The sequence below is a fragment of the Aythya fuligula genome, chromosome 5 (assembly GCF_009819795.1).
Source record: "Aythya fuligula isolate bAytFul2 chromosome 5, bAytFul2.pri, whole genome shotgun sequence".
Taxonomy (NCBI): domain Eukaryota; kingdom Metazoa; phylum Chordata; class Aves; order Anseriformes; family Anatidae; genus Aythya; species Aythya fuligula.
Window position 1 is genome coordinate 16,911,690 of NC_045563.1, and position 60,948 is coordinate 16,972,637.

General features: G+C 38.4%; 1 protein-coding gene across 1 annotated transcript; it reads left to right on the forward strand.

Moving 5' to 3' along the window:
* The first annotated feature begins 18,653 nt into the window (after positions 1-18,653).
* On the forward strand, positions 18,654-60,402 carry PPP4R3A (protein phosphatase 4 regulatory subunit 3A). The gene is made up of 15 exons (XM_032188829.1): positions 18,654-18,993; positions 26,787-26,842; positions 36,314-36,412; positions 38,697-39,314; positions 47,589-47,666; positions 47,768-47,884; positions 48,380-48,496; positions 49,797-49,928; positions 50,022-50,124; positions 51,478-51,636; positions 52,850-53,019; positions 54,825-54,967; positions 57,203-57,393; positions 57,881-58,107; positions 59,532-60,402. Exons 1-15 carry the CDS (start codon positions 18,852-18,854, stop codon positions 59,643-59,645), a joined length of 2,466 nt encoding a protein of 821 aa, XP_032044720.1. The 5' UTR covers positions 18,654-18,851; the 3' UTR covers positions 59,646-60,402.
* The last annotated feature ends 546 nt before the right edge of the window (positions 60,403-60,948 follow it).

Genomic DNA, 60,948 nt, shown 5'->3' on the forward strand with positions numbered 1-60,948 from the left:
CTTTCTCTCTAGCTGTGTCAGTTGCTATCTGTATTCCAAATTTTTGTATTTAAGTTTAAATTATATAGTTGGTAGGGAGGTGGGGAGAATATGGGGAGAGTCACAGTCATTTCCATACTGAATTTAATGTAATTTATTGACCTGTGAAACATCTTTAATGTCTGTCAGCACCATTTCTTCATTATCTTCTGTGTTCTACAAGTTTCATATGTGCATCAGAACCTAATCTCCTTTTTGAAATTCTAAAGGTTTGGCTATTCTCTAATAGATTGTGTCATTTTAAATTTGCTAATTTCCATATCTACTATCTTTCCCAAACCATTTCTGAAGAAATGATTACACTGTGCATTTCAGATGCAATCATACAGAAACTTTGTATGTTCTCTATTGTCTTTAATAACCTATTTAAGGGTCAGGCAATTTCAGCTAGAGTGTCTGCTCCAAGACAGCTCATTCAGAGCCCACAAGGCAGATTATTGTGCATTTTAGCAGAGAAAATTTTATGCTGCTGCTTATGAATATTCCCATAATACAGAGAAATTATGCAAACTGTGCTCTGTGTGTATGCATATATGTATCAGATACATGTATATATATATTTGTATAGAGACTATACATAACTTTAGCATGATTTGTCAGTTTGAATTTGGTAAAACTTTCAGGCACCAAACAGCTCAGCACCTTCTGCCAATAGCTGTGTCAATTGCTGCAGAATACATATGAACAAGGCTAAATTCTCTTTACTAGACAAATGGTAAGTAATTGTTCTTTGTCTCTATTAGCAGACAGGCAAAAAAATATATTCAAAGAATCCAAACCTATCCCAAAAGTTGGTAACATAATGATGACCAACTTTCAATAATCTTTTCATCTGTGTAGGTCACCTGACTTCCGCAGCTGATATTTGTTAGTTTGCTTTGACTTTGGAGTGAAGTTGTTGGTTTTTCAGAATTTGTTTAAAAAAAAAAAAAAAAGTGTGAAATATGTACATTCTTTACCTAAGGAAACATTCAACACATCAGGAAACTGCACTTGTCATTGTAGGCCAGTTGGAGCAGCTCTGATAGTCAGTGGTTTCCCACTGGTACATTCTCTGTATTATTCATCCTTCATAATTGTAAATGTTCTTGAGAAGTTTCCCACTGAATCTAAGAAAAGCATTCCTGGCATAAAATACACATTATCTGTTGTGAAATCTTTAAAGGACAGTAATGTTATGCTCCACCTTTCTAATCCTGGTAAACTGCAAATGCAGTTGGTCATGAGTCATTGATTTGTTACAGTAATCTTCATATTACATTCACTCTTATTTCAAGCCTGAATGCAGTCAGGCATTGCAATACAACTGTTTCCTATTCTAAATTGGCACACCACTTCTTAAAGGGAAGAAACCTGCACTTGAGATGCAAGTGTCAGAAAACACACAAGCTAAAAAGACATTGCCTTTGGTAGATGCAAAGTATTTTATGTCTCTGACAACTAGCAGAAGCTCCCAGATCTTACCTTCTCAGTTCCAAACTCATGAGGAATCAAAAGACCCTACACCTGATGTTTTGCTGGTACAGCTGTTCTGTCTAAAACCAAGGTTACCCTTCAGTTTCCCTGGTGTCAAGTTCAGCTTTCCTTACAATACATTCTTTTCCAGGCTTACTGTTTTTTGCCTGTCCACACTGAGCTCTCTTCCACTGCAGGTGTGTACTGGTTTCATTACGCAGTTGAAATGCCAAAGCCCATGCTGAATCCGGAAGCTGGAGGATGTTGCTTGCTATACTATGCATGGCCTTGCTTTTCTTGAGCAATGGTAATGGCTGACTTACAAAAGACCTTGCTGAATCCTGACACTACAAAGCCCAACATATTAAAAGCAGCCTGGTCTTACTGTGAATAGCAAGGGATGCCAGAAGGTCTTGGTCTGTGAGTAGCTGTTGCTCTCCTTTCTCCTGAGATCATAACCTAGCCTTTTAAACTCATTTAGGATTTAAATTCATAAACGTTTTCCACTTATTTCAAACACTGCATATAGATGTGGTAAAGCTGTCTACATATAAATACGCTGTTAAACATTGTCCTCTTTCAATTGTGATAGGCTTTGAACATAGTCACTTAATAATTTAAGTAGTTGTTACATTACAATGTTATCATTTATCAGCTGACTATTAGCACTCAAAAATTGTATTATGTCCTCACAAGTCACTGTGAGACTTCACAAAAGGAAAATATACTACAGTTCTAAGTCAGCTGTTTGCATTTCAATGACCTTTAGCAGTGCAGTAGTTACCTATGGTAGTGTGGTAAGACAGGGAAGGGGAAGAACCCATCCATCTGCTTCATCTCTCCCTGAGTTGGCTGCAGTATAGACCACTCAATGGGCTGCAAATCAGTTGAGGATGAAAATGTGTTGACTTTAGATAAAAACAATCCGAAGGTCAAAACTGTATTGTCTCTCTCTGAAGTATGCTAAATTTAAGAGGCATATTGGTTCAGCTAAGCATATAAATTAGTAACTGAGCCAGGTATTTGATTACAGTGAGCGTACAAATGTATGTTCCTTGGACACAAGAGGTATTAAGCACTAAGTGGTTTGTTTTTTCTACATATCTGAAAGACTTTGAGCCAGTGCTCAGGCCAAGAAGCTCTGTCTCTTTCATTTTACTTAATATTCATTCTGCTATTTCTTGGCTTTCTGCACCTTTCTTTCTGTCACTTCTGTTTTTTCACTGCTCCTTCCACTCTGTCTTCACTGATGCAACACTCCCTTTCAACCACTCTCTATTTTTGGGGCATAGTTTGTACTCTGGTTTTCCCCATGACTTTATTCTAGGCAAAAATGCTTCAGATTTCATCTCTTTCATAAAGAAGCTCAGATCTTTTCTTCCTATCTCTTGATCAAAGTTGCTTTTCTACCCACTATTACCACAAATCTAGTAATACTAGAAAGACAGCTAGATGCACTTTCACATATTAGGAGTCTATAATGAAATTAGGTGCAGGTAATTTGTTACCTTTGCTTATGCACGCCCAGCATACATGTACGTCCTTTGGAAGTTATGCAGCTTTTGAGTGGAGACTGCAATTGCTTCAGTTCTCTAAAATTAAAAGGACTTCAGTTACTACTTGAATAATTTCTTTAATAATTTATAAAGGGCAGCTGTTGAATCCACCAGTTTCAAGAGGATTTAACCCTACCCAAACAATATTATTATAACTTTTAAAATAGCTTTCACTTCCTCACAGTTGTAAATTATTACCCAAATTATTAGCATTTAATGTTATGTTCCAACAGTGTCCATAAAATGCATAATGAAAGTAGAAAAAGACATGTCAAAATAGGTGGGTTCTGAAAAACTAAGAAAGGTAGTCTGAAATGTGGATAAGGAGAGGCTGATCAGCAAGAGCCTCCTGATATCTAAACTGTTTGAATGCTTCCCAATTCTTTCTTACCAGAAAGGGGAACTAAAATGTATTTAAAATTCAGGAAGAGCAAAGGAAAAACATGAACAATAGGGAGTTTTAGAAAGTTGTGGGGTTTTTTGACTGATTTACTGTGGTACTTGGTGATATGCTCATTTGTATATGAAATGGAATGTATGGGAAATTATTTTAACTGTGTGAAAAATATTTTGGGTTTTCATGAGCTGCTTCTTGTAAAGCAAATTATTTCTATTGGTGTAAGTCTGTATGGTAAAGCCCTTTATTATTGTAATTGGTAATATAGACATCTATCAGTCAGACTTGAGAATGGCAATTCTGCAGTAGCTGGTGTTGACTAGCTGAAGTTGGAGTTTACTCTGACTAGCCATTCATTGAAAATGTAAGCATGTACTAGTGGCAGTGGTGCTATTCAATTCACTAATAAAAACAGCCTCTAGATCAGAATTTAACATTTTAAATCAGGAGGACAAACACTTCAAAGACATGTTTTCAAACAATTATGTCATTTATGGGTGAAGGACTCTTTGGGAAATTAGAAAGATTTACACTCCTAAATCTGCAAGGCACATTTGGAAATCCAAGTTCTCACCTGTGGAGAGGAGAGTGAGTCCCATCCTGTACATCTGATATGACCTGAGCTACACCTACCTATAGGTAGGCGGCAAGAAGGAATTCAAAAGATGGGCACTGTTCTTGACACTGCATTCCTTTATCCTAGGTTGCACAAGCAGCCAGCTGGTATCAGAGAGTAGTTCCAGGATTTATGGCTGACCAGACTGGAAACAGGTGTCCTACATAGTTCCATAAGGAAACGGATCTCAAAGATCAATGTAGTAGCAGAAGCGAAGACATAGAGAAGGTGAGCAGTGGTGATTAAAAACAAAGTAATAGGTACCATACTAGGGAAACTGAATAAGACGTGCCTGCTTGGAAAAGAGATGATTAAAGGTGGATATGGCATAAAATCAGCGGTATGAAGGTGGTCATCTGTTGTTTATCAGAAGTGCAAAAGCTATATAGTAATTTGAAACAAACCAAGCTGAATCACTGAACTCCTTGCTGGAGGATGTTTTGGAAACCAAAAGTGAAGATAGATTTAAAAAGGGATAAAACAAGTATATGTGGGATATGTCCAATGTTTGCTGTTGAATTCAGTGGTCTGAAATGCTTTTACTGATTGTCAGAAATAAAGACCACTTTGTATTATGCTGTTTCTTACACTCTATCTCTGAACAGTCACTACTGGTCACTGTACAGAATGCTCCAACAGATGGACCTTTGGTCAGACAAGGGTGGCAGTTCCTATGGCCTCGTGACAGACACTTTTTCTTTGAGTGTGTTCAGTGACGTGCTGAGGTAACGTCAGCTGAGTAATATGAGAAGTTCAGTGTAAAAATAACACCCTTTTCAAAGTATTCTTTCCATTTTTATCTACCACCCCCTCTACCATGGTAGGCATTGCCAGCAGCTAAAAATACGTGGGTCCATAAATAGCATCCACACCAATTACGTGTGGTGAGGATCTGCTTGTACTGTAGTTGTCCGCATCACTTCTGTTGATCAGTTTTACCAATTCATAATTCACAACTGCTCCCTCCAAGTACTCTAGTAAAAGTATGGCATTGCCACATATACCAAAAGCTAGCAAAATCAGGCTTTTTAGATTAAAAGTAGGACTGTGAATTCTTCAGTCAGACACCTCTCTAAGCACATTCAGTTATGAGTCTGTGCCTAATGAAAGGAGTGATCAATTAAACAGTCTCATGCTCCTTGGTATAGGAGCACTGCAAAGAGGGAAAGCCAGTTTCGAAATGAGAACTTCCAAGATATACAAGTTAAAACCAGCCTCCCTTAGCCTCCTTGCACTAGGCAGGAGGAATAAACTTTGCAATGCAGACACATCTGCCAAAGCAAGCATACTTATTACATTAATTTAAATGACTATCTTTGTTTTGAGAAAACTAACTTATTTTCACAATGTAACTATCTTTAAGGTAAATCTGATAGCTGTGATTATCTCAGAAATACTTGTGACACAGCAGCATTTATTAGAACACTGAAGAGTGGCAGTGTATCAATTCATTACAATTCTCCAGTTATGATGACTGAGGAATGCTGGCTATCAAAAGACAAATGATTTTCCTCTCATGAACTACCAGTAAGAAAGCTAAGCAGCCATAAAGTGGTGCATAAGAATTGGTATAGAAAGGGAAAGCCTTCCTACCTTCTACATTAGTTTTGCAAAATAACCAAGAGCATGAGTAAACTTATTTGCATGTTTATCTGAAGAAGCTGTCAACAACAGTCTACCAGTTTTTGTAGTGAGAATGCACTGTGCAGAAATAAATCTACAGACAAAATCAGACACTAGATTTTAAAAGTTCATAAAAGGAGTATATTTTAGTGTATATTAAAGTTTTTTTGTTGTTGTTGTTATTTAGAATGAATAAATTAAGTTACTGCTTTCTATGTAACCCCATGACCTTCCAGGGCTTTTATTTTTCAGTGCATTGGGAGGGAAAAAAATAATATATACGTATATATATATATATATATATGTATATTTTTTTTTCCTTAGGATCCTTAAGTTATTCTGATATAAAAGATCTGGTCTGAGATAGCTGGAAGCAAGAAACAACACAGTTCCCAGTTATGATGGCATTCACTGCACTACTGTTACAAAAGTACCATTTTATTGTCATACTAAAAACATCTCCTGTTTAAATGACAGAAGTTTTCATTTGCGAGCAAATCTTTTTTTTCATTACGTGAAATGTGTGGTCTTGAGTTTAAACTGTTATAAAACAACATAATGTCCTGTGTTTAAAATGCAAATGATTAACAGAACTTCTATCTCATATTAAACTCATATTTCCAACCTTTTTCTAGGTAAGACATATACTCTGTTTGTCTCAAACTTAGGACAAGCCAGTAAAAGTAACACGCATGCTAAAGATCTCTAGGTTTCTATTACAGTGGACTGAAAGCAGGTGATGTCTTCTGATTATGATTTCTGAGCAATGTCATACAGGGACGAGAGGTCACCTGAAAATCCTGAGTCTAAAGGACCCTGTCAAGAAATTATGGGCACATATTAAATCACATAATCCATATGAGTAGTCAACACCTGTTGCCTCAGTCCTCACTGCTGAGGTGATGGCTAAGAATGGAAAAAAAAAAATCATTGATCATTCATTTTTCTACAAAGGACTCCTTGAGATCTGAAATAGTTTATATAGATGAATGAATTACTTTGTTTTTTATGCTTTGTATTTTCTTTTTATTTTAATATCATACCATTTCTTCTACTGTATTATCCTGAGATTAAGAATAATTTTTTATCATCCTTTTCTCACAACTAATGTCCATTTAATCTATATTCTTCTGTTTTGTGATGAATTTATATGCAGGTAAATTACAGACCTGAAGGAAGAGCTATTTTACATAGTGAAAATGTTTATAATGCAGATCCCAGCAAATTAAGAATGAGAAATTCACATAAGGATTTAAATGTGAGTCTTTCCTAATCATTTCACGGTTACTGAACATATTTTAAAATTCGTTATATGACCATCATTTATTTCATACACAGTTGTCTTTTTCTACAACTTACTTTAATAATCAGTATTTTGAAAAGCAGACTGTACAGACAGAACAGTTCAGTGGTGTGCTTACCGTATCCTATATTCTTGCAATTAAGATCTTCTGGTTACTCTCAATTGGAGAATACATATTCTTTTATTAGGCTCTGAAGGGTGGGCTGATGTAAAACTCCAAATACTACATTAATGGAGAGGGTGGACAGTGGAACAGAACAGGAATTGAAATATAAAATTAGGTAACTTCAGTGTAAACATTTACCTCATGGTCATTAATGAGCAAAACACCTGTGTCAGAGTTTCCACTTCAAATCTATTCTTATCGCTACTGCCAGAAGTACTGATAAGATGTCATGAGTTAAAATAGAAAGGCAGAAGAGGATATCTTTACATCTAGCTCTTTGCCTTTCAAAACACTGTTGTTGAAACAATTGGTGTAGTATGTCAACCGTGATCATTCTGAAATTGTAAGACATATGGGGGAAAAAAATCAAAACAGCATTTTATATCAATATTTTCAAATTGAGAGTTTTAAATAGATCCCTTTCTGTGTTAATAAACATAAACAGTTAACACAGAGTTGACCCTAAATCAAGAGGTAGCAGAAGTATTGTTTCCTCTGTGAAGATGTCATGTGGAACATGCTCATGTGGGTTTTTCTGAACTCATATTCACATCTTTACATTCCTGGCCTTTCCCTACACTACAAAATGGTTTTATACTCTAAAGATGTCCTCCATATAGACATTTCCTAACACCTGAAGGTTCACTTTCTGCTTGTCCCAGAAAAGGGAAAGGCCCATTAAACGGTTGTTCTCCATATTTTGAGTCTAAAGAACTAGGAACTTCTGCTATGAAATATGCTGAGACTGATTAAAGGAAATATCAGGCTGGCAGCTTAGTCTTTCAGGCAGGGCTGGCTTTAGGCATACATTTAAGTGCAAAGAGAAGTTGCTTAGACCATAAACTCATGGGGGCAGCAGAGGAGCTTCCCCAAGATTGATCCTCCCCAAAGAGCTCTCTTAGTAACACCTGGCTCTGGACTCTGCTCATGCACTTGGCCCTAATATGCCCCTGCCTTTTTTCTTCCTTCCATGCTGTTGATTGGTTCATACGAGCAAAGTTATTTTTTCCAGAAATGATATATAGGAGGCTGGTGACAGAGGTTTGTACTTCCCCTTGCTTTTCTGCTTCTCCCTGGATTGTGATGGTACCTTGGTGTAGGCAGTGGAGTTGGATCCCTCCAGTGATGGCCTTTTTGGATCCAAAGAGTCTTTTAGGAATTTGAAACACATGCAATTTTTCTTCTCTAGTGGAACATTTTTTCACAGAAAATTACTAAATTTTTAAAAGGTTAGAACTTTAGATGTAGAAATATTGCTGGAAACAAAGTGCAGAGTGTTTTTGTTTTGTTTTGTTTTTTAATCTAAAAAAAAAAAAAAAATTGTTAGCCTGAGAATCTTTTTTTTTTTTTTTTTTCAAATTTCACATTATTTGAAAAATACTAAGATTTCAATATTTTTCCTGATTAGAACTGAAATAAAATTCCAAAATCTTGAAATTTCCCGTGGGACTGAAATGGTCAGTTGTGACCTGGTTTCTGACCTGCAGCAAACATCATTATTTTGAAATACCCTATACAATGTAGGAAAAGTTTCACTGGTTTACTCATAGCTTCTTCTGTAAGGTCTAGTATCCAGAATTCAGTGAAGAAACTGAGCTAGAATCAGTTTTTATGGCCCTTCCACAGATTTCTGGACTTCATAAAAAGTGTGCTAGCAAGTCACCTTAAGCTGAATGCAGCTGTACCTGGCTGAGAAAATGTTTTCACTTTTTTTGTTTGTTTGTTTTGTTTTTTGTTTTTTTTTTTGTTTGTTTGTTTGTTTGTTTTTGTTTTGTTTTGTTTTAATTCTCTTTCTTGTGAAACTTCACTGTATATTCTTGTACAATCTCTCTCAGTCAGCAGCTTGCTCTGCTCATCCTTGGGGATTGTACTGGAGACAGGATTCCAAACAATCCCAAATACCTCTGCCAGTGGTAAATGTAATCTGTCACCTAACGGGAGATGGAGTTCAGTGCCTTCCAGGAAGCAGTTAGGGGAAGTGTTTTTTAAAAAATAAAATAATAATAAAAACCCTATTTCCCTATCTGTCTGTGAATCTCAAAAGCTATATTATGTTCATTTAATACGTTGGAGAAAAGAACAAAAAAAAAGTATTTTAAGTCATTTCTTTTTCCTAACTTTACAGGCATCAATGAAACATCAGACACTTTAAATACAAGACACTGCCTAGCTAAAATGCTCCAGACTACTGTATATAATCCACAATCTATGCATGTAACTTTTATAATTTCAAATCAGAATAACTATTATGAAGAGAAATAGGTATAAACCACACTTCTAGAACAAAATACCATTGATCTTTGAACCTGTTTCATTTCAAAGTATCAGCTATTCCTGAGCTTTCCCATTGTCAACTATGTGATGAATTTCAGGTATCAAAAACAGACTCTGTCTTTCATAGTGTCATTGTGTTATTATAATTGAGTTTTATTTAAAAATAAGAATAATTGCATTCCAAATGAAAAACAAATAGTTTACATCAAAATCCTTACTTGTCCAAGTAAGCTTGAACTCTTCTGTTGAACAGTATCCTGATTGCGTATTTGGCCATTTACAGAATCCATTTTCCGTGAATAATGCATTGTAACTTTCTAAACATGGTAAGCTGACGCCATTTGGTTCAAATTTAAACCATCTAGATTGCACCTGCCAGTTAGACAGAAGTCTGGAACTCTGCTCTCATCTTTAGGGCCTGTCCTTGTTCTCGTGGTTTTACATATGCCTGATGTGCATGGGAGACCATCTGCACTGGCATTGCATGGTAATTTCAATTTAGTCTCTGGCCCTCTGACTACCTGCAGAGAAGTGTCTGCTAAAAGGTGCTGCTGGACTCTGACCCTTGTAACTCCACAGAGATTCCCATGCAAGGAGCCTTTATCAACATAGATTTGTTAAGACGTTGTTCATTGATAGAACACAGCCACAAAGTGCTTTAAAAAGGTCATTATCAATATCTTTGGGTTTTAGCTGGAAAATTATAACATGCAAAGATGCAAGCTGGAGGGTTTGTGATTTCATGATCTGATTTTTTTTTTTTGGGGGGGAAGCAGGAGGACGGAGGCAATTGGGGACCTGGGAGTTGGACTCAATGATCCTTATGGGTCCCTTCTACTTGGATATTCTATGATGATTCTGTGTTTTATTAAAAATAAAAAATGTAGATACAACCCTTAGCCCAAAATGTCTATAGTCAGAGAAAATACAAAAAAGGTAGATTAAGGAACTCAAATGTGTAATTCTAGCTCGGCTTTATTCATAAAATGTCATGTTACAGTAACACAATTGATACCTACTAAGTATCTTGTTGTTCCATCACAGAAATTGTTTACCTGTGATGACCATCCAGCTTGCAATCTCATTATTTTGTTCTGAAATATTGAAGCAGGATAAGATTTCTGCTCAGCTTTTTTTTTTTCCAAAACAAAAAGACCATGTTCTTCTACCTCTGTGAGAACAATTTAAATTTGTATTAAAAATTCAAATCTTTGAAATTTTGATATGGAATTTTAGTAGTAACTGAATAACAGATATTTCAAATGTTTTCTGTTTCAGATTTATGTTGATAGTGCTCTGGTCCTTTTGGGGCAATATTTTACTAGTGTACCAACAGCTGTATCAATAGGGATCATTATCTTTGCAGCATTCCTGAGACAATTTTACAGTGAAAACATATATAACAAAGAAATATAAATTCAGTAGGAACAAAAAATTATCACCATTACAAACTTCAAATACTGCAACTGCTACTTCTGCCTAGTTGGAGAAGCCGTGCTTTCAAAATAAGTACAGAAATATACCCAAAAGAGAAATTATTTCTTTCCCTGCATGTATATTGAACCTCTTACGGATGCTTAATGTTATTTTAAAACCAGTTCCTGATTTGTTAAAGATGTGTTGCTAATCTTCTGAGGGCTTTATGTATGTAACTTTTCCATTAGTACTGAGTTATTATTTCCAAGTTGTTTTTGAAATCTCCAGAAGGTATGTGCTTACAAGATTTTTTATGCAGATTTCAGAAAATGTAAAGAATTCTCTTCTCACCTTAACTGTTTCTAGTCAGTACTAAACACAAGGTAGTAAACAGCTGGGACTGACATATAGTCTTAAGGTTTTTCTAATGATTATTGTCTCAGCTTCAGTCACTAATTTAAACTGTAAAATCACATAAGTAAATCCTGCCTGAATATTGTAGTTTCTAAAATAGCGGTAAACTGCAGTGGTGATTAATGAAAGGCTGTGCACTTCTAATTACACTGGCTACATCCACGCTGTCTTTGGTAGCAATGTCCAAGCACACAATTCAATTCCTAGTCCTATTGGCATGTATCAGGCAGCCACCCTACAGAGGCCTAGGGCCCTGCAGCGTGTATAACTGCATTTACACTTCAACAGTCATACACTGGGGTATGAAAGCTGCCATAGCCCCTTTGCACCTCACTGCTACAGACCTTACTAGCATGCTCACCATTCCCAACCTCCTTCCTGCTGCCCAGCGGCTGGTAATCCCCACATGCCAGTAATGCCTTTGCCTGTTAGTCACAGAAAGTCTCGGACTAAGAGTTCTGCTTTGAGGCTGCCTGTACCTTCTGCAAAGAGGCTGGCAGTAGGTGGGCACATTGGGCTAGTACGTTTGACTTCAGCATCCACATCACCTTGCAGCAGAGCATTCCATCACTTCTTCCAGTGAGGTATGAAGACCTCCTTTTGCTTGTTTTGAACATACTTGTTTTGCTTGCTTTAACATTCCTGGTTTGATCACCTGGACTTGTTGCTACTCAGGTCTTGTATTGGAGAAGACATTAAACACCTGACCCTTGCCTTTCTTCATGACCTTCAAGAAGTTACAGAAGTCTCCCACATCCTACCTCTGGCATGACCAGAAAGGAGCCAATGTGTACAGAAAATCAGGGAGCTATACTGGAAATGTACAATCAGGAGAACTTCAGTGTGACTACTGAGGCATGCCAAAACAATGTGGGTTGTTATTTCTAGGTTACAATATAAACAAAAGTTCAATTTTTCCATTTTGTTAAATTAACAACACTTTTAGCTAGAGCAGAGATGCAATGCGAAGGCAGTGTGCATTTCCTGCCCTAAATGCCAGTCTGTTACCGCAGAGCTCATCCACAGACTACAGAGCCTGGGTGTCAGGTTCTCACCCCAGCTTGGTAGCTTCATATGCAAAATGGAAGATGCTAGAGCAGACTTAGATGATAGGTAAGTAACCTTCCTGGTAAATGAATGTGCTCCCAGTCTGCCTGCTGTTCACATTACCTTGTTGCAACTTCCACAAGAATTGTTCATGCTCTGTGCAAGTCTTAATTATTTGCATTTTAAGGCCATCATTGTCACAAACACTGATGTGACTCATAACTAAAAAAAAAAAAACAACTCACATTTGAGTTGCCATCAATATAATGGTTGATTCTAAAACACTCCCTTCAAAAAGCTCAACTCAATTTCCTCTTTTTCTGAACTTTTTTTTTTTTTTCATGTTTCTGACATTTTGTTACTTTTATGTGCAGAAGTATGGTTAGCTCCACCAGCTTTTGTCCAAGAAACTGAGCATAAATTCACAGTGGTCAAGTCCAGTTATCTCAGATGACTACAGTAATTAAAGTGTCAGTCTACTGAGACTCTGTATGTGTCTGGATGAGTGTTGATCCGTACACATCCATGTGCCTCGGTCTCTCTCTGGCTCTGACCATATCCCTTCTCCGCTCCTTTCTCCCTTTTTGCTCCAAATCCACCTATGTATCTCTTAGGTACATAAACTAGAAAAAACTTTTACTGTTCCTGCTCTCATTCCAGGATGAGCCTAAGGTAATGAGGAAGTAGTTTTAATAAGAGTATTGCATTACTTTTTTTTTTTCAGGTAATTAGGTAAATACATAACAATAAAACGGGTGTAGATTTTTCTCTGCTGGATTTCTGTTGGACTTTCAAAGCTTCTTGGAAACAAATCTGTGATGTGGATCTCATATTTCTGCTTCTCTATCCATCATTTTCTCAAAAGACCACAACTGTTGAGCCTAAGAGAAGCCTACTGTAGTCTGAGTTACAGATAAAGTACTGGAAATCTTGTACAAAAAAAAAAAAAAATAAAAAGATGGGGGATGGGGTGTGAGGGAGAGACAGAATATGTGGGAGCCAAAGTTAGGATTAGGAAGTCTGCCATATGAAAAAGAAAAAAATGAAAAGTGTGCCGTAACAGCTTACTAATGAGATTTAGAAAAACAGCCAACAGGCACCAAAACAAACACAAAAATAGAACAATGCACTGCATAGGAACAGCTATCCTAACTCAGATGTCTCAGAGTTCCCCCTCTGAAAAAGGGGAATTTTCTCTATCAGATGAATAAATGACCCAGACGTGCCCTCCGCATCCAACAGCTTCAGCAGTGCTTTGAAATTCTTCAGTCTTTGATGATGAGGCCTACATATTTAGATAAAGTGTAGCATTTCCAGAGAGGCGTGTAGGAATTCAAAACAAATACAGCCTTTGCATGACTGTGCAGTTGCACAGAATTCTTACAAGGAAGCTCTGCTTGTGAGAACCAGGGCCTTTCCAGCGCTGGGAAAACTGAGATGTCAGTAGGGGTTGAAAGAGACGAGGCAACATTTCTGTTGAGGGGATTCATATGCACATGATGTAGGAGGAAGAGTCACTTATTTAATTGCTGACATACACAGGTTTGTGTTTGTGGTTCAGGCACAAAAACAGGGCTACTGCTTCTAGGGGATCTGTGACAGGATGTGAAAACTGAGCAGCGGCATCCGAGACATGATTCATACGGCGTGCTGCAAAACTCTGCGTACTGCAGGAATCCAAGATGTTGAAGTGAGCTAGTCCTGGATCTGCAAATAAACAGTTATTGGGAGTGGTCCTTTCTGTTCCTTCCCAGTTCCTTTCAAATCTTTTAGCAGTGAGGACACAGAATTACAGAACACAGCATCAAATCTAGTGTTAGTCCTGACTTTATGTTCTTGTACAGCTTGCTAGCTTACAATATACTCAAAAAGTACTATATCTTAGAGACATGGAGTGATGTAAGATGTTCGTGTTGGGTTGCTTGTTCACTGCGCAGCCTAGCATCTTTCAGAGATGCCTTTCTATTTGTACCTGAAGGCGTGATCTTGTATTTGTACCATTTAGAAAGTGAACATCAGAGTACAAACAAGATATGCCTAACTGACCATGGCTCATCCATCAGCAAATCAATCAATGCTGCTTCCAGCTCAGAGTTTTAAGGTAAAGTGTCACTGTTTTCCTTAAAAATGCAGTGATGATGGGGAGGTGTTTCATTAGCTCATAGATGTTTGTAAAGCTGGACAGGAGCGAGGAACGGCTGCCAGTAACATTCCCAGCTGTCCCAAGCTAAGCTATTCTTCATCAGCTTCTCAGCTTCTCCATTAGAGCCTTCAGTAGATGAACCTGTTTCTGACCACTCTGTCCTCTATAGTATTTACAACTCTTCCAGGCTCTGTGTCACAGTTTTTGTTCAAAGAGATTTTACATTGACTTGTTTTTTAATCGTTACTATAAATCCTAAATAACATCAGTTCTACTCTTGGTTTCTGCACAGCCGTTTACAATCATCTCCACTGACTGGTAATTCCTTTTGAGCCATGCCTGTCACCACACACCTGACCCATGCAGTGTGAGCTTTCTTGATAGAATATGGTGTCAGCTTTCCAGAAAAATATCTGAGAACTATCCAAGTATATTATACCTGCACCATTATCCTCAAGAGCAACTTTGTAATTTAACAAGAAACAAAACAAATTTGACAAGTCCTTTTTCAATAAAGCCACATCAGCTGCTACTGTTATATTCTCATCTCGTGATTCCTTGTTATGTCCTGTATCTGCATTTAGTGTCTGGTTAGTGTCAGATAAATTGATCCATTACTCACCTGTCGGAGTTGAATAATTATAGTCAGTTTTCACATCTTGCAGAATTTCTGCACTAATCAGAGCTTTATTAAAAATTAATATGGATTCTTACTTCCTGAGATCCTATATGCAAACTCCTTTAGGACTCTCAAATTCAAGTTTTTTAGGACTCACATACTTTAAAGTGTTTCTAAGAAAAGCTGTTTAGTGCCCTTCTTAATAATGACAAGACACTTAATGATCTTCACATAATATAAATAATTACATATTTTTTCAACTATAGAATACATTTATTACCTGTATCTATCTAGATATATTGGCCTATCATACTGTTAATTTTAGAAAACTTGAGTTGTACCCAAAACTGTCAACCATTGATGTTCTCATCCATTTTTCTACGCTTTATAACTTGTAATGATTATTGCCTTTTTTCTACTTGTTGTACATCTTTATTTCAAACTGCTGTGTTCAGTTCCCTACAAAGCTAGAAATGCATTTTGCTGAATCTCCCTTCTTTCTTGATGACAATATCCTGACTTAAATGACTCAACTTCTTCTTTACTCCCCCTACTTTTATACAGTTTTTCTATGTAATTTGACTTCTTGCTCAGTCATTCATTTTCTGCAGTTTTTTGGGGAACAAGCCACAGTGTATGCCCTGGGAGCAAGACATAGTGTCTGTGTATGTTTATCTAAACAGTCAGGCAAGCCTAACTCTCACACTAGTAATTATTTTATCTTTACCAAAAGGAAGTCTGTTGTTACTTTCTCTAATAGGATTTTTTTTCTGGGGGGTGGTGGTGTGAGAAAATCATTAGCTATGATTTTTAGGAACTCTAATAATGCTTTATTACATAGCTTCAAGTTACATGTCTGAAGTTCCTCATAACAACAATGCAATTTTCATTGCCAAAATTACAAGCAGGTGTTGAAAATCATCTTGTTCTTTAATCTTTGCTGTGCAAGCCCTCGCTACTAAACCCTCTTAGGCTTCTTTCTTCATATATTTACCCATATTCATTTATTTTTATAGATAGGAGAAATTTAAAACTGTACTCAATCTTCCATTTCTTCATGTATTATTCAGTTCCTGGTGAGCCAAGACCCCTGCCAGGACAAGGTCCTTGAACCTGGGCAGCCTGGCCTTTTCTCAGTTACTGGTCTCTCACTATCCCCAAAGATATTTCCTTCTGGACACAAGCCTCTGGAACTGGAGAAGAGAAGGAATTGAGATATAACCTGACACACTTTTGCCTTATAAATCATGACCCTAAGAAAAACAAACTGTGTGTCTTTTTCTTTTGCATCTGCTTCCCAGAATGGGAAGATGCCCTCAACGCCTGGCCTTTCTTCTGGAATCACTCGGGTGGAAACATTTGGAGAAAATGAAACCCCTTGGCAAACATAATGAGAATTTGGTTAAAATCTGACAAATGGACACTATGGTTGAACTAGGCATTATTCAGACTGGCATGAAAACAATACAAGGACAATTAAAAGAAGCTAAGCCCAATTTCTTCATAAAGCAAACTATGCAAACTAAAGTCTGATGAAACTTATTTGCAATTCGCTGGAAAAAACAAACAAACAAAAACAAACAAACAAAAACAAAAGAGCAGAATCAACCGCAGCAAACAGCGGCCTATGCTTAATCTGGTGGCCACCAGAGGGTACAATTTGTGAATTGTGCGTGAGTCCCAGGGAGGTTTCTCAAAGCAAGACCAGTGGTTTTGGATGTCCCGAAACCAGCCCTGAGGGTGCACCTGGGGGGCTCTGGCACAGCCCCTGCCCAGGGGCGCCCACCTAGGGGACGAGTGCCTTGCTGACAGCTTCCCTTCGCCAGGGCCCCCGAACCCAGCTCCCACCCAGCGGGACCTTTCCAGAGCATTTACTACATCCCGAGGACACCGGGACACAGCCTGCCTCCAGCCACCTTGTGGGCCTCTGACCAATGTTCCTGAAGGCGTTTATGTTCTCAACCAGCCCCTATCCTTTAAAATCCATAACTTTTTATGCCTAAAAGCAATCCCAAATGGCACAATGTCCGTGCAGGTCAGGAAACGGGATGAATTCTTTCTGATGGGGCGAGGGGAATGGCAGGTGGAGGAAGGTGGAAAGCTGACGGAAGGGTTCCTCACAGCACACAATTAGTTCAGGGCTGAGAGCTTGTAGCCTGCTCCTGGCTCCAACCAGCCCCGCTACAACTCACTCCGGTAAGCGAACATCACATAGCTTGGAAAATAAATCCACCTCGTTAGTGGGCAAACTGCAGCCACCTCCCATCCACGCAGCGCGCCCAGGCCACGCTCTGCAACGGGCTCTGCAGTGGGTGCTGTGCCTGGTGTTTCTGCATGCTGCGGATTGCCACGCGTGTTCCCGGGGCAATGCCAGGCTGCTGGGGAGCTGGCGGCACAGGGGCAGAGGCCGGGCAGATCCCTGGCCCTACAGGGCCAACAGCCACCGAGTGAACTCCTGGCTCATGCGGGTGTGGGGTAGCCAGCGATGGCAGGCAGGAGAAAAAAAAAAAAAAAATGTTTAAAAAAATGAAAAAATTGAAAAAATCAAGAATTAATACAAGCTTTTTCAGGCTCTGGGGGCGTTCAGCAGCACAAAGCTGCCCCGACACAAGGTCGTGCCGGGACCAAGGCGGCAGGTAAGGGGACACCGAGGCGTCCCCTGAGGTGGGACCCGGGGCCGCGTGTTTTTCCACGCGTGTACACACACACACACACTCACACACAGGCGGCACCCACCCACGGTTGGGCCGGACCCACGCGTGTCGGGGCGCGATCCCGTGGGGCTGCGGGACACGCGTGGGGCTGCGGGGACACGCGTGGGCCCCCCCCGGCCGGGCGCGGAGCCGCGTGTGCCGCGGCCCCTTTAAGAGGCGGCGGGCGGCCCGTGCCGCCGCTGGCTGGGAGACCCCGCGCCTGCCGTGAGAGGTGAAAGCAAGATGGCGGCCGCGCCGTGACTGAGGCGGGGACGGAGGCGCTGGGAGCCGGGCCGGGCTGGACGGGCCGCGCCGCGCCGCCACCGCCGCTCGCCCCCTCGGCGGGGCCGCGCCGAGCGCCTCGCTGCCGGCCGGGCCGCCGGGAGCAGCCACGCCGCGGGGAGCGCGGAGCAGCCGGGACCGAGCCGCCGCCGCCGCAGCTGCACCGGGAGGAGGAGGAGGAAGAGGAGGAGGAGGAGGAAGGAGAACATGGCGGCGGAGTCGGGCCGGGAGTGAAGCCGCCGCCCGCGCCGGGAGCCCATGGGGGAGCCGGGGCTGTGAGCGCGCCCGCCCGCTTCACCCCGGCAGCGCCCGCAGGCCGCGGGCAGAGCGGCGCCGGGCAGGGGCAGGAGCAGGAGCAGGAGCGGGAGGGCGGCTCCGCGGCGCCCCGCGCTGACGGCCGGACCCGCGGCGTGAGCGGCCGGCGGGCGGCCAGCGAGGGGCTGCGGGCCCGGGCGGCCCCCGCACAATAGCGCCGAGCTCCGCGCCCGGCCGCCCCGCAACCCCCGGGCCTCCGGGGCCTCCTCCGGGCTCCCCCCCCCCCCCCTCCCCGCCTCGGCCGCCGCCTGCTGCCCGCCTTTTGTGCGGCCGTGCCCGGGCAGCTCCTCGCGGCGCCTCGCCCCCCGCCAGCACAGCGCCCGCCGGCCCCGCCGAGGATGAGGATCCCGTGGGAGCGCTGAAGGGGAGCGAGAAGAGCTCGCCTGGCGTGCCCCTGAGGGGCTCCCGCCGCCGCCTTCCTGCCCCATCCCCTCGGTCCCCTGCGCCTCCAGCCCGTGCGAGCCCCAGGGGTGGCAGCGGAGCGGGCGGCAGGATGACTGACACCCGGCGCAGGGTGAAGGTGTACACGCTGAACGAGGACCGCCAGTGGGACGACCGAGGCACGGGGCATGTGTCCTCCTGCTACGTGGAGAGGCTGAAGGGCATGTCCCTGCTCGTCAGGGCGGAGAGCGATGGTGAGTGTGGGTCTGGAGGTACGCTCTGCCCTCAGAAAGGGGAGTGGGGTTCGCTTTGTGCGTTTCTCGCCTTCGTGTTTTGCTGTGCAATTCGAATGCGGTTCCTAAAGGTGAGTGGGCACCGGGCACAGTTCATTCTTGTTAGGCCGAGTGGAAGAAATGGAAGGTTGCCATCGAGTGCAGGCGTAGTAGGCACTTAGTTCATAGTGAACATGCAGTGTTTCATCCAAACACAACCAGGTCTCGTAAGGGATTGCACGCCCAGCGATCCATCTCTAGGTGCCCAGTGTACGCCTGTCTCAGAACTGGTTGTTGTGATGTATCTGTCCTTAGAGGTTTCTGGAAATGTGCCCCTCACGAGAAGAGGTGCTCAAAACTTAGATCATAGTTTTTAGAGTAAATTTTTAAAAGGTCAGTGGGTGGTCAATATCCATTTTTTCCCCTCTCTTTTGCTCTCTGTCTATCCTTTCCCCCCAGAATTATGCAGGCCATGCTAACAGCTATCAACAGTTATCAAAGTGCAGTTGTAGTAGAAAAGACAATGGACTGAATGGCATTTTCAGAAATGTGTGTTGTTGTTTTTTTTTTGTTTTTTTTTGAAATGAAATACTATTTCTCAGTTCTTCAGCAGTTCTAGGTCTCCCTGTAAGTAAAATTAAAATGATGCAGTATTAACTATCCTCACATTTTCTGACCAAACTTACTGCAGGTTAAGTGGTAGTATCTTGTCCTGTAGTTACATGTTTGGACTAGTCTGGTTTATTGGTTGAGTGAGTTCATGACTTCTGTGATCAGAATAGATTTTTAATTGTAGATCTTGCAATATCTAACATACTATTTTGCTAGTAATGTTGTCAGGGTATGCCCTGGTACTTCATTACATGTGTAGGTACTGTATCTAGTGAATTGTCTATGAAGTTATGGCTTGTGACTTGCAACAGACATCTTATTTTTCTTTGTTTGTCTTTTTCATTGTAGAAACTAGGATGAAAAGCAACTTGAGAATCATTAATTCTCACTGTTTGAGAAAGTTCTGACAAACTACCATAATCTCTACAGCAAACAGATCATAAGCTGACACAGAGGAACCAAGCTTGAATCTAAGCAGGATTTTGATATTTGAGCTTCTGATTAAGCATGAGTCTCAGGGTTTTTTAGTTTCTTAATTATACTTTAAAAACTTAAATTGATACTTGATTTTATTTATTTCTTTTATACTGAAGAAGCTGCCTTCTTAGTTTGGCCAGCTTTCCAGTGTAACAGAAAGCATTCAAAATGGAAATGAATTTAGTTTAATTTGAACGTGAATGATCAAGGTAAAAAGAAAATCGCCACAACTTCTAGGCTAATCTTGTGTTACTGTGTATTTGGTTGTAGATACAGTGCTGTCCAAACAGCTGCTATGCTGAGGAGCCGCTGTTAGCAAATGTTTAAAAACTGTCACGTGTTACACACTAATCATTTTCCTGATTTTTTTTTTTTTTATTTTTTGGTTCTTGGAAAAGAAAGCAAAAGAACTGCAGTTCACAGCCTGCTTGTGAAGAAATGGTCCATTCAAACCAAAATCTCTTTATTTGCTTTCAGTGGGATATGTGTGCCTAAGACTGATTTGAACCTGGATAGGGCGGCTGTTGCCAGCTTATTTGTTGTAAATGAACATCTGTAGGATGGAAACTACAAGTTGGCATAAATGATCCCAAACCAAACATGAAGTCATTACCTTGTGTAGCATAGCTAAGCTACTCCAACCAGAGCAGTGTGCGTGCACTTACTAATTGCACCTAGTGCACAGAAATACATTTAACAGGACAAACACTTCAGACTTCTCTCAAATATCATACATACTCTTCAAGAGTAGTAAATAATGTACAGAGTTTAAGTTCTTAATTTAGTAGGTAGTATCAGTCCTGCCTGGGTAAATGCATACACTATTAATAGGCTAGGTTTCTCCCTAACTTGCTTGTTGTTTAAACGCCTCATAAAACTTGAATTATGTTTGTTTACTGTATAAGTTATTTCTAGATCAATTTTGAAAGTTAAAGGCAGTCATTTTTTAAGTGAGCAAACTGTTTGGGAGAAGGTGTTGCCAGAACCTAAAACACGTGGCTTTAGGTACCGTGCAATTTCTGTGCTCCCTCACATGTGCTTTTTTTTTTTTTTTTTTTTTTTTTTTTTTTTTTTAACTTAATGAAGTTGATTGTGACTTTTGGTTTTGAGTTAGCAAGGACATGCAAGTGCTAGCAACCTGACCTATATACCAGTTGCCTCCATGGTTCCATTTCGTTCTTGTATTGTCTCTGTCAGCTCCTCCTCTTTCCACAATGAAACTTCTTCCTTCCTCCTTTTATAAACCAGCTTTTCCTAGTGTTTGAACCGAGATTCATCCTGTGCACGTTGGCTCCTTCTCACTGACTTACTCCAGGAAGCTGGCTGAAAACCTCGGGATCCGACTGAAGTTGAGAGCTGCGTTTCCTGAGTGGGGGCTGTTAGTAGCGGTTCCCTCCCTGCCTTGGAAATGCCCTCGCCTGTTCGGGGGCCGGGTCAGTTCCTCCCAGAGCAGCGGCGCTGAGTGCCTTGGCCTTCCTGTGCAGGCCAGCACAGAGCGTGGCCTTTCCGTGGTGCATCTGGGAGTTGCTGCGGCTCCGTGGCTGCTTTACAAACCGTTGAGATTTTATGGCAGGGTCAGAGTGTTTAGATAAGGGAGCTGGAATCATTATGGCAAGTCCAAGGTAAGCTATCACACTGAACTGGAGCAATAAACAGACTGCACTCTTACTCAGTTCTTATCTACCGGGGTGTTTGCTGTTGTTGTTTTTAACACAGGCTTAGAGGAATTTTGAGCAGATGAGTGACTCTATTGCTGAGATGTCTTTAGAGCTCCCAGGCACTAAACACTGGGAGTTATCGCAGACAATTTGGAGTGATCTTTTATCATAGAGAAGTAGTTTCAGCTCTTTTCAGATCAGATGCATTATGCTTTGAAAAAGAGGGACTTGCCTTTTTTACCCCACTTGATATTTTTGTTTAGACCTTGAAAAGTTTCTACGAATGTGATGCCTAGCTGCAGTGTGTTCCACTTGTTGGAGTGCAGTACTGCAATAGTAATTCAATCTTTTATTTACAAATGGTCAACTTCCATGTGAATTTCTGTGTAATCAGAAGCCCTGGGTTTCCGACCAGTTTCTCATATGGTATTTCAGACTGCTGTTGCCTATCTAGTTCTTAAAATGTCTGTGTGCTTCTAGATACTCACTGCCTGGTTTCAGATCACTTTTTTGTTTTTGTTCTGAGCCCAGATGACTGAAGTGGCCCTTAAAATTAATGTCTCTGTTCAGCTAACTTAGGATGCTTCAAAGGCTTAAACTTTTAAGAAATGCTTACCAGTCCTGTCACCAAGCTCTTTGACGAGGCAGAATGACCTCCCCTATTGGAGGCCATGTTGCCCAGCTATCTTTTAGGTACTATCTAGTCACTTTCCTTTTTCACAGACTCGAAGGCTTAAATTTTGTTTATTATTGCTAAGGAAAGCAACACAGAAGTTAGTAATACTTGGCCAGGAACATCTTACATCTTTCATGGGTGTTTTTCTTTTGTTTTGTTTTTCCTTGTTATTAACTTTTTAAAAAGTGAAGGTAGTTCTTATTAAAAAAAATGAGTTTTGGTGCCTTCCTACCGACACCTGCAACTGACATCTAGTAGAGAATATGTATAGAGCTATTTATTCCTAGAAGGATGATTTGAAGTTATGAAATTGAATTGTAAAAGGTCTCTTTTGAGATTCTTTGAGCTTTTAGGGAAGCATGTACTTTAGCTTAATGCACTCCAGTCACCTTTTGTTTACGAATGAGATCTTACTTCCATTTTAGATGAAACAATAAATATCAGAAACTTTGTTTCTCTTCCTTCTTTCCCCCACCTCCAGTGTTTGGGTTTCACCCTTCAGAAATCTGCTAGGCTGAGGAGTTGTCTGTTGAGAGTGCAGAGCCTGTTCTCGGACCTCTGTTTGACCTGTTTCCAAGGTTTCTGTGGACTGCTGTGTTGTGATTCAGCAGCAATAGAACTGCTTACAGAACTTAAACCTCTGCTGCTTAAAAAAAAAATCATAAACTGAAAATTTAAATTAAACATAAGGAAGTTTTATTTTGGGGGGAGATGAGTGACAGTACTTCTTCTCCTTTTGAAGCTGGAGCCACATAAGTTTTGTGGGAGAAGAGCAGTATTTTTTATTTATTTTATTTTTACCATGAGGTCACCTCCATATGCATATATGTAAACAATCCTGCAGATTTATTGTTTAAGACTACTGGACTGGGACATCTGATGTTCTCTGAACATCTTCTAAAATAACATTGTATATCTGTATGTAATGGCTTTTGAGCAAACCTTACCCTATGCACATATATATTCCTTTCACATCACAGAATGAGGGTGTTACACTAACAATAACAAAAAAAAAAAAAAAAAAAAAAAAACAGCTCTGCTATAGTGCATTATTGTGGCAAATAACAGAATGCTGCAAATCAATGTTTTCTTCTTTATGGGTAGTTTCACTTGTTACTTGCTAGCCCTAATATTTGCAGTTATCTTTACAAATTTGTTCAAGGCTGTAATCTAGAAAATAAGTAGATCTGCGTTTTTTTTAATATTACTTATATTTAAGCAAATTTTCAGGTAATCTCTTAGAATAGTCATTGGGAAATGGAAATGAAGTTTTCTTGGTGTATTTTTATGAAGCAGACTGAGTAGTCTTAATATATTCTAGGGTAGTAGCAAGAGAAAAATACCTATATAGAAAGTAATTGTTTGTGACAAGTGAAAGAGTAAGCATCTTGATTGGTATTTAGAAATCAATACAGATATTGACTTGGAGAGGAGAGGAACTTTATTTGCGGTATATTAAATTTCTGTAACCTTTTTCTGAAGAACCCGTTTGTGTTACAGGCATCTGTTACTGTTGCCTGGTTCCCCAAAGCAAGTAACAGAAACCTAGGACAGCTTCCTATGGGGAAGGACACGATCCTGTAAAACCTGCTGTATGAAAATAAACAACTCAACGAACTACTAGAGTAGTCACTGCTGGTTAGGTTTTTTATTTTATTCTTAGTTGAAACGTTTCTGGGGGGCTAAGTGGTACAAAGGGAGCATCAGATTGCCCAGAACGATGCATTTGGGGCTGTTACGGGTTGGAGAGCACAGTTTGTACTTCAGTACACTTCTGCTTCTGAATTCCTATTTTTCTCATTATTGTCCTGAGTGGTGAGGAATGAGTTGAATGGTGTGGCAATGAGAAGCAAGTCAAGCCTTATAAGGCTGGAGTTGTCTTTCCTACAAGTGTCAGGTTTAGTAGGGAAGAAATGCTCTTTTGTGGTAAGTCTAGTGAGAAGTTCATTCTCTTGTGTCTGCTTCTAGCCTGGAAGATCAGCTGTCTGTTTTGAGTTGTCTTCAAGATTTTTTTTTAATAGCATTTTGTCAAACGTGAAATTCAATTGATGTATGACTTCCTGCTGATTTCAGGATTTCTGCATCTGTATATTTCTGTTTAGAAGTCAAAATACAATGTGAAAAATACCAATTGCTTTTAATTCATAAAGGGTTCCCATTCATATTTGCTGCTATTAGTTATCTCTAGCCAGTACAGGCTTTCCAGAAGATAGCCACACAACTCAATAGCACCAGATAGTATTCTAAAACTTCATACAGTTGAAGCTGTGATTTTGAAACTGAAAGTAAGACTGAAGTGAAACACTGCTTGTACGTGATCATTGTAACAGAAAAGGGGGGCTGTTTCTGATACTCACTCAGCAAGCCTGAAATTCAAAACCTGAAACTGTGGCCTAAGTACCACAGTGTATTGTATTCATTGCTAAAGGTCACCTTTGAAGTTTTTCTTCTGTCTTCCTCTATAGCTTGTGATTTTTCAGTAATTATGCTGTCACATTTCTGCTCTATCACCAAAGCAGTTTACTTGCTTAAGTTGTCTAGGTTTAAAAAAGGAAAAGCTCTGAAAAAGAGAGGTGGTGGATCTGTGTCTTTTTGTGTGTGTTTTTTTTGTTTGCTTGTTTTCCTATGAGGGCCATTTCACTCGGTTTTGTTGTTGGGCTGTATCTGAGTTTGTAAGCAGCTCTTCCTGTAAGAGCAGTGTGAGGCAGGCTGAGAGCTTCTAGACCCAACTTCATTACTGACAGCTCCCACTTGTAGAAAACAGACTTAGAAATTAGGAAGAAGCAGCCATCGCAGGTAAGTTAATAAATAAATGTGAGCATTACAGCTCTACATAGTAAGCTAATGAATATCAAAATCCTTGTGGAGACTTACAAATGAATGAAACGATAACCTTTCTTATTCTACAGGTGGAACTGTGCAGATACTTGTTATTCTGTAATGGTACATTACTCTTCTAGAGAGTGAAGTTCTGTCTCTTTGGTCTCTCCCTTCACCTCCCCCAGCCTAACATCTTCTGTTAGCAGTCTTTCTTGAAGAAAAGTGTGGTTTTCTTGTAAATATAACTTGATTGAGTATAGTGACACTTGGTAAGCAAGCATCAGTTCAGAGTATTCTTGATGTGGATTTTATGAATTGAAACATTCTTCAGATAGTGAAAACTGGTTAGTCATAGTCTGTTCTTGTAAGCAGGCTGATTCTACTGTGACATTTGGAAACACCATTTTCTGTTCCAAGTATGTTTGTCAAATCCAAGTAATTTGTTTGTCATGCCTTGAAGCTCTCAGGCTTCTGTATTTGAGGTGGTTGAAGCATTTTATTCTATTTAGATTTTGTGAGACTACTGAAGACTGCCTTGAAATTTGGCAAATGTTCTAGTAACATCAAACTGCCTTAGAACTGTAGTCATGAAACTAAGAAGTTGAAAGTTTGGACTTCTCTTACAGAATAAATTTAAATGAGTAAACAAATAGAAAAGCCCCTGTTAAAGGGGTACTTGCAGCATTATGCTTTAATTACAGACAGTGCAAAGTTAAATCTGTCCATACATTTTCATGTATGTTGAGTGAAGCTCTGCAGATGCCTGAATTGAAGTCCTGGTTGTCAGAGCCCCTCATGAGCTGGCACTTGTGCAGCTGAGCAGTAAGGTGGAGGAGGGATGTGGTCTGCCCACAAATAAAAGCAGTTTTAATGATTGTTTTCAGCTAGATCAGCCCTTCGAGCTGTCTAAATGTGATGTGTGTTAACACTAATGCTTATGCAGAAGGAGGGGCAAGACAACACAGTCCAGCACTTCTATTGCCATACTTATGTCTGACATCAGTATAAGCTGCTGCAAAACCTTTGTTCCCAAGTTTACCCTGTGTAAAGTTCTTTGGTACAAGCAGTCACGGTTGCTGCAGTATTAGTTTTTAGATGTGCATTCTGGCAAACTTACCTAAAACTGGTGTTTTAACAAAACTTTAAGAACACATACCACATGGTTAGCAAAATTCGTGTGAAACAAGTTGTAGGTGCTCCACAGAACACAATTATGGCAGTGATAATGATTTTTTTTTGAGAGAGAAAAATTCTCTCTCAAAAAAAAAAAAAACCCAAAACACACAAAAGAAACAGTTGAAAAGTCATCTCAGAATAAGGTTAAAATCCCGGTCCCCAAAATGCTCTTGAATGTTCTGTGTTATGTGAACGGTATCTTTGAGGGAAAAATGAAACAAAGCTGTAGAACATGAGTTAAATCTGCATGTTGTTGGGATGGAAGGTATAAGCACCTACTTGAGGAAAGAATGATCAGAGAACTCAAGGTAGACATTTCAGTATGCACATAAATAAATGAAACTTTTTTCTTCTAGGCTCTCTTCTTCTGGAGTCCAAAATTAACCCGAATACTGCGTACCAGAAGCAACAGGTAAATGTGCTGTTTTACCTCACTTTTAAAGGCAGCTTTTTTAACTTCAGAAATGGTCCTTTTCTCATCTAGTGCAATTTAAATTGTATGTTCTTGTACCAGAAATAGAAGGCAACGTAGTTCTCAGCATTTTTTTTATTTTATAAGACATGTAATTTCTTTGCATTTCTTGTATCCTGCTTGTGCACTCGCACATACACAAATGCTGCAGGTGAGACAGGCAAAACAGAGTTGGGAAAGTCACCAGTTAGCTGAGGTTCCTGAGGATTATAGTATCTGAAGCTTGATACCATCTGGCTTTTTTCTTCTTTGTATTTCAGATACTACGGCTTTTAATGTCTTCTCTTTTAAGAGAAGACTTTAAAACTATTTTTATGTAAACCTTTTTTTGGCTGTTATTTGGGTGAGGTATATGGGTTACTACTGCTTCAAAGCATTCCATATACAAAAAAGCCACTTCTCAGCTCTAGTCTGTACCTCGCTTCAGTTACTTAAGCTGAACATTGTGAGGCCTCCAAAGAATGGTATTAAGAAGGGTGAGGAGAAGCAGATTGTGGTTCTTGCATTTTGCTTACTGTTTTTGATGAATGCTGAGAAGTACTCCTAGAGGCTAAGGAAAAAAAAAAAAGCTGAATCAGATTGGATGTTGTTTCTTGTCCAGTCATCTCAGACTTGCTAAAATCCTGTCAGGTGCACTTGATGTAGTAAAGTATTAGAGCTGTGAAGAATGTTTTACTACAATCATAGATACAATTCAGTTTTATTCACGGGCAGTTGCAGTGGTTCTGTGGCTGCAACTGGTTGCAGGACTTCATGTTGAATGGAATGCAAAGAACTGGGCTAGTTTAAAAATATCCTTTCTTGGAAATATTTGAGTTTAGTCTGTATCTGCCCCCTTGATATAATTCAGCATGCACTGTATAAACAGTCAGTACTGAACAGCTGATAAGGGCAGCGTGGTGTGGAGAATCAATTGCAGGGAGTAAGAAAGGACAAGACCAGCAAAAATACTAAGCAAACTAGCTCTTAGTTGTAATCCTCGCTAGCTTGAGGTTGTGTTTCCATGATACAGTAACTCCAGCTGTAGGACTCCTAAAATAATGAGTATTTCACAGCTCTGTGGCATAAAGTGCTGATCTAGTGTAAACTTGCTTTGCTGGTTCAAATCTGTTTAAAGAGCATTGAGGGGCTAGCTCTGTGTCAACAGCCTTTCTGCCAGATCAAGCATGAAGTGTCCTTAAAGTAGGCAGAAAATTGTCCAGTCAGTGCAAACCAGCCCACGTGCCAGTGGGTACAGCACCAATATGTACTTGGGCTTGTTGCTGCTCGGGGTCAAGTGTGTAACCAGCACTGCACAAATCTGATACTGCTGATTGTGAAAACGTGGTTAAAGAAATAAAAGTATTAGACGTGAATCTGTCCTATTAGACCAGCACTGTAGGTTTTCCCTGCTGGAAAAGGAAAACTGCTATTCTTAAAGCTTTCAAGTGCTACATAGACAGCTTTATATTTGCAGGTGAATTGTTCATGTTCTCTAAGCAATGCAGTCTCTACTCTAGACTGAAAGTAGGGTTCTACTCCAAGCCTTAGAAATACCAGATTTTTCTTGGTGCATGTAATAATCCTGCTTCACAGGAAGCAGGATATTCAAATGAGACCTCCTTACCCTTTCCCTCAGTAAGAGCAGAGTTCAGAATTTAAACTGGGTTCCATATGAGTGATGGTTGGAGCTTCACTGTTGAAGGGAAGAGCTGCTTCTTTCCAGCTGTGCTTATCAGAGCTCTGAACTGCCTAAGCTCACTAAAACAAAAGAAAATTAGCTTTGGTACTGCAGACCCCTCTTCAAAACCAGGTGGCTCTCTACATCAGCAAAAGTTTCAAGCCAGCTCACTCAAGATCCGTCTGTGGAACTGTGCTACAGAAGAATTCAGTTTGTGCTTCTCAGTTGCTCTCTGGAAATTTCAAGAAAATACTGTACAAATTTAATACTTAAAACTTCCAACTAACTTTTCAGTGTGCTATTCTTACCAGACTTCTACATCAAAGTTTTATTGCAAGGTGGAACCTCCATTTGCTTTTAAAGGGGAGCATAGCACTGCTGAAGCTGTTCTTAGTGTGCCATACTTAGTATATTGCTTGCATGTGGCACTTCAGTATTTGAAGGAAAAAGTGAATGAGTTCTAACTTTCATCTAGGCTGACGTGAAGTTTGTAAGAAGAAACGATTTTTATTGAACTAACTAATCTGATCTGTGGTTGGAAGGAATGAGAAATGTGTAATAGCAACTTCCCCCAACAGCTTATCTATGGCAATTGTTCTGGGTTTTTCAGCAAGCATATAAATACCTTTCTGATGAACAGGGAAGTTCTGCTGCTGGTGAAAGCACCTTCTATCTCTTTGGCAATGCTATTGCCAGTGTGAAACAGAGTGTCTCATTAATTAAAGATGTTACAAGCTATGCACTCTCAGGGTGTACGCATGTATGTGTTAGTGGTGACTGTCCTAGCTCAGATCCTTATTTGTGAAAATAATAGTACAAAGACCTGCGTACAAGCTTGCATTGCTCCCTCTAGTCTCTTGTCATGTAAAATATCCACAGAGATTAAAATTGAAGAAAAACCACTGTGTGAATCTGAACTTCAAGGCAAACTTTGTCAAATTGTCTGCTTCAGATGTATTGTTTTTTAAGGGTTGAAAGCAATGCTTTTGCTGTATGTTTTGGATTATTCAGGTCTCCGTATAAATGTTGATCTAATTGGTGTTAGATATGACTGTCCCCCCTTTCCTTTGGAGTAGAAGAACACTTGGTAGATATTGAGACCTGATCCAGGACTCATTTTTCATGGATCAACACAGCCACCCTAGTCCCCAGTGTTCCCAGGCTTACATCAACAGGCTTAATGTAATCCCTCAAAGTGTTAACGATATGGGCAGTCCTTTAACCACCTTTTCACTAGTCAGATAAATTAATATAATCTTTCTGTCACCGTGATGAGTCACTTTCTATTCAGAAAGATAGGTCTATATCTGCTGTAACACAGAATTGATACCCACGGAAGCTGCTGCATGCTCTGAACTGTGCACTCCCTGGCATGCTCATCCATACTTATATTAGAAGAAAAGAGTCTGAATGAGGAAAATAAAGCTAGTAAGAAAACTTGAGAAACTAGTATCCTGTGGCTGAGAAAAAAGACAACTGTTCCTTATGTTAAGGTAATATGTATAGGCAGAACACTTTCTGTGGGGGGGAAAAATAGGCAAAGTGTTCATCAGTACAGCCACTTGGCCTCCTGACTTGTGTTCTTGCTTAGGGCTATAACTTAAGTTTTATTGGTGTTCTTATTTTTAAAAGTTGTAATAATGGTTCTATAACATAGGTATGGAATATACTGGATTTAATTATGGGTAAGTAGCATACATCTTAAAAGCACATTCTTTTCAGTAAGTGGAATTTAATTACACTATGTGGTGCCTGGACCACATGCAGAATATTTAGTTTTCTTCTTCTGTTGTTTTACATATACACACACATTAGTAAACAGAAGGTAATGTAATTATAATGTCCTGGTGAAGTCTATTTACAACCTTCAATCCGTGCTCTGACTTTTTTTTTCTATGTGTTTTTTTTCCTTTTTAAGGCATTAAAATGGCCAAATTCAGAGATGCTACTCAAGGATATGCTGTTCTTACAGGAGTGATCCTTACTCAAAAAAAAAAAGAACAGCTGCAGTTGTATTTTAGGACATTACACATCTTCCTATGCAACCTTAGAGGAGAAATAAATGCTCAAGTTTATCTAGGGAGAAAGCTGATGTGGGTGTGAACTTGGGAATATGCTTTTCAGGATGTATTGGCAGTGCTTCAGCAGTATATCAATAAAGACTTAAATTCTCAACTCATCCCTCTTAGCGATGAAGTATGTGTTACATCCCTTCTTTGTTCCAGGCACAAAAAGACTTGAGTTGCTTACATTTACGGAGTCTTGCCTCTGCGCTACAAACTTCAGTGTCTTGTGTCCTTTGCTTTAGCAGTCCCTCTCAGTTCTTCACAAGAATAGAAAACTTAAATTCATCCAGAGTACTGGGCTCTAGCTAAGTAACTTGAAAGTGTCTGTCCTTCAATGAAGGCGATCAAACCTGTTGATAACAATGCTAAATTTTGGAAAGATGCGAAAGACATTGGCAGAGTGCTCAGAGAAGATGAACTTCCTATGCTTGCTGCCAGGAACAAGTGAACCAGCAGTGAAACTGTTTCAATAAAAGTATGCCTACTGCTGCGCAGGTAGTGAGGTGTGTGTTTTTGTGGGGTGGGAAGGAAAGAGAGGGGTGTGACTACTGTCCATTTTGGAATGGGTTGGTTAATTTAAGTAGATGATCAAAGATTCCTTTACCCAGACACATGTTTTCCTGTGAAATATATTCTGCTGTTTCTGCATAGGGTCACTAGGCCAGGGAGACAAGGTTCTGTTATGGAACTAATGAACTGATTTTATTCCACGTGATGCATAGAGATGCAGCAATCAGATGGCTAACTGAGAAAGTCAAGTGTGGCTGGTAGGGTGTCCTAGAAGCTACCAGGAAACTTTCTGCCAGAAGACTGAACATGTCCTTGATTTCATATTCGGGTTTGGGGAATAAAGAATTGTCACATGGAGATATCCAGGTTCTGTGTGAACAAATGCACAAAGCCAGTTTCAGAACTAGCTTGACATTACATTACTAGGATGGGGTTTTTAACCTGAAGATTTTGCTGCACCCTACCCCAATAATGATTTGTGTTGAACTTGGCACAGCTGGGTACTGCCAGTACTTTATTTCCGAAGCAGAAGCTGGGGCCTGTACTTCTGATTTTAAGTGGTTTGCTAACAGGACTTTAAAAGATGGTTTGAGATGCCCGGGGAACAGGCTGTAAATACAAACAGTGTCAGTGCTTATCAGAGCAGGAGGCTGGCACTCCGGCTGTCCAGAGCAGCGGAAACTCCCCTACTCAGCTGAACTTTCACTGGGACACAGGAAAGTGCCAGAGGCCTAACTCACCTGAGGGCTGGGAGGAAGGGATTCAGTCACTCAAGGGAAAAAAAAGAATTTGTGGTAGACTATCCAATTTGGGGTATCGCTGCTGCTTCTTGAGAGTAGCCCAGGTCTCACAGGGATGAGTCATAGATGCATGAGAATAAGAACTCACTTTTGTTTTAGAAGTATTTTCAGTGTTGACAATAAATAACTGCAGAGAAGGTTAGTGTTCTCCATGGATGTCACCACTCCAGTGAGAGAGCAGTGCCAAACAATAAGAGTTGTCTCGACCTCTGTCGCATTAGGAAAGAAATCTTAAATCAGTCTTAGAGCAGAAGCAAATCCTGAGGTACTAGTTACTCATTAATTCTTCTTCATGAAATCCCAGGGCTTGCATTGGAAAGTGAATGAATGCTGTACGGTGTGCCTGCTAACAGTTAAAATTGGTGCAATAAAAGAATCACTTCTGATGAGTGTTACAGGGAGAACTTGACATCTAAGGACCTTTCTATGAAGAAAAATAAGCCTTTTGGAAATTAATTTCAGAAACAAATCATTTGGCAGATATTAAGCTCTGCCCACCTAAGTGAAGTGTCACTGCTTTCTGCCTTAATACTTTTGGAAGCGAAGTCTCAGATGAAGTGGTAGCACCCAGGAGCGGTTCCTTGAAAACCAGCAGCCTGTTCTTCAGACCAACCACGGCTTTCTCTGTATGGACTTGATCCAGCCAAAAATCAAACAAGCAGCAGAGAAATGCCAAACTGTGGTTTGAAAGTTTTGACTTGGGCTGTATGTTTATAAGGATAAGAGTACAAAAAATTGACCTCCCTTGGTAGAAAGAAGTACCTCTTTATGGGGACGTTGAATGCAAGTTATCTAAAAAGAGGCCACGCTCAGAATCTTAGCTTAAAGTTTAGAGTTCCAGATAAATTTTGAGCAACCATAATAAAAAATAACATGAAAGAGAAGACAAATTTCTATAAGCTGTTCTAGGACAACAGCAATTTTTCTATGGGTAAGGTAACAATGACACATCCAGCTGGCACTATTGTCAAAATATTTTTGCAAAGCAGCAAATGGTTTTCATACTCAGAATAACACACTGAACTCTACATAAGTAGTTTCCCAGTTATCATTGTGTTTAAAAGAAGGTCTTGCCAAGAACTCTAGTGAAAAACGTGAGAAGTTAGAATGCTAGGGTTCTCCTAGAGCAGTAGGTACAAAAGCCTACGATGGTAAAACATTGGTCCTTCTTTATTATTCAGATCACACAGCGTAGCTAGGATTTTATACTGCAGCTTCATCTGTAAATTTTGTTTAATGACAAGCTAGATAAAAACAAAATTCTAGATACTCATTTCAGTCAGTCCCATTCACTTCCTGGTCTCAAGGGTAACATTTCTGTGTAATGCAGAGAAATGGATACATGTCTGACCCATTCAAGCCAGAACTGCTTTATGAATGATCTAAGCCTGAGGATTTTATGTTTATAGGGGAGCAATATTCAAAACTCATCTCCTTACATCTTTAACTGATAGCTAATATTAATAAGAGTATTTCTTCACACTCTTGTTTCCTCTTGGAATGGAGGAGACAATCTCACAAAATATCAGTTGTTTTTTGGAGTACCAAGAAGTACCTGGTGTTTTGGAAGCAAGAGATAGTCCTATTCCGTAGCTGAGAGATCCGACGTAGTTAGTGGATGTAGATTACGCTGTTATGAGACCACAGATCAAACACACAGAAAGATCCCTTTAAAGAAAGCAAGCAGAAAGTAGACTTTATTCGTACATCTGGAATTTCCCTCAGTCACTTCCCCTTAAAAGACATGCCTAAGTTTTGTACTGCTCTTTTTTTTCTGATGATTCCATACCTCGTAGGATTAAGAAAGTGACATGTAAACTTTGAATAGTACATTATGCAACAGCACAGGGCTTTTCTCACTTTCTCATGCTCTTTTTTTAAAAGCCCTTTGGGGCAAGAAAGGCTATAGAAACAAATAGCCTCGTACTAAAGGTCTAGAGAATAGCAATTGGTACAATCCTGTTGAGACACTGACATTAATTGGTAATATGAAATCCTTATGTGCTAATCAGACAAATAACTAACACTTTGAAAGTTTTAATGTTGGCAACTGGAAGATAATTTTCTAATATTAATAAAGTGAATTTGAAGATTACTGTTTAGTTTCAACATCCAAAGAAGAAATGAAAAAAATCAGATTTTGTAAAGGTGAAAAAATACTTTTTGAACTTCTGTGTATCATAATAGATGATCTTGCGTAAGAACAACCTGTTGCTATGCTGGGGCCAAATAGCTTTTCTCCCTCTGTGGCTATAGTTTTCAGAAGCAGCTTTACCTATGTTTCTTCCCTTTCACATGCCCAGTGCCTGCCTTCCTCTATCCCTGCTATTCCCAGAGCAGACAGATCTGCGTTGGTCCAATGATGGATTTTATTCAGAAACTCGGGGGCTCTGTTTAGTCAGCTTACAGCAGTTAATATAAATATCACTGTCCTTATTTTTGTTCTTTTAGTAATTACCTTCTTGGTCACGTTCTTTGTAGAGAAGAAAAAATGTTTTGATCTTTTGGAAGTGGCTTGCTTAGAAATCTAACAAGTAATCTCTCACTTAAATGAAAATGTAATTAGATAGGAGTGTTGCAACTTCTGCTAGGGTATACCTAAGATCTAGTGGGCTTTGTTTTAAATAAAAGACAGCATTACTCAGTGGGAAGCTGATGAGAGATTGGTGCTGAAAAGTACTGTACTGTAAATAGTAATGGCAGATGCACGTATTAGATTTTGATCCTGAGGCATACGGCAGTAAGGTACGTGCTGTTTTTAAAAGATGGTGAAATTAATGTACCTAAAGAAATGTCAGTGTTTAGTAACTGACACAACTTCGGTTTTTTTCTTACCCCGTTAATGGTCTTTTTTTTTTGCACCATGACCAGTCTTGTAGAGAATAAACTAGTAATTGTTCCTTTCTTCTTCCTTTTGTATTTTGGAGGTGGTCTTTCTAAATCCCTTTCTCTGTGTACCACCTCTTCCTCAATCCTTTGGGAAAGGAAAAGGTAAACTATTTGCCATTTGCAAGGTAAACACATTAGTGCATCTGAAGCAGCACAGCTGCGCTGGTAATGGCAAATTGATTAGATCGTATTGCTTGACTGAAGTCCTGCTGGAGCTAGGTGATCGTGCTATTTAGAGTGTAGTTTAGCTTGAGGAGTTTTCTGTTAAGTGCATATTGAAATTAAATGTACGGTTTATCTTCAGTGTTCATTTGATATTTGAAATAAACTAATCCTAAACAATAAACAGGCTTTATAAATGCCCAGCAACCTAGAGTGCTTTTGCAAGTATTTAAAATTAGTTCCAAGAATAATCACTATAAGCAAAATCTGTACTTAACAAAGGAGGGTCTGTGCTGTGGTTCTCATTGAAATATAGGTAGAAAAATGCTCATGTCTCTTGCATTAATGCATATTTTAGCATTAATTGAAATAATGTGATTTAATGAGGCTATATATGTTTAACGTGGCTGTATTTCAGCTAGCTCTTAGAGGAGGACAGGAGACTTCTAAAATAAAACTTGATGCAATGTATAAATAGTGCAGATTGTATTCCCATTTGTGTTGTTGTTTTGTTTTTGTAATTCTAACAATTATTTAGTAAACTGTCTGTAAAACAGCACATCATGTACCTTGCCAGTGTGTGACATTGCTGTTTGCATCTTGGCTTCTACTTCTACATAGTGGTTTTGCATGCAGTATGAGAGCTCCATAAAAACCTTGGCCTATTCCAATAAGTAGATGAGAGCCTAAGTTTTGGGGTAGTAAATATAGCTAAGCATTCTTTCCAGTAACTTCTGCAAATCTAGAGCAAAACTTCCTTTCAGAACTGTAGTTTGGAAGGAGTAGAAATGGTGTGCGTGGTTCAGTGTAATCAGTGTGCCCTGTTAATTGTGTGTGTATTCAAGGACCTGTTCTTGCTTAAAGTTTGTAGGCATCTTGGGGCTTCTTTATAGGCAGCTGGTCTATTCGTCAGCACAACGTTTGCTAGGGCCTATTAAAAAATCACGAGAGTGATTGTGAGTGAGTCCTACAAAAGTTTTCAGTTTTATGTGGTCTAATTGAAACACGTTAAAAAGAAAAGGGAAAAATACCTATTGCTTTTGTTACTTTTTGTATTTTATCAGAGGATGCATTGAGGTGAAAGTACATTTTATAGATTAGCCTTATAAGATTAACAATTTTATGGGCACATGAATTAAGAACTAAAACTTTCTTATCATTTTGGAACTTGCTTATTCTGATTTTTGCAGAAGTGTTATTAATCTTAAAAATCTCAGAACGTATCAAAATCATGTCCTTATTTTGAAATTTTACTCTTTAAACACTGTTTAGGTTTGTAAAATCTTAAATACATTGCCTGAAACTGTTCTTCCTGTCTTTAAAGGATACCTTGATTGTGTGGTCTGAGGCTGAAAATTATGATTTGGCACTTAGCTTTCAAGAAAAAGCAGGCTGTGATGAAATATGGGAAAAAATATGTCAGGTAAGTTTGATAAATGTAAGTGTGAGACATCAAAATAATCTTAATGTTTGTGTTCGAAGTTTTTAGGCCATTCTAGGAGGTGAATCTCTACATAGCAGATAGAAAGGGGAAACAAAACTACCCTCTTTTCCACCATCCCCAAATTTTGCATGTTTCATTTGAAAACTTTCTCCTTCCCCTCACCCCCGACTTTGATATGAACATAAACTATGATTTTTTTTTGAGCTTTTCCAGGTCTTTTTGATCAAAATAACTTTATAGCTCTGTTAGCCCCCAAGGAAGTTTTTCTCCAAAATGAGTGCTTAAAAAGTTTCCTAACAATTAATTTCATAATTAACTTTTTTTTTTTTTTTTTTTTTTTTTTCCTGGTTGTCCAGAAGGGAAAAACTTCCTTCCAAAGCTTTATTGTAGTAAAAAGAATGTATGAGCTCTTAGTTGATTTTAGAATGTATTTGCTATGGATTTGACTATATCATGTTCATATTTCTCCATTTTTCATTCTTTTCTTTCTCTTATCTCATTCTTCTGTTTATGTGTTGAGTTTCTCTAGAGAGCTTTTTTCCACGTAAATATGACACCATGCTGTTGACTGTCAGGGTGTGAAAGAATAATTTGATAGTTGAAGTAGGAGAGACAGCTCTTTATCTCTCAGAGCTATAATTCTTACAGTTTAAAGAAATGAAACGGTTTATATATAGTTTTACTGCTAGGACTGGATGACTATATAGTTACTGAATCAGCATTGTTAACATATCGTCAATTATTAACTATTGAGCAATACCCAGAAGAGTTTAGTCAATGTATTCATGAATAATAGTTTAATTTTTCAGGTGTTGGTTTTGTTTTTGTTTTGTTTTGTTTTGTTTTTAATTCCAAGCCTTGCAACTTTTCTTAATTGTTTTTGCTACGTTAGGTGGGATTTCTCTATTTTTTTCCAAGAATTCGTTCCCTGTGCTCGCTCTCTGTGCTGTTAACAAACACACCATTCTCTCCACTCTGACTTCTCTAGTTTGTTCTCATTGATTTCAGAAATAAAGCAGAAGAAATCTGGCGTCATAATTGCATGTGTTTAGATCCTGTTGTTTTTGTGTGTTTTTTTTTTTTTTACTCATGAGTCTTTTCAACACTTCTCTACTAACTTAATTAAGTATAGAAACGTTTCCAAGAACCTTAGTAGTCAAAGGACCAAAAGTTGGGGGCAGAAACAAAAAATGGGGGAAAGGGGAAATTCTGTGCTTGGGAAACACCCAGATAAGAAACCCAGCTTCCTCAGTCTCTAAATAAAGAGCTAGTATTTTTGTAAGAATCCAGTTTCTTTACATCCTGTTTTGAGGCCATGCTATTGTATTTTTGTCTAGTGTACTTTAAAGATCTTAAGCTTCCTCAGTCATTACAGCTTTTTCTGAAAGGAAAACTTTGATAGCACTTACACTGGCAGTGGTTGCTGATGTGGAAGGAGAACAGTAAGTGGGTCTTAAGAGCATTCTGGATTTTAATCTATATATAGACTTGCTGTTATCCATGGAGAATTATTTCTCCCAGACTGTTTTGCTGATTTTCGAGTTTAAAAAGTGCCTTCTACTCTTCCAGGCAGCACTGCCTTTCTGCATTTGACACATCAGATACAAGCAGATACTACAGTTTAAGATGTAATTAAAGCTGAAACACTCTGGTGCCCAAGCATCTGTCTCAGTTTTTTTCATTAATTTGTACTTTGTGCAGTTTCCTGGTTGTAGCTGTAGAGATCCCTCTGCGGGTCCTGTGCCTCCTTTTTCTGACAGCTCCAGATTTTCACTAGCCTTTTGTAAATGTTGATGTAGGGGTTTCTGTTCTTAAGAGCTTTGCAGGTTTTGCTTTGGATTCTGTCCCTCTGTTGAGTATTTCAAAATGATAACAGATTTTGACTTGTGGCTCTCAGTACTGAAAGCAGAGAATTTTTGACAAGACTGGCCCCTTCACTCCGAGCTTGCAGAAGCTTTGAGAAGCATCAAGACCAGTTAGACAACCCAAGATTAACATTAACAACCATCTTTATTCTTCCCTTTCTTTATAGAGAAATGAATAACTAATGTAGAAATAATTTTTGTAAGGCATTCTGTTTGAGGAAATCTTTGCATTATCTCCTGTCTTCCAAACCAGCTATACGTGATGTGACACGTACATTTGTACTTCTGTTTTGACCATACAGATAAAAAGCACATGACATTTAAAAAGGTATTTTTAAAAAGCATTGTAATAGTAATAAGCGTTAAACTCTGGTTTTTGAAAACATCCTGTTTTACAGGTTCAGGGCAAAGATCCTTCTGTCGACATTACTCAGGACCTCGTCGATGAATCTGAGGAAGAACGTTTTGATGATATGTCATCACCAGGTCTTGAATTACCTTCTTGTGAGTTAAGTCGACTAGAAGAAATTGCAGAACTTGTGGCATCTTCACTGCCTTCGCCGTTACGTCGTGAAAAACTCGCACTAGCACTGGAAAATGAGGGCTATATTAAGAAGCTCTTAGAAATTTTTCATGTGTGCGAAGACTTGGAGAACATTGAAGGACTACACCACTTGTATGAAATTATCAAGGGAATCTTCCTTTTGAACAGAACTGCACTTTTTGAAGTCATGTTTTCCGAGGAATGTATAATGGACGTAATTGGATGCCTAGAATATGATCCATCTTTATCACAGTCACGGAAACACAGGGAATTTCTGACTAAAACAGCAAAATTTAAAGAGGTGATTCCTATATCTGATCCAGAGCTGAAGCAAAAAATACATCAGACATACAGAGTACAGTATATTCAAGATATGGTCCTACCCACTCCCTCAGTTTTTGAGGAAAATATGCTATCAACACTTCATTCTTTCATCTTTTTTAATAAAGTGGAAATAGTTGGTATGTTACAGGTAAGTTTGAGAATTTCACTGTCTTTTTATTTGAGCTTGGACAGAGAAAGCTAGTTAATATTTCTTGGGAAGATTGAGGTGCTTCAGTGGATCCTTCACTTCTGTGATTCTGCAAGTCTTTTTGAAGTATTATGTAAAGAAAAAACATGGAATTCAAATGCTGAGCTGTTAAATGTATGTTCTTAAACTCCAGATTTTGGCCTAGATGCTCTGTAACTGATGATTTATGTGGAGCAACAATAAGCAGAATCCTCGGTAGGGTTGGTTAAAATGAATAGTACTGTTTGCATTTTGAAGGTTGGTTTTTGTTATTTTTTTTTCTTGTATTTGGGGAATTTTCAGGCACTACAGTTAAGGATAATTTTTTTTTTAAAAAAGGTCGAATTATTTCACCTAAGTTTCATAAATATAATCTCACGCCAGGATATAGCTGATTCTAATTTTGAAATTAAGGAAGGAAGTTGTTTGGGAAGTGCAGGTTCAGAATATAACACTGCCATAGGTGCTTGAATGTTTCCTTAGTTTTTCTTCTAAGTCCATAAACAAGACTGTATCAAATTACTAGTTTTCCATGACGTATGTTGTACTGCAAGCATAAAGAGATTATATGTAACTGATGCTTTAGATTTCATACTTCCACGTGTTAAGTATTCGGCACCAACCCATGAACTTCCTGAAGTGTGCAGAAGTAGGCAGAGGATCTTTGTGCTGGGAGCTTCTTAAAATTTTCAACAAATTCAGCAAATTGTTGCAGCACGTGTATTTTAGTTTGTACAAGTTAATTGTCATTATTGAAATTCTCCTAGCTTTTAAGGAGCAAATAGTCTTTGAAGGAGTTGTCTAATGTGGAGTTAGGGACAAAAGGGTAAATGCTGCTGATGAAGTTAATTGTTTGAATCTGCAGTTGAGTCTTAGTGTGCACACTGTTTAATTTCATGGAAAATACAACAAAGAAGAGTAAAAATGACTTTTGGAAGCTCATGTAGCAAACGAGTGTCAAAAGTAGGCCTCGTGCCTTTTCATCCACCACACTTGGTTGATCAGGACGCTGAAATTACTGAACCCAGTCTCTTGGGCTCGAACATGTCGTGTCCCCGCGTGGAGCAGTTGATAAGCACCAGGTACACGAGGCAGCCACCTGGGCCTGGCGGCTGAGGCATGTGTCTTGTGGAAAGACCATCACCTGCTGGAGCAGCCACCAGAGGCCACGTGGAACACCTTGGCCATCCTAAATGCTACCAGGCCTCTTTCCTATCCATGTGTGTCCTTGATGAGCAAAGTCACAACATGTGCCTGCCTGAAACAGTCAGAAAGCCTTAATCACGGAGTGGCCGGTTAGAGGGAACGCACAGGCCTGACTTGGAGAGTGCTGAAAAGATTTAGTGAAGGTGTTTCCACTCAAGTATCCGGTATGACTGGTGTCTCTAAAATAGCTCGACCTCTTTGCTCGGGCTGCTAAAAACAAAGTCCTGAGGGTGATATGCGCTGGCTTGAGGAGAATAATTATTCTTGGAGTCTTGGTTCAGTGGCTGAATCAGAGGGGGTCTGGATTGTTGAAACTGGGCAACTAGAAAGGGCACCTGGTGCTGCAAGATCACTAAGGGCATGCTTGTTAGAAATCCTGAGGTAGCTTGATAAAGGACTAGTGGCTGATTAGCTTCCTTTTTTCCCTTCACTCTTAAAGCCAGTGTTAGGATGACACAGGTAGGGGAAATTTAGGTTAGAGTATCCAGGTTCTGTGTGGCTGCCAAACTTGTCGGTTGCAGTTCACAGCTGAATAGCAGCTCCCATCTGATTTTCATTTCTTGTATGACTGGAAGTTTCTGAACTGTATCTTAATTTTATTGCTGCTTGTGATTGAGAATAAAGAATACTCCGTGTGTGGTGGAGCCAGGAGAACTAGCATTGCACAACTTTCAGAGGAAGAGAAATATTTCAGATTGTTCAAGTGCTTTCTATAGATTGGAGGAGCACAGGGTGGTAACATAAGGAATAAAACGTATCCTCTGGTACTTTGTGTTTGCTAGTCCTCTGATAGTACAGCTGGTAGAGCATTGGGGGGGGGCTCTGTAGTTTATAACTAGGAGTCTGTTTGGAACTGTGACAGAAACTTTGCTGATTAATTCTTGTTTTTGAGGGAATTAAAAGAGGATATCACAAATTGCAAGGATATTACATTTCTAAGAGATTAAAAGGCTTGGTTAATTTTTCACATTCTCATAGTGTAGTTGTAAGCCCAGGTTTAAGCCTACTTACCTGGCATTTATGTGTTCTTTTATTTATAGAGCAGTGTGCCAGGTTATTCTTCTCTGTAATCTCTGTCCCTGAAGTCTCATTCTCCCCTTTCCTTTCTCCATTCTCCATTCTCACAGTCCCTGTATAAAATGTGTGATACTGGTGCTCATTCCTTTATGCAGAATAAGTAATATTCTGATATCAAAATTAAAAGACTGCTTTTGTTGATTTCACATCTATAATTAATTCTTTATGTATTTCTTCTTTTGGTGTGTGGTTTGATATGTATTTCTGTAGCTGGCTGTATTACAATACTCTGGGGAGGGGTTGGGGGAGCTTATTTCATGACAGATTCAAAGTTGGAGTTCCTGGCATTTGTTACCATAGGTCTTAGGAGATCCTGGTTCTCCCTAATGTTCTGTGTGTATTTAAGAAGCTGTTTCTTTCGTCATTACTGAAGAGTTTCTGGGATGCATCGTGGTAGTTTATTGGGAGGCACAGATGAGTCTCAAGTTCTTAAGTTGGTTGATGTGTCTTACAGCTTGTTGTGCTTCTGCTGTTGACTTTAGATCCTCTATCTGGGACTGAGGGTGTGACAGAAGAGCCATGTCTACCATAACTTTTACATCTTGCATTAAACGTAAAGATTTCTCCATGAGCAGCTGGTGTCCTGTGCCATGCAACTATTGTGCGTACGACTGGGCTGCTTTGTATTCTGTTCTTTTCTCTTTTTAAAGGAAAGGAGAAGAAAAATTGTTACCTCTACCATGAAAAGATAAGTTCTGAAAGGGCCCTTTTTGTGTCAGGCTGCATGTTAACTCAAGTGGCACTTTGTGATACCCTCATCTCAGGTGAACTCAACCATAACTTACCTACAGAAAAGTGACTAGAAATTTGTACAAGACTGCAGATCATGCCCTATGCTTTTTGACAGACCAGTTGACTTTACTCAAAATTACTTCTCTGTTCGACTTAAGGCGTTTGGTGTCCAAATGGGACTCCATTTAAGGTCAGCTTTTCAGTTGTAATTAGTTAATTCTGTAAATTTCACAAACCTCTGGAGGCTTGTGCAACATTATGCTCATTCTGGCTGCGTATTCTCTGGCTGAGAGGTGTTGGACCTCTTTGAAAAAAAGAGAGATGTATATTCTCTAATCGTGGAAGATAGCTACTTACTTTTGCTTTCTTTGGTAGGTAAGTAGCTTACACGCCCTGTGGTAACGCCAAGAGTAGAGAATTGGTCGACTTTGGTACTTAGGGTTATGAACGTATTCTTCCCTCCTTCTTCGCTAAGGTTAGCTTTCCCATAACCCTTATAAAAATGCTTATGCTGGTGGGCTTTTCTGAGAAATGGAGGTTAGTGTATTTGAGGTGTAGTTGTCTTAAGATCTGTAATTTTAAGTAACTTCCTCAAGATCTCACTATGCTAGATAACGTTGGTCATGATGGATAACAAACCCATGCCACCAGCGTTTCCAGCCTGCAGAATTGGCTGCTGTAGAAACCTACCCAGCGACAGGTTGTACAATTCGCTGTATGGAAGATGTGAAAGAGGTGTATAACATTTCTTTCCAATTTCAGCCCCTCCTAATATGCTCTCAGTGCTTGGGGTCCAGCCTGTTCTAGTCTTGGGATGTCATAGCCACCAAGGAGCCTTGCTGAAACACGGAGCTCGCCCAGTTCTGAGAGTGGGGGTGGGACAGGTAAGTGGTGTTTCTTACTTTATATGACGCTCTTTTGCAATTTTAAAAAATACATACTAATGTTTGCACTGGAGGCCACCAGTTCTTTCCCTTTGTATTATTAACGAGTTCTTAAAAAACAAAAACTTGCAAAACTGCGCCATAGAGTGAGCAAACACCATTTCCCTCTATCCTCTACCCCCTCCACACTGGCGTGTTCTTTTTGCCAGCAAGATCCCGTGGTGCTTTTATCTTCCAGGATACGGGGTGGTGTTAGGGTTACGTTGAGTTTATCTGTCTGGAGGCTAGAGTCTTGTTTTTGGAAAGTGGAGACTGGAAAGGGAAAATTGGGTATATATTAAAGCAATGTGTGTGCCTAGTACAGCAATGATCACATGGCATTGCTGGTCAGCTTCTTTAAACACAGAAATCATATTGCTGAGAGCCCCTCCCTCCTTTTTCTTTGCTAAAAGATTGAAGGCATGTAGGTACATCTCAGTGTTTTACTGGATTTCTACAACAACAGGCTGTTCTTCATTTAAAAGGTGTTTTTACAGAGGTACTTCCTCTTAGCAGAAACCCAGGGCTGTAGATGTGAATTGGAGGGTTGGTGGTTTGGAGGAAGACTTGTGGCTGCCCATGTAGGCAGTTTTGCCCACATGTGTGAGGACTGGAACATCTCCCCCAGGTCTGATGTTTTGCAGGACTTAGCTCAGGAGGAACTCGGGAGATTTCCTTTGCAGCAGAATTTACCTCGCAGTAAAGCGTGAGAGAATGCCACTTGCTGTGGGAAATGTCTTAATGAAAGAAGTTTGCAAGTGGTACACTACTGATGGCTGGGGGGAACGTCTTCATTGAAGAAAATGGGTTTTGATGTGTGCAGAAGCTCCAGAGGTGATCAGGTGGATCCTGCTGCTATTTCAGCGTGTTGCCTCGAGTGGAAATAGCTTGGTGATAGCAAATGAAAGCATATGTAGGAAGACAGGGTGGGATAAAAGAGACAAAACCAATAGAAACTGTGAAATCTTCTGGTATGGTAGCAGGAAGGAGTGCACGTTGGAAACTGTAAGTTTCTGTTTGCTGGTAACACCTAATGAAACTTTTTAATTTCTGGGCTGAAATACTATTTCTGACTAAAATGAGCATGGAGATGGGAAATAGGATGGAAAGTATACTCTTTTTCAGCTTAGGGTTTGCTGATTTTCTTGGATTTTTTCTGAGAAAGGGATAGTTTCTGTCATTTATGTGTAATCACAGACGCGATGTGTCTGTGATTAGAAGCCTATTTTATAATAGAAGCCTTTAATAGAAGCCTATTTAATATTAAGCATTTAATATTAAGCAATTAATAGAAGCCTATTTTAGACAAATGTTTTTAAGTGCCTTTTGGGAAAAGAATGAATGCTTTGAAAATTGATTCACAAATATAAATACTGCATTTTTAGGTGATCTGTAGGTTTTCTTGTTTCTAAATTCATAAATGAGTTCATGAAGATAAATTAAGCGAGGCTTAGTTTATCTTCATGAACATGAAAATGTATGAAATCCTAGCAGTGTGCACTTAGGTCCTGCAGAAGCATAGATGAAAATACTTTTGGAAATACTTTTTGAAAATATGCTTGGCATATGCATATATGTATTGCATAGGTAATAATTTTTGTGCGTGGGGATAATACATAGCTAGATTGTATAATTACTCTGTAAGCTATCTTTATTCTTTCTAGGAAGACATGGATGATTTTGCCAGCTTTTCATATATACACAAATTCTTGTCTTCATTAAGAGGCCAAATACTGCAAGGAATGATGCATTTGTGCTGCGTTTACTTCACAGACAGGTTTTTGAGGGATTTTTCCAAGCTGGAATAAAAAAGCAGGAGACGTTTAAGCTCGTGTGTTTGTAGCATTTGGTGTTGGTGCTTTGTGCCTTGTAAAACATGAACTTTGCTCTCGTCCTCTGCGTTTCCATAGATCATGGTGGTGGTGTTCAGGAGTGTAACTTTAGACAGGTGCTCTACTCAGTAATCTTAGTGCTTGAGAGTCCTGTATTTGAATGTTCATTGCATTCACAAGTTTTCTATAAATGAGAGATTTTTTTCCATCAGTAACAACCTATCTGCCTTTGGTTAAGTACCTGCAATGAGGCTGCAGCTACCTGCAGTTCAGGGCTAAGCCACAATGGCAGAGTTAATAACAGCTTGTTTGTATTTCCTTGGGATAACCACCACTTACTGCGTGTTATCCCTGTAAGGAATTTGTCAGGCGGGATGTCTCCAACTCACTCATTGTCATCTGACTTCCACTGACTTTAAATGGGATTAGAGCTGTGCTGAGCCCTAGAGGTTTCAGGTAGTGCTGTTCATTTGAAATACAGCGCATTCAATGGAATTTGGGAGAGGAGATCACATTGGTGTGGGAAAAGTGTTTTTCGTTTTTCCCCTTCAGTGATCATTCAGAAGTATTTTTGTGGCATTAACTTGAACTTACTTCCAGGCTTTACGAGGGAGGTGAAAGCTTCCTTTCACAGTTCAGGCTGGAAATGGGGTTACGCTGCCCAGCTGGGGATCAGCATGCGTCTGGTTGATGAAATTGGTTCTACAGCGAGATCAAAACAGCAGTATTCTTAAATGTACTGCTAATAGAGAATAACTTGCACATTCTTTGAAAGAAATGTTATCATGCTTTTTTTTTTTTTTTTTTTTTTTGGAGTAAATAAATATGTCTGCTGTAGGTTAGTTATGTTTGCTCTCCTGTCTAAGGAGTTAAATAATAGATCAGAAAATGTATCGACCATGTAAGAGCTAGATAGCAAGCAGACATCCTTGCGTTCTTTCCTCACAGCTGAAGTTGTTTCTGGAAATCAGTCCTTACTAGTTAATTGTTCTAAATGTGTATGACTGCTGAAACCTGGAAGTCAAATTTTAGATTTCCAGGGCTTGATCTTCTAGAGCGATCTTCTCAATCAGCTTCAGATGAGGCTTTTTCTATCTCTTTTTCATTTGCTTTTGAAGTAGTCACAGCGCTAGCACCTGAAATTATGTCCAGGACTCATTCTTTGCTCATTGTCACCAGACTGTTGGGTCCCATTAGAAGAAAAGCACAGCATCAAAACAAGAGGAAACACGTGGCATACCCTAAATATAGGTTTTGCCACAGAGTGTGGTGAAATGCCTTGTAGGGTAGCGGCTCGTGCCAGCCTATTCTGGGTTTATCTGTGCTGTGCAGTGCCACGCGGGGATCCTGGGCTGGGTTTGAAGGCGTTGGAGCTGCATTAGCACAGTGTGCCACCCTAACTGAGGTACTCGTTTTCTCTGCAAGGCTGCCTGGATGAGGTACCTAGAAAATTGGCAATATAAGAAAGTTTATTGGATGCATGTAAGTGCTTCCACCATTCGGCATTGTGATATGTAAACATAAGCAAGGCAACTTGAGTTTCTAGCACTGTGGGTTTGGGATGGGCAAACAGCGTGCGGCATTACTGACTTCATAAGAAACAGCTCAGCATTCTGGCAGATTTTGAAATAAATCCATTCGGATCTCATGTGAAGGTATCTTTTTCAAGCAAGTGCTCTCTATTACAGTATAATATTGGGGAAAGGATAGGGGAAGGTTCATTTCTGTTTTATTAATCTTCTAGCTAAGACTGTAAAGATGATGAGAAGCTGAGTACTGCTGTTTGTTCTGTTCTAAAGATACACGTCTGTAATGTGCTGGATGCTGTTTGTGGTTTTGCTAAACTTCAGCAGCATGAAAATTAACTGAACGGATTTTGATAGTTGCCAGCCAGAATGCCCAGTAAATGCTGTATACATCGGGAACAGTTACTTTGTTTTGGTTTTCAGAACTTACCCTTTTCACAACACTGGGGAGAGTCTTACCTTATTCCTGCTCTTAGACAACTTCATCATGTTCTTGGTGTAGTTCCACTGCAAAGATCTCTGATATCCCAAACCTGAACAAATGTGTGTAGGGCTGAGTATCATGCATATCAAAATACATCAACATTTGAAGCACAAAGGTATTGTAGTGTGTTGTAGCATGAGAGATGTGTTACAAGGGGGGAGGGAATTAGAGAATCATAGGCAAAATGAAGAGGATGGCAGTAGAAGACAGAAAGAGGTCAGCCGAAAGGCTACCAGAGATACATCGTAACTCAGAATGAAATTGGCAGAGAAAAGAGAAACAAGATTGATACTAATTTGTTTGAAAAATAAGTTCATGCTGGTGTGATTAAATAAAGTATGCAACTGTGTGTTCTCTTTTAACTGCAGGAGGCTTGGTTTAGAAGAACTTTGTTTTACACTTGGATGCCTTTTGATATTGTCAAATAAACAAATGGTATTGTTTTGCCTTTGTAGGAAGATGAAAAATTTCTGACAGACTTGTTTGCACAACTAACAGATGAAGCCACAGATGAGGAGAAAAGACAGGAATTGGTAAGAAATCTGTAAAATGTACATGAAAGGGACAGTTACTACAAAGCGATAGCTATATCTTTATTTTAATTACTAACTACTGTGGTGTTTCTCTGTTTCAGGTAAATTTTCTGAAAGAGTTTTGTGCATTCTCTCAAACACTGCAACCTCAAAACAGAGATGCGTTTTTCAAAACCTTGTCAAATATGGGCATACTGCCAGCACTAGAAGTCATATTGGTAAGTCAGCTCAATATTCTTTGTGATAACAATTTTATTTATCTCCAGAGAGGTTTTTTAAAAAGTGAGTATGCAAAACATCAGTCACATGGGTTTCTTAAGTGTTTGCTTCATTTGACTTATCTTATCTTGAGCTTTAGGATGTTCAAAAATTATTTTTTTTAAACTTTAAGGCAGTTACAATATGATGTTGGTAAGTGCCCTGGCATTCTTCTATTTTTGTTTTTTAATTCATGCTCCCATCTTTTTGTGCTCCTTGGTGTACAATTAAGAAAGTAGGGAAATAAACCAACAGACAGAAGAGCTATAAAATGTATTCTCCCCAGTAGCTTTGTACAGGAAAGAGATTAGAGTCCAATCAGTTTGGGAATACAGTTTCAGCAATAGTTAGGTATGACTTCTTGTAAATAGGAATTAAAAGTTATGTGATTTCTGATTTTCATTCCTTTGAGACCAGTATTTTAAGGAAAAAAAATACTGTATTTGACTTTCCAGGGTATGGATGATGCACAAGTACGAAGTGCAGCCACTGATATATTCTCATATTTGGTTGAATACAACCCATCCATGGTACGAGAGTTTGTCATGCAGGAAGCGCAGCAGAATGACGATGTAAGTAACGGCTCCCCAGAAATGTGTGTATTGTTGTTTTCTGAAATTGCTGCTCTTATTTACAACTCTATTAATGAGGTGAACCCTTGTCCTGAAGAAGTATGGAATCTAGTCATATGATTACAGACCAATGAACTACCACATTTTTAGAAGTTCTGTTAGTCGGGTGAGATGATTGTTTGTTTGTTTGTTTATATATTTTCTATCCATTGTGTGTAAAGTAGAAGTTACTGTAAACCACTGTTTCGGTGTTATCATTAGCAGCCATACAAGAAAAACAAACTGGTTTTGATTGGTAGCCTCCTTAAAATGCAAAATATAAAATTAAGCCTTGATCTTAGCCTGGACGCATATTTTAATTAATATATAAGAAACCTGCTGCCTTCAGTTTTCTATCACACACAATGGAAGTAGAGTTATGATTCTCAGTGTTTCTGGACGCTATGTTTTCTTTTTTTTTTTTTTTTCAAACTGAGGTTTGCATTTCCTGGAGATCCTCAGTAAATTATTAACATGGAACTCTAGCACACAACTGTTAGTAAGAAAGGTAGTTCAAAGTAGCAATCAATGGAGAAAAAATATTGTGCTGCCTTTTCTACAGAGGAGATAGTTGATATGTTTTCTTGTATCTGCCAAAAGCATGGCTGAGGACAGGAAATAGTTTGTGCTGCTACTTCTGTGCTGGAAGACAAAGAAAGGGGCAGCTGGGACCTTGTATGCTGCAAGTGCAGCTGAGGTACTGGGAATAGGGCTGTTGGTTCCAGCCAGTTGCGTTGGATGACTGTCCTCTTTTATGAGGGACAGCGGTAACCCAGCAACTTTAGTGTAGGGATTCCTAAATGTAAATATTATTTTCTATTTTTACATGTTATTCTTGTTTTCTGCAAGCACATGTTGGGGTTATTTTTAGGTGAAAATAATCTCATCAAGTTCAATAGCACAGCAAAATTTACTGTTGTATGTTCATGGAAATAAAACACTGGTATGTATTCTAGGGGGGGGGAGATACATCTCTAAACGTGTATACTCTGAAAACACTTCAAAAAATCAGTTGAATTTTGAGACTGTTGAGTCTCACTTTTTATTTCTGGAGTTTTCCTTCCAACTAAATTCTAAAGATTCTTAATTTCAGAACGATTTTAGTTGCTTAGAAAGATTCTTCTTTGCTGCTTGCCTTCTTACTGTTGAACAACTGCCCAGAATGTGTCGCTGGAATGTAAAGTTAACTTGATTCTCTTAGGCTTTTTCTTCTTTTTTGGGGAGTGGCATTGGAATTGATGTTTTTTTTCCCTCCCGTTAGGATATACTACTCATTAACCTCATTATAGAACACATGATTTGTGACACGGATCCAGAACTCGGAGGGGCAGTGCTACTCATGGGTTTGCTTCGTACCTTAGTTGATCCAGAAAATATGCTTGCCACTGCCAATGTAAGTAAATACCTTCAAGTACAATTACAGTTGGGCTTTTACAGTATTTGGTGATACGTTACATGCATAATATATTTTTTTTTAATTCTCCAGAAAACAGAAAAGACAGAGTTCTTGGGTTTCTTCTACAAACACTGTATGCATGTTCTGACAGCCCCTTTATTGGCCAATACGACAGAGGACAAGCCTAGCAAAGGTAACGCCGCTCTGGATGTTAAGACACAGCAAGGGCTGTTGAAGTTAGACAGACTGTTGATGTTTTGAACAGAGTAACTGTCAGAAGATATTTTTTGTCTTCTAAGATAACCTGAGATTATGATATATAATTCAAAGTAAAATACTGAATTATGAATTAGTCGTTTGAATAATTTATAAGTATAAAATTGAGCACACAGATCAATTTAAGAAGTGAACAGCACTTGCTGCAGCTTTAACTTCAGCAAAATGTTTAAACATTTGTATCATCTTGAATAACTCATGGGGCTGTTCTGTGACAAAGACTTGAAAACATGTACGTGATTTTAGGGTCAGGAATTACTAGAGAGGATCCAAAAGCACGCCTGAGAAAGGTCTGGGTCCAAAATACTTTGCTGATTTTAAGGGTGTTGTTTCTAGATCAGCCTAGGACAGCAAAGCTCAGTAATCAAGTAACTGTACTTTCTTGCTACTAGCAGCAATACTGTTTATTGATATTAAAGCACATCCAAAATGGATGTAAAATGGGGTACATAGATTAAAAAGACATGTGCTGTAAACTTCTTAATTAACTGTATAGATTTCCAAAGACTTAGTTAAATTAATCTAGATTTCCAAAGACTTAGTTAAATTGATCTGATATATCTCAACTTGCTTCAAGATGGTTTTGAAGTGAGATTTAAAATAATAAATTTCTATTAAAAAAAAAATAATATATATATATATGTATAAAATAATTGTATTCTTTAGTGGTCAACAATCTGGCACTATCTTTAACAAGGTAGTACCGCCTTCTAAAAAAGATTAAATCTAATGTGTTTAATTTATTGTTTCTGTCTACTTAAAAGCAGAATTTGAGCTACTTTTTTCCATATAATGATATGACTTTGTCCTAGAAGTATTAAAAGAGGCTGAGATATTTCTCTTCAATGCTACTTTTGTTAAAAGTGTAATGGTGTAAAAATGAAATGGATTTTTGATGGTATGTCTGTAGGTGTGTGAGCATCGTAATGAGATTTGGCCAAATAAAGCTGACCTAGCCTTGTCTTAGTGTAAAGTTCTGTACTCTCCGAATCTTTAGACACTGATGTAGGATAGACAAAATGTAATTGTTTCTGTATTTGAGTGGGTTTCCTGACATAGGTGTACAAATATGAAATATCCAATCTGTAATAGGTTTGTTCAATTTCTGTTTTAAAGAGTAAATATATTCTATGTTGTATTCCCTAAACTATCTGTGGGAAAATAGAAGAACTTATGAATGTTTACCTGACTGCAGTTGGATATTTGAAGTTAGATTCTGAAAGCAATATCCTGGATATGTTTAACTGGATTCGTTTTGGTTTTATTACAGATGATTTTCAGACAGCCCAGCTCTTGGCGTTAATACTGGAATTGCTAACTTTCTGCGTAGAACACCATACTTACCACATAAAGAACTACATTATTAACAAAGACATCCTGCGAAGGGTACTTGTTCTCATGGCCTCAAAGCACGCTTTCTTGGCATTGTGTAAGTTAGAACACTAAAGAATAAAGTAATATTTTGTGAATGTGAATTGTTGCATATCTTCATTCTGCTGGAAGAAAACTTCACGGATGAGACGTTTTGTGGCTGAATACAGAAATTCTACTGTTATTCTCTGTGTTTCTCATACAGATTTATAGATGTCAGAATGAGTAAATAAGTTTGCATTTATGAATGTCTTTTCTACAAAGCACAAGGATTTTTCTTAACTTTCATATGGCCATGAACTGAAAATATTATTGAATATCCTAAGAGAACCATTGTAAGTTTTGATTTTTTTTGAGTAGAAATCATAAGAGGTATTTAATTAAAAATATCATAAGAGGTATTTAATTAAAGATACAGTTAGGTGACTGCTTTAAACAGTATTTTTGTTCAGCATGTTGAGCTTCAAACAGTAGTAGTTTCCTGACTGTGTTCAACACAGTAAAAGCAAAGGAGTGTGACTTAATTCTGGAGATCAGAAAGAGATTTTTCCAAGATTCAGCTGTGCATGTGCAAAACAAAGTCTTAAGTTGACTGAGAGTACTCTACAGTAAGAAGTACTTTTTCATTTTGTAACTGAATTACCTGAGCATTTGGATTTGGAATCCTTCTGTAATCATGTTTCACATCCACCTGGTTGCTAACAGAACATACTGCCTTCTAGAAAGATTATAGTCTTGCTTGTATTTATTCATGGTTATTTACATACTCGTGTGTGCTTTAGGATTTCAGAAAGAGCTTTAAACTGGATGTAAATTAAATCTTTACTGTGTGTATGAAGATCTTGTTTACAAATTTTAAAATGAGATATTTTGCATCCTAATCAAACAGGACTTACTTAAATGCAATCAAATTTAGTCCACTTGAGAAAATATTTTACCTTTGCCATAAGTCATTTCAAAAATAAAAACTACACCTTCATGTTAATGGTAATATAGTTAAATAGCAGTATATCATTTCTTCAGTGAACAAAGGGGGTTTGATATGCAGAATCACAGTGGAGGATTTCTTTATAATAAAATTGTCAAGTAATGTTCAGCGGTATGGTCAAGACTGTTGTAAAGCAGAGAATATCTGAATGTAAAACGTGGTCCTAATAATGTAGTGCTATAAAAGTACTGAGATTCCAAATTTCCCTGATACTGAGTAATTTATTTTTTCATTAAATTTATTAATGTTAAAAGCATAGCTTTTAATAACATCTCTGTTTTAGGTGCCCTTCGTTTCAAGAGAAAGATAATTGGACTAAAGGATGAATTCTACAACCGTTACATAATGAAAAGTTTTTTGTTTGAACCTGTGGTCAAAGCATTTCTAAATAATGGTTCCCGTTATAATTTGATGAACTCTGCCATAATAGAGATGTTTGAGTTTATCAGAGTGGTAAGTGCTGTTATGCTGAAGATAATTAACGTATTGCTTCATCTTGTGGTTCAAGTAAATTCTTTCTGTTTGTGCCCTGAATTATGCTCTCATGACCATCTGACACTGTATTTAAATGAACTTTCTTCTGTATTTTCGGTGTTACATATTTGTTCTTTCTTATGTTAAGCCGTACCATGACTTCAGAATTAAATTCACTTAATACTCAGTGTGTGTAACAGCAGCCCTGCTCAGGTTTCAGCATGCAGATTGGATGGGCGTGTTAAGATAGGAATGTCATTTGAAACTACTACTATGAAAACATCAAATACAGTTTTGCTCTGTAATGTCGATTCTAAAGAATTTGGAAACATCAGAAAGAGTTATGTCTTTTTTGATTTTTATTAATGGAGTGCTACAAAATCCTTTCCATGGGGAGTCTCTTAAAATATTCAGGCCAATTTGGCTGTCTGCACAGTACTCTTTCCTTACTGTTGTCTTTATCCAGATTCTGACAAGATGCTGTATAAACTGTAAATGTGATAAGGGGGGGCAAGCAAGTGCATACAGTCATGATGGAGTAAATGGGTGGGGGAAAACTGAGGCTTTGTCACCTCTTGACACCTTCAGTGCTGATGTCCTCTTTCCTCTTTGCATTTAAAAACCATTAAAATGGTTTTGAAGCTATGAAAAAGGTTGGTCTGTTCACCTAGTCCTGAATTTGGTGCTATGGTCTTTCAGTACTCTTTGGGATTGCATGCTAATTCTGTAGTTCATTCTATGGGAAAATAAGTCATCTTTTATTTTCTTGTCCCTATCACATAGATACCCAGGTTGCATTTCCAGAGTACTCCTGGCTATCTCTAAATCACTGTGGTCAATTTTATTTCCTCCGGGTTTATTTTTAAAGAGATCAAATTAAAAATACATATATATTACTTTTATTATTATTGATATTACTTTTATTATTACTGATAGATCACCATTCAAAAGAGTTGACCTTTGAGCATGCAACCAAAAAAGAAAATAATCAGTGCATTTAAGAATTATGTTGCTTTGTTTGTTCTTAGTAAATGGTAATTCAGGTGTTTATTCTGCAGTATTTTCCAGTGGCTGTGCAGCGGTACAAAAGCCACACCACACACAAGAGCAGTTTTCCTGTACCAGTATGCAGACCAGTATGCTAGGTTTAGCTCTTTACGAGTGGCTCTGGGCAGCCATAACAATTGAAAGAGCACAAAAGCACATTGGCAGGTTTCTATAAAGGACCTTGACAGGCATTGTGTGCCCACAAAGAAAAAACTTGTTAGTTTCTGATAAAAAATATCTTCCTTGCTCTCATCCTAAACAAATGCATTGAATAATTATTTTTCCATAATTAATTCATTTGCAGCAAAGAAACAGTGTGAATGCAAATCTCTATCTTGTGAACATATATATATATATTTTTTACTCTACTGGTTACAACAGGTAACAGTTAATCTATCAATATACAAATATTTATAAGTTGTAGTGGAACATAGTTTGCAGAATTGGTTCTGATATCATTTTCTATCGGGGTTTTAGATTCTATTAATATATTTTGAAGCATGTATTGCTAGAAAGTTGCTACTATTATACCTGTTTCTCTAATCATTTGAATCTCTAGATTTTAACTACACCTGTAGTGTAGTTTTTTGCATATGCTTATTTTTGCTTAAGCTAATTATTATGATGTTTTCAGTGGAATGTTTTAAAAATAATGTCTCAGTTACTTCTTACATTGTATTAAGAAGTAAATTCACTTGAACAAAAATAAGTCACTTTATGGTTTTTCCTTCCTACAGGAAGATATAAAATCATTAACAGCTCATGTCATTGAAAATTACTGGAAAGCACTGGAAGATGTAGATTATGTGCAGACATTCAAAGGACTGAAACTACGATTTGAGCAACAAAGGGAAAGACAAGATAATCCAAAACTTGACAGGTAACAGGCACTCAAATCTCTTATTATTTCTGGAGGGGGAATACTGGTGGATTTTTGTGTGATAGTAGGAAATGTAAGTGATTTATACTCTTGATTACATCTCAACTATCGTTGAATTTAATTGATCAATAGTGTGATTTTCTGATGTATTGCTTCAAACTGGTGATCAGCTTTCAGCTAACGTATTCACTTAAGTGTTGTTGTTCCCCCATTCCCTTCCTGGACCCCAGTAATAGTGCTGAGTTTTTGTATCCTAAACTTATGCGTACTGTTGTAATGAGGGTGGAAGCCTTACCAGTATCTGTAGTTCATTTGCTTAAATAACAGGTTCCCTTTATTTGATTTGGAACATTGTTCTGTCAAGAATTATCATTGTGCAGATTTTTTTTTAAATTCATGTCAGATTTCTTATTTTTGTTAGTTATGGGAATAGATACTTTAATAAGTGCTACCAAAATGACTGAGAAATTAAATATGCGAAGAAATATTTAGAGGATAGTTTTTGTCACTGTTAGAGTTGCAGACAAGGTAAAAAACAATTTGATACTACACTTGAATCATTCCTTCTGTTTGCCAGAGCAAAACTTCGCTTCCTTAGTACACAGTTACCCTAAGGTTAAAGGAGTAGCATTTGTAAAAATACAAAGGTTAGGACTTTATACTCAATTTATGTTTTGCAAATGGTGTTACTTATGTGTACAGTTCCATTCAAACAAAATGGACCGCAAGTGAGTTACTGTTCAGAACTGTTAGCAAGATCTATTCTTATTTTGTTGTCATGAATTAGTTTGAAGACGTGTTAAAATTATACCTGATTAGTCATACTAGGATGTCTTGAAATTTCAGACTTTTAAGTTGTTTGATTTCCTACCATCGTATTTCTTCAAATTAGAAGGTATGATTGTAGATTTGTTTTTAAATGTTGAAGCTCTTTCAAGAGTGTGTGCAGGATCTGCAGGTTTGCATAGTATTTTTTTTTTTACAGGTGACATAATTATTCTCACTCTGGTTAGCTAAGCTTATCACTCAAGCAACTGTGAAATTCAAACCCCAGGATTCTTACTTTAATGCATGTGTTGGAAAGAACCCCCAGTCACTTCCTTCAGTAATTTCAGTCTACTATAACAAGTAAAACATTAGAGTCTTTACTTGGTTTACATTGAAATAAGTGATCATGTGTCATTGTGCCACATTAGCTTATCCAGCAGAAAACTACAGCTTCAAGAAGGTTGTACCTCAACCAGGCCTGTTTTTTCTCTTCTTCCTACATCTTACAAAGTGACTGTACAAGCCCTGTCACAATTCATGTCCTAAGTGAAATAAACAGAAGTAGTAAAAATGCAAAAATAACAACAATCTGTGTACACATTTTAACAATGGAATAGTTCACTCAGGGAGGCCAAAATTTGTGTTGATGTGGGCCACAGAAGTATTCAGAAAACTGCCACTTAAGTAACAGTTTTCCACTGGGAGTAGAACTTTAATTTAAATGCAATTTTAAATGATGATGCACTGTTCATATAGATCCAGATGATAGTGTTGGCAAAAGAATTATGCAAGAATAGATTTAGTTTTAAAAACACATTTAGCATTCTGCTGCTTCTGTAAGGTAAAAGGAAGGTGGGGTGAAGATAGACCAAAGCTAATAATAAATCAATTAAATGGGGAAGGAAAGATAACACTTTGTATCCAAGCCCCTTAAGAATAAAAAATACTGATATTGACCAAAACTTGTGGATGTGAAAGAGATGTGAAAGGAAGAGAAAAATGTCCTTTTAACATACCTATTTTTTAAACACATTGGACCCCAAATACTGATGGAATATTATTAGAAAAAAGTCTGTTGTTTCTAAACTTTTCTTTAAAATTTTTTATTTATGAGTGTAAACTGTTATACCAAGCCTGAACACAACAATTAAGTGACATTTATTAAAGTAACACGTAACAGAGCTTCTAGTAATCTGCAGAATCTTGTACAGATACCTTTTAAAATGCTATTAGCAGAGCTATGTTATTTGATGCTTCAGAAGGAAAAGTTTTTAATGTTACTTGCACTGAAAATCCAAAGAAAGAGGCACATGTAAGAATGATTTGCTGTATTAAAGATGCTGTTATTTTTATTGTTCTACAGTATTTATATCTGTAAGCTGTCAGTGTAAATGTCAAGTAGAAGTTTTGATAATCATATGAGTTGGTTTTTTTTAATCAAAAGTTTTAAAACTTACTGTTCTGCAGCATGCGCTCCATTTTGAGGAACCACAGATACAGAAGGGATGCAAGAACCCTGGAAGACGAGGAGGAAATGTGGTTTAATACTGATGAGGACGATATGGAAGATGGAGAGGCAGTGGTGCCCCCTTCTGACAAAACTAAGAATGATGAAGATATTATGGACCCTATAAGTAAATTCATGGAGAGGAAAAAATGTAAGTGATGAGAAGAATAAGGCCGTATGGTTTACACAGGAGTCATAACTGCTGTTCTTTAGTTCTACTGCAACAAAGGATTTTTACATATTTATACTCAAGTTCATAGATTTTGACGTTCTGACTCTGAGCAAGGTGAACAAGTTCTGTTGTTTGTAAAAGCACAGTGATGCAGAAGTGTTTATTTCATAAATAATTTAAATGTTGATCTTAGCTGATTGTCAGGTTTTCCTTTGTCTTATTTCAGGTTTATGATTTAACATTTTCTATATAAACATTCAGGTGATGTCATAGGTAGAATAAGAGTGGCCGGTGACAACAGCTGCTAGGTGTGGTATAGAGTATGAAAAAAAAGTCTCTCTTATCACTCTCTTTAGCAAGTTGTACATAAAGTCTTAAGCATTTTCCCATACAGCAAAATGGTTTGTCATTAAATGTTTCGTTCAGTAATGTTGCATTGGTTTTGGTTTTTATTTTTTCTCTGCAGTAAAAGAGAGTGAAGAGAAGGAAGTTCTTCTGAAAACTAACCTTTCAGGTCGTCAGAGCCCAAGTTTCAAGCTTTCCTTTTCCAGTGGGACGAAATCCAACCTTACCAGTCAGTCATCTGCAAGTAACCTGCCTGGATCCCCAGGTTCTCCTGGATCTCCAGGGTCGCCTGGGTCTCCAGGATCAGTTTCTAAAAGCACATCTCAGATGGCAGCTATTACAACTAAGGTAATTTCGAACAGACATAGGTTGACTTCGTTGTTACAGGCTAGGTATTTACTTTAGCGTGCCTCTTTAGTTTGTGTGAATTCTGACATACTAAGCAGTAATTGACTGTACAGTTTGTGCTTACTTTTTCTCTGATGTTTAGCATTTTTCAGGTCTGACATGTATACAAAAAGAAAAGACATAAGTTCTTCTTATGCCCAAACTCTCACCAGAGAGTTTTTATACCATCTCGCTCAGTCAGTGTAATTCCGTAAATCTGAAATGGAGTCTTTACATATGGAGCATATTGCATACAGTATTAGCTTCCAATTTTCAACTGGTGGTGCTACAAAAAATGTTCAAGTTACATTGAACATGCAGTGCACTGAAAAGGTGTTAATGGATTCAGGCATAAGTTCATTTTTCAGTTACATACTGTTTTTTCAGTGTAACATACTGTTTTTATAAACAACCATTTTTTGTAAAAATGCAGTGTTCACAAACTAGAATCTACGTTGTTGGAATTGTTTTTTTCCAATAATTATTTTATAATCTTACTTTACGTATAATAAATTCAGTGTTATGCTATGTGTGATGGTACAAAATGTGTGTAATTTTTTTATAGAGTTTCATTTTGGTATATATACAGTTGACTGCAATTTTCTATTTTAGATGCCTGTCGTTAGATAACTGCATAAGTAGCGTGATCCTTGAGTAAAGTACTGACAGCTGCCATTGTAGTCAAAGCCTGGTTAAGCTTCAGAAATTGCAGCATACTGCAGTTAGAGAAAGTTTTTGAAGATCATGACACTTCTTCATGGGTCTAGAGCTGCCTAATCCTAAAATTTGTGTTTATTTGCAATGCAAGGGAATTTTAAATATTACAAGATTATGCTCTCATTTTCAGTTGCCAAGCTGTGTAAATTATGTAACCTGTATACCTTATTCATTTAATTATATACAATAAATTACCTAAATTACTTAACATTTAGCTAGCTTTTTTGAAGATAGACTGTACTTGTGGAAGTATCCTAATTGAAAATTCAAATTGAAGGATGCTCTGTATTTGTTTCTGAAGTGCTTCCAGATTGCATATTGCTGCAGTCAGCTATGCTTGGTGAAAGAAATTTGCATCTTTGCAGACTGAGCTGCAGTGTATACTTAGCAAAGCTAAGTAAATTTGTGGATTTTCTTTCTATTTGGAAATATCTCTATCCCATTGGATAGGTCAAGCCCCAGTTTGGATTTGTTCCTTTAAATATTTTTCAGACAATGTCATTTTCATTAATACTGAAGGGTTTCTTTTTGTTCAGTTTGATTTTATCCAAAACTTCATGAATCATTATCCATAATGTCAATAAGCTGCGTAAACATCATTTTCCAATAGAAAGGTGAAGTATCACCATGCAAAGTTTTTCTTGAAGTAATTATGTCTGTCTTTGTAGGGAGGCCTTGTTGGGCTTGTAGATTATCCTGATGATGATGAAGAGGATGATGAAGATGAAGATAAGGAGGAAACTTTACCTTTGTCAAAGAAAGCAAAGCTCGAGTCATCATAATGGCAACTGCTGAAGAACATTAACATTTGAGGGATGGATATTTTTTCCAAAAAACAAAACAAAACCCACAACAAAGCAGCAATCTTTTGTGAATTACTGTGTGTGACACAGATCAACCTATACAAATGGATTTCTGCCAATCAAGTGCCAATTCAAAGGAGCAGAAGAAGAGGAAATACTTCGTTAAGGGGAAAGACTAATGCCTTTGAGCTCTCCAGCTTGGACCACATGTTGCCCTTTTCTCAGGGAAGGAAATGGAAAACAAAAATGAAAAAAAAAAAAAAAAAAGCCAACAGGGCAGGAGTTTTGTTAGTGGAACTCTGGATTGGCTGGTCAGTTGCTACAATCAGAATATGCTTTCTTGGACCATGTATGAGACTTCTGAAGAAAAGGCGGTTTTTGCCATAATTCTTCACTAGTTAAGAATGCCAGCAGTTTCTTTGTATAAAAGAGACCTGCCTTTGAAATCGTACATTCTGAACATTTTAGTCAAGCTACAACAGGTTTTAAAAACCTCTACGGGGGAGGGCTGAATATAAAGTTTCCTCTTTTTTTTTTTAATCTGTTCCCTTTGCCCTTTAAACTGCAGAATTTTTTTTTGGAGGTGGGGGATTTGTTTGTCCCTTCTTGATTAAAGATTGAGTGGAATTCTAGATGTGGTCACTTTTGTGTCATAATTTTTTTTTTGCCCCCCTGAGTGTATGCTTAGTTGTTGAGTATATATTTGGGACCATTAAAATTTTTTGATGTAATATAATCTCACTGTTGTGCTGGTACCTGTTTCACCCTGTGTAATTTTGTTCTGCATCACAATTCTTAATATGTTTAGGATTTTATGGAAGATGGTATAGTTTTTATTGGAAAAAATCTTAATCTTACCACAATGTGCATAAAAGCAATACTATTTTGTGACTAAATATTTTATATTAAATTTTACATCAGCAACTGTCTTGAGAAGAAATTCAGGGAAATAGGATGGAGTCAAAAATACAAACCTATAAATATGAAATGAGTATTCCAAAGAGACTGAAATTTCATAACTATAATGGTAGACTAACTCATCGAAATGCAAGATGGATGATTTAGGAATACCAATATATTGACTCATTTGACTTAAAAAAATAAAAAAGGAGTAATTGAAGCTGAAGGAAAATGGCATTAGCGGTATTTTTTAAAAACCTCTGATTCCCTTTGGAATACCAATTTTAGTGAATCAAAGATGGTTGCAGAATAAATGCTTTACAAGAATACCATCTTTTGAAAGTTATTCTAATACTCGATTGAAAAACAGCAATTAAACTTT

What these genes read in the sequence shown, in the direction of transcription:
- PPP4R3A (XM_032188829.1), top strand. Translation starts at nt 18,852, where the DNA reads ATGACTGACACCCGGCGCAGGGTGAAGGTGTACACGCTGAACGAGGAC. An exon ending in AGAGGACAAGCCTAGCAAAG is followed by an intron (nt 50,125 to 51,477) that starts GTAACGCCGCTC and finishes GTTTTATTACAG; the next exon opens with ATGATTTTCAGACAGCCCAG. An exon ending in GATAATCCAAAACTTGACAG is followed by an intron (nt 54,968 to 57,202) that starts GTAACAGGCACT and finishes ACTGTTCTGCAG; the next exon opens with CATGCGCTCCATTTTGAGGA.